At 34.2% G+C, this 72,089-nt stretch overlaps 2 protein-coding genes across 5 annotated transcripts; both read left to right on the plus strand.

Moving 5' to 3' along the window:
* Nucleotides 1-25,426: 25,426 nt before the first annotated feature.
* LOC140890151 (uncharacterized) lies at nt 25,427-26,035 on the plus strand. Its single transcript, XM_073297910.1, has one exon. The coding sequence runs from the start codon at nt 25,427-25,429 to the stop codon at nt 26,033-26,035; it is 609 nt and encodes a 202-aa protein (XP_073154011.1).
* Nucleotides 26,036-31,477: 5,442 nt separating this feature from the next.
* On the plus strand, nt 31,478-38,156 carry LOC140890452 (uncharacterized). 4 transcript variants are annotated; one of them, XM_073298237.1, is made up of 11 exons: nt 31,478-31,666; nt 31,770-31,896; nt 33,889-33,966; nt 34,766-34,838; nt 34,922-35,221; nt 35,302-35,514; nt 36,666-36,758; nt 36,871-36,978; nt 37,071-37,346; nt 37,445-37,567; nt 37,660-38,156. In XM_073298237.1, exons 4-11 carry the CDS (start codon nt 34,785-34,787, stop codon nt 37,948-37,950), a joined length of 1,458 nt encoding a protein of 485 aa, XP_073154338.1. In that variant the 5' UTR covers nt 31,478-31,666; nt 31,770-31,896; nt 33,889-33,966; nt 34,766-34,784; the 3' UTR covers nt 37,951-38,156. The 4 variants fall into 4 exon arrangements, with proteins under 4 accessions (XP_073154338.1, XP_073154339.1, XP_073154340.1 ...); XM_073298238.1 differs by having other exon boundaries at nt 31,478-31,661; XM_073298239.1 differs by having other exon boundaries at nt 31,478-31,896; nt 37,660-37,991; nt 38,023-38,103.
* The last annotated feature ends 33,933 nt before the right edge of the window (nt 38,157-72,089 follow it).

The following is a 72,089-nucleotide window of genomic DNA, read 5'->3' on the forward strand; positions in this document are numbered from 1 at the left end:
ACGTCACATTATGTGTATATTATATTGTACTGTCAACTGTGTTGTATTTCACACGGTTTATTTTAACCGTAAATTACCTGTCAGTTCTTAGATTCAAACATAAATGAGTTATTTGCACCAACAACTCCTGTGAAATATTAAAAATATATATTTTTTTCCTATGAAATTTTTATAGGCATCTTCTACCCTGACCTTTTAAAAAATTAACACACTCGCCCCTTTAGATGATTGATTGTTGCGCACGCGCCCCTCATGCGACTGGGCAAAGATTTTGATTTTTTTTTTTTTGCACCAAAATACCCCTGTGAAATATTAAAAATGCATATTTGACCCCTGTGAAAATAATTTTTAAATCTATTCAACCCATAATACACGATTTTTAATAAAATCCAATTATAAATATTTAGCAAATATTTTTTGTTTAATTACTTTTTATTTTCTATTTTAAATGTATTATCATTAATTAATTATTTTCTAAAAAATATTATTATTTTATCCTGTTATCATTATTTTATTAAAATCACTTTGTATTTTCAACTTTTTCATTAAACATGCATTCATAAACAAGTATTTAAATAATTTAAAGTACCAAAATATTGAACCAAACTGATAAGTTCAAACATATTAATTTTTCAATTTAGAACTATATATTATTGAACCAAAATTTAAATTTTTCGAGAATATGTGATAGGCCTGTCGTCAGCCAACAAACTTAAAATACCTACTCCTTAACAAAAACGAGTGTAGTAGTGAGTGGGTCGAATCCACGGGGAACAGATATTTATTTCTTTCAAGTAAATTTAAATAAAAGGGGGGTTTTTTGGTTTCAGAAATAAAATAAAAAATAAGACTAATGCAATAATTAACTAAATGAGATGAACAAATAATTAAATGAGAAATTCAAATATTTTACCAAACTCTGATTCAAGGAATTTCAGTATTTCAATTATATCACTGGTCATTGGCTAACAAATAATTTATTCATGCAGTTCTAGCAATTAACCTTAAAATCATAGGGATATCCACTAAGATTTTTGTGTTCTCCTATTTTAATTGACCAAACCCAGCATCCAATCAAAACTTATCAATAACCAACTGGGCACGATAGCGTTCCATATTGATTAAAAATAGCTTTTCGATTTGTGAAAACAGTTAATCCTAAAATCTAACAATCGAGATAGCTGCAATTGTTAAATCTAGTTTCGTTGATTTATTTAGATTAAACATGCTATGATAGCACAACACACATAATCTATCGCTACCCAAGTACCAATCATTCATGACAATTACGGATCACTGAACTCATGGTTAGCAATAGAAAATCATAAATCAAATTAATTTGTCATATTAATCGACCCACAACTTTCATGAAATAAATCATAAATTAACAAATACTAGAAATAAACAAAAACATCAATTTAAACACATAACCTCACAGTGATAAATCGAAATACCGGAAAATATCTTTGAATCAGAAATAAAAACTAAGACAAGCATAGTTGGCTTCATAATTCTCTAGAAATATAAAAGATTAAACATAAAAGTTATGAAGAAGAAAGAAGAAGAAAATTCCCTTCTCTGGCCGTGCAGAAGCAGAAGCAGAAATCTGTCTCCCAAAAAAAACTAAACTGACATGTAAAAAGCCTAAGAGAAAAGGAAAAAATAATCTAGAAAAAAGATAAAATTATCTACAAGATAATCTTGATAATTGTTTAAATAAAAACAAATCATCAACAATATTTATCCAAAAGAAAATCTTCTCTTCAAAATTCTTCCATAAATTAAATATCATATTTAGAATTCCTAAAATATAATATTTTCTTATCAAATTCTGAAATCTTCAATTCTCACCAAACAGTAATAGCGTAGTAACACAGCGCGACCATGCCTTGCTTCAGGACCTCTTCTAGTTTGCTCAATTTCTCAAAATTTCTCTTGGCAGCTCCAAATGTGATAGAATTCAACTTTTTTGCCCAAATTTTGTCCAAGATCATCAAACTTTCTCCAACTACAAAATAGGACAAAAACTCACCAATTAACATATGCAAAAGATAAAAACCCGAGAGATATGATACTAAAAAATATAAATATTATATGTCTATCAATATGCATTGCACAATTTGTAAATAAATAATAAAAAAAAAACATGCTTATATAATTCTAAATCGAAAAAGTAACATTCATGAACTTATCATTTGGTTCAATATTTTGGTATTTTTAGATATTTAAATCCTTATTTATGAATCATGTTTAATGGAGAAGTTGAAAACACGAAGTGATTTGATAAATATGATAACGAGATAAAGTAATAAATTTTTTTTTGAAATAAATTAATTATAAATTATAAATTTAAAATAAAAATAAATAAAATTAAAAATGTTTGGTACTTATCATGCACTTATCATTTTGATTTAATATTTTGGTAGTTTTAGATATTTAAATCTCGTTTATGAATGCATTTTAATGGAGAAGTTGGAAACAAGAAGAAAGTTTAATAAAATATTGATAACAAGATAAAATAATAATATTTTTTAGAAAACAATTATATAATCATAATAAATTTAAAATTAAAAATAAAATTAATAAAATAAAAAATGTTTGCTAAATATTTTATAATTAGATTTTAATAAAAATCGTGTATTATGGGTTGAATAGATTTAAAAATTATTTTTATAGGGGTCAAATATGCATTTTTAATATTTCACATGGGTATTTGGTGCAAAAAAAAAATCAAATCTTTGCCCAATCGCATGAGGGGCGCGTGCGCAAAAATCACTCATTTGAAGGGGCGAGTGTGCTAATTTTTTAAAAGATCAGGGTTGAATATGCCTATTAAAATTTCACAGGGGATAAGTGTGAATTTTCAATATTTCACAGGAGTGGAGTGTGTGTTGAGTTTTGTGCAGTAATTTACATACTTCCAATCAAATGTCAGCTTCAATTACACGTCACATTATGTGTATATTATATTGTACTGTCAACTGTGTTGTATTTCACACGGTTTATTTTAACCGTAAATTAGCTGTCAGTTCTTAGATCCAAACATAAATACATATTCAGTCCCTTGTAGAAAAAATATTGTTTAAATTCTTTGGGCCCACATAATTTTTTCGGATGAAATTCGGTACAAAACATTAAAAATATGGTATAAATACATGATATTTGAGTATCAACTGTTTCAAATACAATACGAATATCATGTATTCGTACCATATTTTCAATGTTTTGTACGAATTTTTATCCGAAAAAAAGATGTGGGCCCAGGAAGTTTAAACAACTTTTTTTCTGACAAGGGACTACATGTATATGTGTTTGAGTTCAGGGATTGAATGCTAATTTACCCTTATTTTAAATTTTTCTCAACTTTTATATATAATTTTTAAACATTTTATTAGCTAAATATTCAAAATCAATCCAATAAAATCATGCAAATACTATTTATATCTAATATTAAACTATAATAGAGACAATAATTTTTAGAATTCTCAAACTACCTTTTTTTTTAAACAAAGACTGAATAACATTAAACCAAATCCGGAATAATTACACTGAAAATCAAAGCAGAAGATGGTGTCACTCATCTCTCCCGATCAGTCAAAGAAACAGCTTCCCTTGCCAAGGCATGGGCTGCCTAATTCACTGATCTAAACGCAAAAGCAAAAGAACAATACGGAAAATCCTTTCAAAGGATTATACAATCATTTAGAACCAGTCCCAAACTCGAAGAATCTGGTTTCATATTGTTGAGCGCATCAATCACTATTTTGGCATCAGATTCCACAAAAATATGCATTAAGCCCTTGCCCTTCATCCAACTAAGCGCTTCTCTAATGCAAATAGCTTCTGCAGTAGCCGGAGAGAAATACCCCCTTACTTTGCCATACAACGCGTCTATCACCAATCCTTGAGAATTTTTCAGAATGCAACCAAAGCCGATGTACTCAGCTCCTTCAAACACCGCAACATCTGTATTGCATTTCAGAAAATATCCGTTGGAGGCTGCCAAGTACTGATGCGAGTACTCTGAGTGGGCTTATTATGGAGAGCAGAAGAAAAAGGGGTTGCCTTCCATAGGGAATAAAGCTGAAATGCTGAATGAAAAATAAAAGTTGCGGGCTTGCACCTGCCATTCCAAACTACATCATTTCGATTCTTCCAAATAAACCAAAGTATTGTTGAAGCAACTTCAATATCTGTATGCTCACGACGCATGACAACTTGATTCCACCAATCCAAAATAGAACAAGAATCTGACAAGTGACTCCCTATAGAAGTAAGACTCCAAACATTTCGAGCAAAAGGGCAAGCAACTAAAGCATGGAAGTCATCCTCGGGCTCATGTCGACATAAGGAACACCACTCCTCCACATTCACCCTACGAGATATGAGAGCTTTTTTAGTTGGAAGACAAGAGGAAAAAAGTCTCCAGAGAAAGTTTTTAACTTTAGCAGGCACCTTTAACTTCCACATAAGCTTCCAATCGAAATTATGCGCAATAGGGACTAACACAGTGTCATTCATTAAGAATTTGTAACCACTCTTGACCGTGTATTCACCTTTCGATTCCTCTGACCACGTCCATTTATCATCACACATGTGCTAACTTAAAGGAATCGATAAGATTAATCTTTGATCCCTTTAAGAGAAAAATTCCTTCAATAGATCAATATCCCAACCCCTGTTCGTTTCAATGCGCAGAGAACTAACTTTAGCTTGGGCTAATTCTGGTAAACCCAAGGACTCAACAAAAGGGTTGTTCTTGTCTGGAAGCCATGGAATCAGTCCAGATATTTGTTTGATGGCCACTAACAATTCGTTTACGAGCTCCCTTTTGAATCAGATCTTGTGTCGATATTAAGCTTCTCAAACTACCTTTTTTCACTTTTTAACAAGAATACTTTAATAGATTAAAAAAAAAAAAGAATACTTATATATATGTGCATGGTTGGTTGGTACCATAACAAAACTCTTATACATAGAGTTTTTCTATGCTGCTCACCAACTATACCCAACTTTGTGCCCACCATGTACAATTCAACTCACCTATTGTACGGGTCAACTCATGACTTGTACATGGTGGACACAAATTTGGGCATAGTTGGTGAGCAGCATAGCAAAACTCTATATTTATGAGTTTTATTATGCTGCCCACCAACCATGCCCACATTCGTGCCCACCATGTACAAGTCATGAGTTGACCCGTTGACTTGTACATGGTGTGCACGAAGGTGGGCATGGTTGGTGAGCAGCATAACAAAATTATATATATATGTATATATATATATATATATATATATATATATATATATATTTATATAATTTCTTTCAAGTGCCCACCTACCATGCCCACCAATAATGTGACACTATTCTATTGGACCTACATTTTATCACATCTTTATCAAATCCAATAGAATAGTGTCACGTCATTTGTGGGCATTGTGGTGGGCATAGTATATATATCAATCGGATATATACGCAATGCCTTTATACAGAAGCTACTCTATATAATTTTTTAATTTAATTAATTTTAAAATATTTTACACAATAAATTTTGAATATGCATCAAAATTAATATGAAAATACTGGTCAATACTCATTAATAGTGGACTACGATCCACTACAATATATTATATTTAATTCGTATATCTCCACATCACGATCAAGTTATATGAACACCAAGTTAAACCTAGGGGTGGAATAGGGTCGGGATCCGTCCCGTAAACCCTCTACCCAACTCCCGTCCCGAAAAGAATCGAGAAATTTTTTTTCTCCCGATCCCATATCCAAAATGTTTCGGGACCCGACTATGGGATTCCGTCGGGTAGGGAAAGAAAATCCCAAATTATAAAAAAAATGTGATTATTTTATTAAATATACTATTTAGAAACTTATATTTATAAATAAAAATAAATATTTAACTTAAAAAATATAATATTAAAATATTTTGAATAATGTTTTAAGGTTTTGTTAAGAGAAAAAATGTATCGAATAATTATTAATAAAATGTTCGGATACAATTACTAAATAAATTTTGTTTAATAGATTGTCAAATTAATATTTTGAGTCTTGTTTTACATATTTGTTCTAATTAGATAATTATAAATATGAATTAATTAAATTATTAATTTATTTTTAAAAAAAAATACACAAAAATAAAATGTCATTTCGTGATTTTACAATTTTATCGTTCCAACAATAAAAATTATGCGAATTAAGTCCACAATTAAGTGTTATATGAGTTGAAACCTAATAATATTTAGCTTATTATATTAATAAAGTTATTAATAAAATATATTATCATATTATTTCGGTATGAGTCGGGAATCCCGTCGGGATAAAGTTTTATTCCCGATCTCTCTCCCAATATTAATCGGGATAAAAAAAAATCCTGAAAGTTCGGGTCGGAAAAATTTCGGGTTGGGATTTTTTCAGAACATGAATGGTATGGGATTCGGGAAGGGTCAGGATTTCGGAATTTTGCCAACCCTAGTTAAACCTCACTAAACTTAATTGGTATATCTTAAAATTAAAAAGGTTTTTTTTGCCTTAAATTTATTAATAAATCATATGTTTTATAACTTTTATTAAATAAATTAGAGATGCCATGCATCATTTCTTTTATCCAAATGCCCGTGAGGCCGTGACGCTTGATAAATGATATATGGAGTCCTAGTTTGATTCACTCCTACCGTAATAGATTCGACACATAATTAGCTAGAGCGATATTTAACGTGTTAAATACGTAGCTCAAAAGTAATGCATATTCAGTACTGGAAATTAAAAGTCCAAAATTCATGGAACTTATATTTGAATTATTAACGCAAGTACGGTAAAGAGTATTACGTAAATGAAAAACAATAAATTTCACTTGTTTGAATTTAAATTTAAATACATTTCAAATTAAGCACGACCGCCTAGTTTTGACTTCTGAGTTCTATATATAGTTGTAAGAAGATTATAGAGTCGAGGATACCAACTTCGTTGGCTACTTTTGACTTTTAAAATTACAATAATAAAGGGTACTTTAAAAATAAGTTTTTGAATTTTTTATTGATACTTGGAATATAAAATGGGGAAGGAATAACATTGTATGGTCTTTAATTAATAATTTAATTTTTAAAAATCTGGGTGGCAAAGTGTTGGATAATATTGAGACAGAGACTTTGTAAGCAGGCAAATAATTAACGAGTCAGTCAAGTGGGATTCCCAAAACGTGTTGCCCATTAAAGACCTCCATGTGATTATTGAGTGTACTTACGATCTGATCTTATTCAAACCACAACAACTTTACTTATTATAAATTACATTCAAGATTGTGTAACTGTTGGAACGTTCCACCCTTGATTTCACCATTAAAAACTAATGGCGTAGTTGGATATAAGATATTCTTTGAAGTGTTATATATAATAGATGCATCAAATTGCTGAAAAGTAATTAGATATGCAATAATATTAGATAACAAGTCAATGCTTACATATATGTTAAATTCAAACCACCATTTTTATATGTTAACATATTCTACATCCTCGTAAAATGTGGTGATTTAAGATCTATATATGTCAGTTTGGGCAACTATCCATGATATATGATATTCGGGTCTAATAGGTTTAATTCAACATATCTTAAGGGTATTATCCTAATAGGAAATTTAATAACCCATGATTTGTCATGTTAACCCTATATTTTTATTATGCATATATGTTTAGATTTGAATCCTTGGATGAATGAATATGTTTTGTAAACAAAATCCTAATCACATTTTCATCTCTATGTTCAAACCACTACGTTTTATAATGTACGATACATTACAAAAAGAAAAAAAAAATTACAAAACGAAAATTAAACCGGAATATAATTGGATCAGTAGTGTAAAGAATAATTGCAGTTTATCTTAAATTCGTGCAGAGTTCGTGTTGTATACGATGTTGGCATCACCTAAGACAACATGCAGCGGAAATAGTAAAACACGAATAACTAAATAAAACAAATAAAACCATATATAATTATGCACAAGCACGGGTGCTTTCAGGGGCTGATATGAATTCGGTTAATTAATGAAAAGAAAACACGAAGATAAATCAATCCGTGCTCTCAGATCAATTAAACAAAAGACCTCATTGATGCTTTCGATCTATCTTAGAACAAGTATAATCTCGCAAAAAATAATAACAGATAAAATTTGAATTTTTACTTTTAATCGACGAACAATTAACAACAGAAATTATGAAACAATTGAAATCTATGAAAACCTTCAGATAACTCGTATCTGACAATCTCCAACGAAGATCAATTGACAAACACCACAAAGTTAAAAACTTTGATAAGTTTGATTTGACAAAGCTAAAAGCTTCAATAAAATTTTTGAGAGAATTTTCAATCAATAATTGAATAAAAATCTGAAACTATTATTAATGAACAAAAATAAAGTATTTATAGTTACAACTCAAAAAGAAAAGATAATACAAAATATTGCAAAGATATCACTAGATATCATCTAAAAGTTTCCTAATAGATATAAAATACTCAAAATAATAATTAAATATTTAAATAATATTTAATCCTGAAACACACAAAATATGCCACAATGTGTGTGGAACACGATCTGGCGCAGATGAGCGATACTTCCCCGCAGATGCGCAAAACTCCGGTAGCTTTAGGAATCCTCCTCACGCATATGCATAAAACTTCCCACAGAAGCGCCGAAACAAAGAAACCCAAATCCAGCAGATGCGCAAAACTTCACGTGGATGCGCCAATGTCCAGAAACTTGGATTTTATCACTTCCGCAGATGCGCGGAATGTGGCGCATATGTAGCACCCGAAAATTTTTATACGTAAATTCGCATGCATAATTAGGGAAATTTAATTTTTAAATTTTAGAAATATGGGTTAAATATTATTTATGTGTATTATGTGCATGATTTAAATTATTTTAGCATTTAACCCATAATTATGAAAATTATAGATTTTTAAGAAATCTATTATTTTGATCGCGTAGACGGGACCGTGGACAGACGAGATATTGATTTTTCATCCCAATTATTTTTTAGGAGATTTTAGTAGCCATAAATTATTATTTTTGAAGTTTTTATTTTGAAAAATTATGGTATTTTATTTATTTATTTTAGCGAACCCATTTTTAGCCAAAATAAGTCATTATAATGACTTTTATCAACTTTTAAAAATTCCCTAATATTATATTTCGGGATTTAATATTTTCCATCTGATTAGTAGGTATTTAGGAGTTTAAATTTTAAATTTTATGGTATTATATGTATCCCAAATAATTTTTTAAAACTAATTATCCCTAGTTAGCCTAAATTAATCCTAATCTCCCCAAAACCTACGGCTATCTGATCCAGCCGCCTCCATCCTCTTCCTCTATCCCTCCCCCACGATTTTCAGCAGAAACGCAAGCCCCACAGCCGATCTCTTGAAGGATTTTGGTGTTCTTCGTCATCCCGGAGCCTCGTTTATACGTCGATTCTTGTTTTTACTTATAAAGGCATGTTTGAATTCTCTTTTTGGCCACAATATAAGCTACATATTCTGAATTCATCACGTTTTGCATTGATAATATGATTTTCATGCGAGATCTTTATTTTATGGATGAAAAACTTATGAATATGGCTTGTTTGCATCTCATCCTCACGTTTTTCTTGCATGGGTTGAACATGGCTGCTGGTCCATGGCTGGAGATGTGTATGGGTGTCCCTAGGGTCGAGCTAGGTTGGGGTTTGAGGCTGAGATAGGCTAAAAATGAAGCTCTCTTCTTCTGAGTAGCAGCTCGCGCAGGTTTAGGGTTCCAAGGAAGTGAGGTTCGTTCTCCTTCCTCAGACCACGATTTAGTGCGTGTTTTGTTGGGTTTGAACCTCTAGGATGTTAGCTAAGTCTCAGAAGTGGTTTCACGGTCAATGGTTGTCGGATCAAGCGGCATGAACGAAAGTTTGGCTGCTGCTCATGTCTGCACGCGAGGAGGCTAGGAAAAGGGGGTCTGGTGCAGAGCTTCATGTGAACTGCTTAGGTCACGGATTGGGCTCGCTTTTAGCTTGATCGAAACCTATAGATGTCTTCTAGGATTAAGAAGTAGTTTCACGGAAAAATATGGCCGGAGTAGGGAGAACGATTGTATTGGGAAACACTGCTAACCTGCGCGCGCGAGCACAGATTATGTCTGTTGTTTGTAATCGTTCTCCACCTATAGTGCATGGTTTGGGCTGGTTTCATGGAAAAATATGGCCGGAGTACTTTTGCATATTGGCGCCACCTTCCGAGTCTAGGATAGTCGATAGCTCCAAGTTCCCAGTACTGTTTGCCGTCGCGCGACATTTCGGGGAGGCGAAATACTCATCGGCCCGCCGTTTTGTCACCACTAGTCAGTCTCGTGATAGTAATATTGTGGATGAACTTGTTACGATGCACGATGATTATATCAAGCATGGACCCCATGTTGTTCGTTTTCACATTCCATGTTTCTTTAGTACTTGTAATTATGATTGGGAAGATGAGACTGAGGAAGTCATACACAAGTGTTGAAGTTAGGCTATGGCGGTCAAACGAATACATTGTCCCTTTTTGGTGTCTTAACTTCCCTCTTGATGTGTTTCATGTCGCAAATAATAACTAAATTATTTATGGTAATAGAGATCCTACTTATTTAAAACAGTCTCTCGATTTTATTATAACGAAGAAACGGTGACGTGAGATATATTATATAAGGCTTTTAGATACAAAGTTTAGGATGTGATATCGATATACAATTATAACAAGTACTATTTGAATTAAAAATAATGATATTTATCGTTTGGGTTCTTCAAAGTTTTACAAAACTGATGCAAGAAAGTAGGTTTCGCCTGCGATTATCTTCTCTTTACTTCTTAGCAGAGTAATTAGAATCTCTTTGAACTTAACTTATACAGTCGATTTCATATCTAAACAATTTTATGTAAATTAATTAAAATTCATGAATATTCCAAATTATTTATTATTTAGGTTTTTTTTTAAAAAAAAACCGCCTAGGCGAACGGTTAAGCGCTAAGCGATGGGTCGCCATCCACCTACTATCTAATGCTTTTTAGAACATTGATCTTAAATTATGTTTCAATCAGACAATAAACAAATAATGATTTATTTTTGAATAAAAAGATAATAAAAAAGAAAATAAACAAATAATGATGTTGTCTAAGTGCTAGAAGTGGTTTCATGGTCAAATAGTGTCTGATCAGAGAGAACGAAAGGAATTAGTACAGCTGCACGGAGCTGGTCGTGAGCAGAATTCTGCTTGGGTTAAGTTTTGAACTTCTGGGTTTTATTTTGGGTTGGGCTCGAGCTGGGTGGTCCGAGTCGGGTCAGAGGGGTCATGGGTTATGTTAGTTGGGTCGGGGTCCATGTTAGGTGAGTCGGGCTCGGGTATTTCATTTTTAAGGTATTTATTAGTTTAATTAGTTTTTTGGGCCAAATTAAATGTTTAGAAAATTATTTGGGCTTACAAATAATTTATTTGGGGCCTTAAATAATTTGTTTAAGTTAGCCCAATGATTTTTATGGGCTTGAGAGCCCATGGAAATTTTTGGGCCAGTCCGTGGATTTTTGGGCCAGTCTAGGAATTTATTGGGCTTAATTAAGTTAATGAGCTTAAATATTTTTATTTAGGCGCAGTTAAGTTTAAGTAATTTATTTGGGCTAAAATATAATTTTTGGGCTTAGTTTAAGTTAATGGGCTTAAATGTTTTTATTTAGGCCCATTATGATTAAGGGCTTTTATTTAAAAAATTAATTAGCAATTGGGCTTTTATTTAGTTAATGGGCCATATTAAGATTTAATGGGTTTAAATTGAGTGATCAGCAGTCTGGACCAACCCATGAAAATTTACTAAGTTCGGAATATATATTTAATTCATTTTAGGCATGAAAGTTATTTTTAAGTATAAGTATTTTTATTATGAAAAATTAATTAAATATATATTACGGACACCTTTTCAGTGCATGCATACATTAAATATTCAATGATTATGATTATGATTATGATTAAGTATTGAGCAATAAAATAATTTTTATGATGGAAATTGAAGTAGTGTGACAGCACATTGGTGATTTACCACCGCTCAAGTTCAGAAGGTAGTTTACTACCAGTATAGAGGTGATTCGTCACCGCCACGTACGTTGGTTCAAGAGACTGGTCATTCGACATAGATTTAGTCACACTTACGGATATAACCATAGACTGTTTCGAAAACGATTTGCTCAACTATGTACATTAAGCTCTGGATGATCAGTTATGATTAAGTTCAGTATGTTTATGTTTAATCAGTTTACTCAAGATATTTTTATAATGCATGCATATTCATGTACGCATATGTATTAGTATGATTATGTGCTGCATTATTTTAACCTTGCTATTATAAAAAATTAGATATGTTGGGCCTCTAGGCTCACTACGCTTATATGGTGCAGGTGAGCATGATGATTCTTTTGTAGCTCTTACCGGTGGTGAGGACCTTTGAGCTCGCTAGCAGAGGACCCCGTGACTGTTTCTTTAGGATCTTTATTCATGCATTGAGATATTTTATCAGTATTTTAAACTAGTTCAGTATTTTTTTATGTTTTCAGTGGTTGATAATAATGGTATGTTTATGGTTATTTCGACATGCATGAGTTATGAATTTTCAGCATAGACATTATTTTAATATTGCATGTTTCAAGATTTTTATTGGATATTTATTTATTATTCATTCAAGTTATTTATCAAGTTTTTAATTAAACGTTAATTTTAAATATTTATACATATATGTATGGGCATATATGTATAGGTAATATTTTAGTTTTATTTAAAAAAAAAATTTCCGCATTTTATTAGTTTGGGTCGTTTCAGTTGGTATCAGAGCACGGTCCTTGGAGGGTGTCTAGTCTGCTACGTGAAGCTCAGAAGCCACACTACCGGTCTGTAAGTTTTAAATGTTTTATTGTGATTTATCAGGAGCATATGTTATGACTTAAGACTTTATGTTAGCAAAGTTTTAAAATACTTAGTTATGCATCGCGATATACGTGAAGAATGTGTGGTGATGCAGTATGCCCCAAGACATGTTATACGACAGGTTGGCCACAAGGAATTTCGAATTTGGGAAGTCAGTTTTATTTTGTTGAAACTAAGTTTGATATTTATGATATATGAGTTGTCACTTGAATTTTTTAGTAACTTATTGATTTTAAGTTAGAATGATTTCATTGGTAAATTATTGGGTTTGTGATGGTAAGAGGTAGCGGGCCTATCTAGGAAATTTTTATGAAGGTATAGCGATAAATAGAACAATAAAGGTAAATTCCGATAAGAGGTATTAAGTTTATGTGATAGCAATAGAATTATTGATTGAGACGAGAGTAGGATTCCTCGCAAGATTGATTAATCGAGGGTTGTATCATTTTCTTCTTTGGTAAATATAAAATGTTACTTTATAGAGGCTAGTATATATTTTTGGGAATTAAGTCTGCATGAGTCAAATTATGCTAGTTGGGTTCACAGATATCATATTGTCATTCATTTAACTATTAAGGTTTTTCCTTTGACGAAGAAGTCATGATTTTCTTGGAGATGACACTTGTACCATAAGGTTTTAGTTGATGGTTTGTGGTTTTAAGTTTGTACTCTTAATTATATAAGGTATAAATTGATGATAATTATGTTTTGCATTAGGTTCTTGAATCTTTGAGAATAAGAATAATCGTGGAGTTAGTTTGATAAAGAATTGGATAATCTTTGATAAGACCTAAGAGTTCGCATGGTTGGTGTTACCAAGTAAGCTGTATTGGGTTTGACGTTCAAGTCACTATGTTTAAATAAATAGATTTGAGAACTTGTCAGCCTGACTTAGAGGGTGTTTGGCTAAGCTTATTAAAAAGAGGTTATAAGCTCTTAGAGCTTAAAAGCTGTTTTACGAGCTTATAAGCTGTTAGAACTTATTTTAAAAATAAGTTGTTAAAGTGTTTGAGTAAACTTATTTTAAACAACTTAAAGATGTTGATATGTTTGGTATTATAAGATCTTTTATTGTCAAAATTACCAAGAAGGGTATAAATTCTATGAAAATAATGTTTCGAGTTATAAATATACAAAATTAGTTTTAGAATAAACCTATATTAAAAAATAATTTTTTTTAATATTTCACTTTTAGAAAAATTTATGTGATTTGTAATTTTTTTAAAAAATAATTTTTAATATTTAATGAGTGGATGATAAGATGGAGATTTATTAAAATATTCAAGGATATTTTAGAGAGATGGAATATTAAAATAAGATCTTTTTTAAAAAAGTACCTCCCCCCTTACTTTTTTTAAAACAGCTTATAAGCTGTCAAACAACTTATTTTGACAGCTTATAAGCTGTTTTTAAAAAATTTTACCAAACAAATTTTCAGAGCTTAAAAGCTCTAAAACAGCTTATAAGCTGTTTCAAAGAGCTTTTAAGCTCTGCCAAACACCCTCTTATAGATGTTGTGATGACTGAATGATGAAGGTGTAAATTTTTATAGGCTTGTATAATTGGTCAGGTGTGACATAACACAATTGTTATAAATTTTGGTTTCGATGTCAAGTATAATATAAGCTTTAGATATGGCCTAAGAGTTGACGATATATATATATATATATATATATATATATTTATTTATTTGGAGTGAGTTCTTTTGTTAAGAGTTGAGTCGTTTGGGAATTTGGGTTGTTGGTTCTACGCACGTATGAGTATTTGAAACACTTGGAATAATCACGAGTCAGCGTAATGACTTGACATTATAACTGCTATCTCGATACTTTTGTTTTACGTTGGAGTTAATTGTATATAAGTATTTGTATTGATGTTCTTTCAATATCCTTGGATTGTATAAATTTGAATTACGGGGTCATGTTATAGGAGTGTCTCCACCAAGATTTTTGTGATGCATGAGCAAAAAGGTACTAGTTGTGTTTTGACTGTACATAAGACCAACATGCATTACTTGTGAGTGGATTATTCAGTTTATTAGGTAATTGACTTAGTATTTTGATTTTGATGAGTTCAGATTCCATGGACTATAAGTAGAGGCAACTAGGAAACGATATGGAATTAACTACTGAATGTTATATGACTACGTTATTTAGAGACGATGACATGTCAATAATTTTCGGGGAATTTCATTCCTCCAATAGGAGAATCTAAGTGCCTTAAGCCTAAACTAACCATGAAATTAGAATTCTTATATTTTAAGCATATTCCTGACGTTAAGAGAATTTATGTTGTATATGATGTTTGACACTAAATTCACTTTTTGGGTTTCATGGATTTATAACACTCGAGATTTAAGACTTTCAAGTGTTCAATAGTTGGAAGTGTAGTGATAAATGGATAAGTTGAAGAAAATTGCGATGAATGGCAGATGTTCGACTCAAAGATGTTTAACTTGTTATAGAAGGCTAGTGTGTGGATAAGCTTTACAAGTTGAATTTATTGGAGTTAATATTGTAATCCTATGCTTTAATAAGTAAATTTGGGAGCAAAAGTTCGGCTCACGAATGTTGGAGGATTGATAAATAGAGTATATAAGCATATGAAATCAGTCAAGTTTTGGCATAGTGCGATTGTTGTGTTTAGGAAGATGAATTGTAGAATTAATATTTGAGTTTTACGTATAAGTTGAGGTAAGTATGTGGGTATACTTTCATTATAGTACTAAGATTTGTATAAAATGTCAGATTTTGTTTACAGTAGAATGTAAGTAAATTGTAATGATTATCTTTACGAGGTGTTTCAGCAGCGAAAGTTTATAAATGTAGGTTTGATGGATATTAAGAGGACACCTGGGAAGGATAAAATATTTTGTTTATCAGAGTGCGCAGCTGAAGCATGACGTTTGGGATACTGAAACTTGGGAACTAGATAGGTAATCGTGGATTTAGTAAATTGGATTTTTTGAGAGACTCCGTTATTAGAGTTTGATCAGTCGAATTTCGAGGACGAAATTCAATTTAGGGGGGGGGGGGGAGAATTGTAGCACCCGAAAATTTTTATACGTAAATTTGCATGCATAATTAGAGAAATTTAATTTTTAAATTTTATAAATATGAGTTAAATATTATTTATGTGTTATTATGTGTATTATGTGCATGATTTAAATTATTTTATCATTTAACCCATAATTATGGAAATTCTAGATTTTTAAGAAATTTATTATTTTGATCGCGTAGACGGGACCGTGGACGGACGAGATATTGATTTTTCATCCCAATTATTTTTTAGGAGATTTTAGTAGCCATAAATTATTATTTTTTAAGTTTTTATTCTGAAAAATTATGGTATTTTATTTATTTATTTTAGCGAGCCCATTTTTAGCCAAAATAAGTCATTATAATGACTTTTATCAACTTTTAAAAATTCCCTAATATTATATTTCGGGATTTAATATTTTCCATCTGATTAGTAGGTATTTAGGAGTTTAAATTTTAAATTTTATGGTATTATATGTATCCTAAATAATTTTTTTAAACTAATTATGCCTAGTTAGCCTAAATTAATCCTAATCTCCCCAAAACCTACGCCTATCTGATCCAGCCGCCTCCATCCTCTTCCTATATCCCTCCCCCACGATTTTCAGCAGAAAAGCAAGCCCCACAGCCGATCTCTTGAAGGATTTTGGTGTTCTTCGTCGTCCCATCGTCCCGGAGCCTCGTTTATACGTCGATTCTCGTTTTTACTTGTAAAGGCATGTTTGAATTCTTTTTTTGGCCACCATATAAGCTACATATTCTGAATTCATCACGTTTTGCATTGATAATATGATTTTCATGCGAGATATTTATTTTATGGATGAAAAAACTCATGAATATGGCTTGTTTGAATTTCATCCTCACGTTTTTCTTGCATGGGTTGAACATGGCTGCTGGTCCATGGCTGGAGACATGTATGGGTGTCCCTAGGGTCGAGCTAGGTCGGGGTTTGAGGCTGATATAGACTGGAAATGAAGCTCTCTTCTTCTGAGTATATACGTAGCAGCTCGCGCATGTTTAGGGTTCCGAGGAAGTGAGGTTTTTTCTCCTTCCTCAGGCCACGATTTAGTGCGTGGTTTGTTGGGTTTGAACCTCTAGGATGTTAGCTAAGTCTCAGAAGTGGTTTCACGGTCAATGGTTGTCGGATCAAGCGGCACAAACGAAAGTTTGGCTGCTGCTCATGTGTGCGCGTGAGGAGGCTAGGAAAAGGGGGTCTGGTGCAGAGCTTTGTGTGAATTGCTCAGGTCACGGATTGGGCTAGATTTTGGCTTGATCGAAACCTATAGATGTTTTCTAGGATTGAGAAGTAGTTTCACGGAAAAATATGGCCGGAGTAGGGAGATTGATCGTATTTGGAAACACTGCTCACCTGCGCACGCGAGCACAGATGATGTCTGTTGTTTGTATGTTCTCCACCTATAGTACATGGTCTGGGCTGGTTTTTAGCTTTATGGAAACGTCTTGATGTTGGCTAAGTGCTAGAAGTGGTTTCATGGTCAAATAGTGTCTGATCAGAGAGAACGAAAGGAATTAGTACAGCTGCACGGAGTTGGTCGTGAGCAGAAATCTGCTTGGTTTAGTTTTGAACTTTTGGGTTTTATTTTGGGCTGGGCTCGGGCTGGGTGGTCCGGGTCAGGTCAGAGGGGTCATGGGTTATGTAAGTTGGGTCCGGGTCCGTGTTAGGTGAGTCGGGCTCGGTTATTTCATTTTTAAGGTATTTATTAGTTTAAGTGGTTTTTTGGACCAAATTAAATGTTTAGAAAATTATTTGGGCTTCCAAATAATTTATTTGGGGCCTTAAATAATTTATTTAAGTTAGCCCAATGATTTTTATGGGCTTGGGAGCCCATGGGAATTTTTGGGCCAATCCGTGGATTTTTGGGCCAGTCTAGGAATTTATTGGGCTTAATTAAGTTAATGGACTTAAATATTTTTATTTAGATGCAATTAAGTTTAAGTAATTTATTTTGGCTAAGATATAATTTTTGGGATTAGTTTAAGTTAATGAGCTTAAATGTTTTAATTTAGACTCATTTATGATTAAGGGCTTTTATTTAAGAATTAATTAGCAATTGGGCTTTTATTTAGTTAATGGGCCATATTAAGATTTAATGGGCTTAGATTGAGTGATCAGAAGTCTGGACCAACCTATAAAAATTTACTAAGTTCGAAATATATATTTAATTCATTTTATGCATGAAAGTTATTTTTAAGTATAAGTATTTTTATTATGAAAAATTAATTAAATATATAATACGGACACCTTTTCAGTGCATGCATACAGTAAATATTCAATGATTATGATTATGATTAAGTATTTAGCAATAAAATAATTTTTATGATGGAAATTGAAGTAGTGTGACATCACAGAGGTGGTTTACCACCGCTCAAGTTCAGGAGATAGTTTACTACCAGTATAGAGGTGATTCGTCACCGCCACGTACGTTGGTTTAGAAGACTGATCAGTCGACACAGATTTAGTCACACTTACGGATATAACCATAGACTGTTTTGAAAACGATTTGCTCAACTATGTACATTAAACTCAGGATGATCAGTTATGATTAAGTTCAGTATGTTTATGTTTAATCAGTTTACTCAAGATATTTTTATAATGCATGCATATTCATGTACGTATATGTATTAGTATGATTATGTGTTGCATTATTTTAACCTTTTTATTATAAAGGATTAGACATGTTGGGCCTCTAGGCCTACTATACTTATATGGTGCAGGTGAGCATGATGATTCTTTTGTAGCTCTTACCGATGGTGAGGACCTTTGAGCTCGCTAGCAGAGGACCCCGTGACCGTTGCTTTAAGATCTTTATTCATGCATTGAGATATTTTACCAGTATTTTAATCTAGTTCAGTATTTTTTTAATGTTTTCAGTGGTTGGTAATAATTGTTTGTTTATGGTTATTTCGACATGCATGAGTTATGAATTTTCAGCATAGACATTATTTTAATATTGCATGTTTCAAGATTTTTATTGGATATTTATTTATTATTCATTCAAGTTATTTATCAAGTTTTTAATTAAACGTTAATTTTAAAAGTTTATACATATATGTATGAGCATATATGTATAGGTAATATTTTGGTTTTATTTTTTTAAAAAAATTCCCCATTTTATTAGTTCGGGTCGTTTCAGCATATGCGCGATCCCTTGCGCAGATGCGTGAGCTACATGGCGCAGATGCGTCTTCCTCTTCTTCTCGATATATTTTATTTTCTTGAATTTCTTGGTCTTTTATCAATTCTAGAACATTGAAACAATCTCCAAATTGATCTTCAAGAACACCAACACTATCTTGATAATTTATCATGAAAGTTTGAAGTGCTTCTTTGAACTTCTTGCTCCGACCTTTTGTAATTGGTCCTTGTGACATCGACAACGGATCTTTAGCTTCCTTAGATACTTGTCCAATGCGCACCATCCATGATCGCATCATCCTCCCCTTCTTGAAAAGGATTTGTCCTCAAATCTCGATCATCAACTACATCAAACAATGATAAGTCAGATACATTAAAGGTAGTACTCACGTTATACTCACTTGGAAAATCCAATTCATAGGCATTATCGTTGATTCGCTCCAATACTTGAAATTGACCATCTCCTCTAGGTAACAATTTCGAACGCCTCTTCTCCGGAAAATGCTCCTTTCTCAAGTAGTCAAGTGCAACCAAACCCAATCCCCCTGTTCAAATACAACCTTCTTTCTCTCTTTGTTCGCTTGCTTAGTATACTGCAAATTCCTTTTCTCAATATTCTCTCGCACCTTCTCATGCAAACTCTTAACAAATTCAGTTTTCTTCTTACCATCCATGTTAACCCTTTCACTCATAGGTAACGACATCAAATCCGACGGAGTCAATGGGTTAAATCCATAAAAAATTTCAAAAGGCGAATAACTCGTAGTAGAATGTACTCTACGATTATAAGCAAATTCAATAAATGGTAAACACTCCTCCTAATTTTTCATGTTCTTTTTAATAATAGAGCGCAACAATGTCCCTAAAGTCCTATTAACTACCTCAGTTTGTCCATCAGTTTGAGGATGACAAGTAGTAGAAAATAACAACTTAGTTCCAAGTTTACACCACAGTGTTTTTCAAAAGTAACTTAGAAATCGAGTATCTCTATCAAAAACAATACACCTAGGCATGCCATGCAATCTAACAATCTCATTAAAGAACAAATCTGCAACTTGCGAAGCATCGTCTGAATTTTGACAAACAATGAAATGTTCCATTTTAGAAAATTTATCTATCACAACATTAATAGAATCCCTCCCCTTCTTAGACCTTGGTAACCTAAGAACAAAATCCATAGAAATGTCCACTCAAGGTTCACTAGGTACTGGAAGTGGGGTATATAATCCATACTTTGTTTTAAATGCAGTTTTCCACTCATCTCCCTCTCTCATCCTAATTTTATGATAACCACTCTTAAGATCAATCTTGCTAAAAATTCTAGAGCCATGAAATTCATCTAACATATCATCTATTCTAGGAATAGGATGCCTATACTTGATGATAATGTTATTTATAGCCCTACAATCTACATGCATGATCCATCTTTCTTAGGGACTAATAACACAGGAACTGCATATGCGGTGACATCGACTTACGCACAAAACCTTTATCTAAGAGCTCACTTACCTGTCTTTGCAGTTCCTTTGTCTCCTCCGGATTGCTCCTATAGGCTGGACGGTTCGGCAACACACTTTCGGGTACGAAGTCGATCTCATGATCACACAAATGTGGTAACCCTTGAGGTAGCTCCTCTGGAAACAAAACCTCGAACTCCTGCAAAAGAGATGTAACAACGCTCGAAAGATCTCCGACTATATCACTTGTGTTTAGGAGAAACTCCTTATAAAAGATTAACACAAGTGGAACATGAGAACTCAATACATCTCTCAACTCACTCTTTTGAGCTATATACATATTTTTTTTAGTCTCTTTTCTTTCACTTTTTTTCTCATCTTTTTTTCTCACATTTCTTTTCCAAGGACATCTAAATTTTTTTTATCACTCTTTTTTCGGCCTCATTTCTATTTTCCTTTTTCATTTGATCATTCAACACTTTCTTTGGAGACATGTGTAACAATACAATAAACTCTTTTTTATAGTAAAAGAATACTTATTTCTAAACTCGTTATGCACTACCCTCCTATCAAACTATCACGGCCTACCTAAAAATATGTGACAAGCATGCATAGGTACCACATCACATACTACCTCATCCACATACTTACCAATAGAGAATGGAACCGCTACTTGTTTGTTCACCCTCACCTTCGCACATTCATTAAAACACTGCAACCGATATGACTGAGGATGCTTTAAGATAGGCAACCCCAATTTCTCTACCAACTCATGACTAGCTACATTTGTAAAACTCCCACCATCAATAATGAGACTGCACACATTCCCATTCACAAAGAAACGAGTATGAAAAATATTTTCTCGCTAACTCTCTTCGTCCTCCTTAAGGCGTGTATTTAAAATTCTCCTAGTGACCAACAACTCACCAACCACCGCACCATATCCCTCATCATTGGGATCCTCCAATGCAGGCATATCATCATAATTCTCCTCACCCCCATCACTCCCAAACTCCACATCACCACAAGCATTAATAATCATCATTTCTTATTTGGGCATTGACTAGCAATATGGCCAACACCTTGACACCTAAAACACTTAATATCTCTAGAACAAGTATTAAAAGCCTCAGGTGTACCTTTTTCTACTTGCTTTGGCGCCTCAAGTTTGGTGTCAGATTTTGGTTTGGACACCGGCTTGTTATCCTCCCGTTTCGCAACGTTCGGACGCCAAAAAGTCGACGACCCTCCATCGACAAGCACTCGAACAGCCCCCCTTCTCTTGAGTTGTTTCTCCATCTTCATGGTCGTCTGTACCATCTCATCCAAATCAAATAAGTGACGAAGCTCCACTTGATCTTGGATCTCCCTATTTAAGCCACAAATAAACCGAGCCATTTTAGCCTCGTTATATTCCTCAATATTGGTCTGGATCATCGTGGTAATCCTCCACGCTCCTAGACCCCTGTTTCAAAGTCTGCAAATGCCTATACATATCCCGATAATAATGGTTAGGCACAAATCGCTTCCTCATAACACGCTTCATCTCATCTCACGTCTCAACAGGTTGCTCTCCCACTCCAGATATGCTTCCGGATCAGATATCCCATGAAACGCTGGAATTTTCATCTTAATGCTACTAATATTCTCATCCTCTCTATTCTCCTTAGTGTATTTTCCACGCACCAATTCTTGCCTATTTCTACCCCCATGTACTCGTCTCTCCCTATCCCAATTTTCTTCACAGCTCTCTTCACTATCCTCAAAGTCATTCACCTTCCTAATTTTACTCTTACTCCCACTACCACTACTCTCCTCCAGCTTACTTAACCTCTCATGTAATGGCCCCAACTCCAACCTCATCACCTTAGTAAATTTCCCCATCAAAGCTTCCATCTGAACCTTGGAAATTCCTTGGTTCATGATAAGTGTGTTTTATATGCATATTTGTATGATGTTTTATTATCGTTTTGCATGCATTATTATGTTAATGTTAGTGTTTTTAATTAGTTTAAGTATATTTCATGCATTTGTTGCATAAAGGCTCTCCTGGTTCATTTTGTAGGAAATTTCATGAAAAATCAAAGATTTGGACAGAAGAAGTATCGCTCAAGCGCATGATGTTGCCGCTCGAGTGAGGTAGAGTGAAGAAGAAAAAAATTCCAGAGACTTTCTCTCTCGAGCGCGAGATTCTTCCGCTCGAGCGAGAAAAGTGAACTCGAGAATTCTCGGGACAAAAGTATGCTCACTCGAGCGCATATTATTTCCATTCGAGCGAGGAAAGCGCGCAGAGTTTTTAAATATGAAAATTCTTGCTCGGGTTGGACACTATCTTTTAGAGATCTTTGGACGTATAAATAGATTTCTTCCCATCAGATTAAGGGTTAGAAAGAGATTGAAGAGGCAAGAGGCAGCTCGTTCATCATCGACCATCTATTCTTCTTTTTTTCTTTTATTTTTGATTTTTAGTTGATGTTTTGGATTGAAAAACTTTTGTTGAGAATTATGTTAGACTTTGAGTAGTTCTTTCTTTTCGATCAAGTCCATGTGATTGGGTCGAACAAATTCATGTAGAAAACTTGGGTGTTTATTTGGATTTTTCAAATTTGGTTTTATTTTATTGATTGTTAGATTTATATCTGTCTTGTGAATAGCCTGATCAACTATTTGCTTGCATGTTAATCGGTTCTAAGTCGACAGAGAAGGAATTGATTTTGATCACTTTAATAATTAACACGAGGTAAAATTGACTAGAAATAGTATTCGATTTCATCTTGCGATTTTAGGTGAAAACTTAATTTTCACAAATATTTAATGCATTAAAATTTGATTAGAATTATGAAAATTTGAATTTAATCCGAAATTCTTGCTGCGTTTTATTTAATTTAGTTTTATTTGCAAATTTATTTATTAGTTTAAAATCTGAAATTGCTCTTATTCACTAGTCTAGATTAAGTAGAGATAAATATATTTTGGTAGTTACAAAATAACAGTCCCTGTGGGTTCGACATCTGGACCTTTGTCCACTATCTATTACTTGATCTGGTGCACTTGCCAGTAGATTTTTAACACACTAATTTAGGCGGTCAAGTTTTTGGCGTCATTGCCGAGGACTGGTTGTGATATCAGAATTTTTATTTTACTTGAGATTAGACTTTTTCTTTTATTTTACTTTTCGTACTAAATTCTGAATTCTTCTCTTTTCTTTGAGATTTTCAGTTACTATCTTGTTGTGCATGCATAGAACTCGATCTAGGGAGCTCATACCACTTGATCTAGAGATCGAACGCACGCTCAACAGAATACGAAGAGCTAAAAGAGAGATCAATCTTGAGCTTGAAACAGAATCTAAACCGGAAGAAGAAATGGCGGACAATAAAACTGTTCTTGATCTCATCCGTCCACCAGTGGAAGGTTATGGATCTAGCATAGTTCGCCTGACTGTCAAGGCGAACAACTTTGAGTTAAAGCCTGCTATTATTCAGATGACACAGCTACAAGCTCGGTTTAGGGGCACATCTGTGGAAGACCCCTACGCTCATCTGGAGCGGTTTCTGTCGATATGCGACACATTTAAGTTTAATGGGGTAACACCTGATGTAGTGCGACTGCAGTTATTCTCATTCTCTCTACAAGGTGAAGCTATGGAGTGGCTGGATGAACTGCCTGCGGGTTCTATCACTACTTGGACCCAACTTGTTCAAAATTTTTTGAACAAGTATTTTTCTCCTACGAAGATGGAAAAATTATTCTATGACATTATCTCATTCAAGCAAAAGGGAGAATATCTTCATGCGGCATGGACCAGATTTAAAAAGATGTTGAGGATGTGTCCTCAGCATAATCTTACTCAGAGCCAGCAGACGCAGACATTCTACAATGGAGCTGATCAGTCGATTCGATCCATGTTGGACGCTGCTGCCAATGGAAGCTTATTCAGAAAGACACCAGCAGAGGCATGATAGATTATTGGGAATATGGCTGAAAGCAATATAGGATGTCCAGATGTGAAAAAAGAGAAGAAAGCTGGAATTCTGGAGGTTGGCGCATTGACATCTTTGAATGCGGAGATTGACGCTTTGACACATCAGATGACACTTATGAAAGAAGCACCAGTTAATCAAGTACAAAGGCTAGAGGAACAATAGTTGTTTGGTGGAGGCGGCTAATTTTGCAGAAAATCAAGGACGACAATAGTACAACTCATACAACAACACCAACAATCAGAACTGGCAGAAACAAAAGGTGCAGAAGCTGTGCTTTGAGGAGATAATGATGAAGTATGTTGCTAGAATCGAGGCAAGACTATTGAATCAAGAAGTTATGTTGCAAAAGTTGGAGGCTCAGATGGCTCAGATAGCAACCCAACTTTCGACCAGAGCACCGGTTCACTACCAAGCAACACTAAACCAAATCCCAAGGGAATTAATGTTATCATGGTCGTGACTAAATCACAATCTGAAAATCCTGAGCAGATGGACGAAGCAAAGACTATGGAGAGGCCAAAAAATTCAGAAGTCAAGGAGGATGCGCGTGCTAAAAATTCCTCCACGGCAGGTAAGAAAGGTAAGACTTCAAAATTTGAAGTTAATGCTGATGTTGATATTTCTACCTTACCCTTCCCCCAGCGAGCTAAGCAATTATTTTTTGAACTTCAATTTAAAAATTTTCTTGAAATTTTCACGAAATTGTATATTAATATACATTTTTTAAGAGGATGTAGCTCAGATGCCAAATTATGCTAAATTTCTGAAGGACTTGCTGAAAAAAAAAGCTGAATGATCTGACGCAAGTCACAATGAATGAGGAATGCTCGGATGTGCTGCAAAATAGGCTTCCACCAAAATTTCAAGATCCAGGGAGTTTCTCCATACCTTGTCAAATTGGAAATTTTTCCTTTGATAATGTTTTGTGTGACCTAGGAGCGAGTATAAATTTGATGCCATATTCACTTGCTAGAAAATTAGGTAAAAGAGAAATTGAACCAGCCTCTATATCTCTCAAATTTCCTGATAGATCAATCAAATACCCGAGAGAGATAGTTGAAAATGTCTTAGTCAAGATAGATAAGTTTATCTTTCCAGTTGATTTTGTTGTTCTTGACATGAACGAGGATTGCGAGGTTCCTCTAATTCTCGGGTGTTCGTTCTTAGCCATGAGTAGGGCTTTAATTGATGTGGAAAAGGGGGAGTTATTTTTAAGGATGAATGATGAGCAAGTCGTGTTTCATATGCTTAAGTCGGCTAGAGATAGCCCAAATTCAAATTCTTGCTCTGCTGTGAATTTTATTGGTGTGGCTCATGAAAGTGTTGGTGACTGTTCGCAGGGTAAGATGTCTGAAGAAATCAAGCCTATGAAATTCTTTGATCAAAGCAGAACACAAGAATTTTTCCACGACCGTGGATGAACCACCGTGATCGCAAAATAAACAGAGAATACAGTCGGGTTATAGACTATAAATTTAGTGCTGACTAAGAGGCAACCTAGTGTTATTTACCTTGATTTTTAGTTCTTTATGATTAGTTGTTGTTTTTCTTTTATTTTTGCTTCTTTCCCATTCCAACGTGCCGAGCGTGACTGATAATCCTAGCCTGCTACTACCGTCCCTACTGATACTGTCGAGAAGGAAGCGGATAAATATAAAACCAGGGGAGTTTTTTTGTTTTGTTTTGCATTTTCATAGTTTGCTTTGGTTTTTGTGTTATGTGTTTGTGATTCTAGAGCATTGAGGGCAATGCTTTAGATAATTGTGTTGGGGGGGGGGGGGGTGTTTAGTTATGTTTGCATCGTTGGTCATTGTGTTTTGCATCCATATTGTTTTGTTCAGTGCATATAGTTCGTATTCATATCATATGTCATTGTGTTTAGTGTTTGTTTCACGAGCATAAGTAGGATGATGACTGATAGCCTATGATGAGGAAAATTTTTGTAAAAAAAAATTGTTTTTTTTTGTGAAAAATTTAGCTCTTGACTAGACATGAGAAACTGTAGGTTGAGTAGTGAATATTTTTAAGCACACATGTTAGACCGGTGGAATGTAGCGATAATATTGATGATGTTTGTGTCTGTTGGACATTGCACGACAATAGGTATTTGCTGATCTTGATAGTATAGCGTCTCTTGAGTTCCAATTATTTTATGACATTGCACGTACGATCTTGGGCTCACCTATTAAAAATTTTATGAAATTTTTTGTGAAAACAAAGTTAACTCCATCCGGGTTATGAGCAAGGGATTGAAATCCTAATCGCCTTGTTTTTTTTTAAGTATGCGGATTAAATAGGGTTAAAAATTTAAAATTTAAAAATCAAAATTTTTGAAAATCAATAACAATTTCATCCGGGCTTGGAAAGTGATTGAAATTTTATTCACTTTTCCATGGCTAAGTTTGCGGGTTCAATGGGATTGTAGCTCCATCTGGGATATAGACGAGAGGATTGAAATTCGAATCCTATCTTAGTTATGGCTAATTCTACGGGTAATTATTGGGGATTAAGAAAACTGGGTGTAAAATCCGGAGGTGTGTAAAATCCGGAGGTGCGTAAAATATCTCAAGGGAGTTGTGTTTGTTATAAATTGTTGGGAGGAAGAGACACTTGATTGTGAAACTTGCACTGATTTGTCATAGGTCGCTAAAAAGTCGTAAAACAGATTCTTTAAAGTTGCATGAAACTGGAATGACATGACACACACACACACGTTCACGCTTGACTGAAAATGTATTATGAAAAATCGAGAGTATGTTGTGGATTTTGTTTTATTGGTTTGGAACTTTTTTGAGGCTTTAATTTTCATGACTTGTCCTTAATTATACTTATGTTTGCATATTGTTTGTTGCATGTCTTGCTCGAGGGCGAGCAAGATTCAAGTATGGGGGAGTTGATAAGTGTGTTTTATATGAATTTGTGTGATGTTTTATTATCGTTTTGCATGAATTCTTGTGTTAATGTTGGTGTTTTTAATTAGTTTAAGTATATTTCATGCATTTGTTGCATAAAGGCTCTCATGGTTTATTTTGTAGGAAATTTCATGAAAAATCAAAGATTTGGACAGAAAAAGTCTCGTTCAAGCGCATGATGTTGCCGCTCGAGCGAGGTAGAGTGAAGAAGAAAAAAATTCCAGAGACTTTCTCGCTCGAGCGCGAGATTCTTCCGCTCTCGGGACAGAAGTATGCTCGCTCGAGCGCATATTAGTGCCGCTTGAGCGAGGGAAGCACGCATAGTTTTTAAATATGGAAATTTTTGCTTGGGTTTGAAACTATCTTTTAGAGATCTTTGGACGTATAAATAGATTTCTTCCCATCAAATTAAGGGTTAGAAGGAGATTGAAGAGGCAAGAGGCGGCTCGTTCATCATCGACCATCTGTTCTTCTTCTTTTCTTTTTTTATTTTTATTTTTAGTTGATGTTTTAGATTGAAAAACTTTTGTTGAGAATTATGTTAGACTTTGAGTAGTTCTTTCTTTTCGATCAAGGCCACGTGATTTGGTCGAACAAATTTATGTAGAAAACTTGGATGTTTATTTTGGATTTTTCAGATTTAATTTGATTTTATTGATTGCTAGATTTATATCTATCTTGTGAATAACCTGATCAACTATTTGTTTGCATGTTAATCGGTTCTAAGTCGACAGAGGAGGAATTGATTTTGATCACTCTGCGGTTTTAGGTGAAAATTGAATTTTCACAAATATTTAATGCATTCAAATTTGATTAGAATTATGAAAATTAATCTGTCAATATTTGAATAGGTTTAATTGTTCTAAAAATAGACCTTTAAACAAGTTAGGAGAATTCACCGTAATTTAAGATTAGATCTGAATCCTGAATCGACTACATTTACATGATTTGTTTGATACCTACGTGTGTCCTTGAATGAACTTTTCTCATATTTGAATTTAATCCAAAATTCTTGTTGTGTTTTATTTAATTTAGTTTTATTTGCAAATTTATTTATTAGTTTAAAATCTAAAATTGCTCTTATTCACTAGTCTAGATTAAGTAGAGATAAATATATTTTGGTAGTTACAAAATAACATTCCCTATGGGTTCGACATCTGGACCTTTGTACACTATCTATTACTTGACTTGGTGCACTTTCTAGTAGATTTTTATTACACCGATTTAGGCGGTGAACCACTCTCACTAGCATCTTTATTAGGATTCATTGTACCTGCAAGAAAATATTGGTAATAAAATTTTCTCACACAAGTTCTCGCAGTTAACTCCAAACGAATCACTCAATCACTCTTTATATTTTTTTTTTTTACTCAAATATATATAGTGTGCTTTGCTTTGTGGAATAATTATCAAACCCTCAAGTTAAAACTTGTAGATGCTGGAAAATTGACTTCACGGAAGATCGAATAGACACAAGTGGAAAAAAAAAACTATGGAGATTCGATTAACTGGTACCCAAGGATGAACTCAGACACAAGACTGGAAAATTTTCACAAGTTATTTTGCTCCTCTATATTTTTAAAGCAATTTTCGGTCCTTTTTTTGACCGAAATAAATTTTTATTTTATTTTAAATAACTTGGATCACAAGACACAAAACTTGGACAACAAGAATACAAGATAGAAACAACGAAGACTTGACGAAGAATAGATTTAGATGAAGAAAGAAGAACGACTACGAAGAATGAAGAACAGATAAGAACAAATACTTACTTTTCTCAAAGAAAACTGTTCTCTGATGCCAAATGATATGAATCCGATTGATTAATGAAAAGCAAACACGAATATAAATCAATTCGTGCTATCAGATCAATTAAACAAAAGACCCAATTGATGTTTTCGATCTATCTTAGGACAAGTATAATCTTGCAAAAAAATAATAACAGATAAAATTTGAATTTTCACCTTTAATCAACGATTAACAACAGAAATTACGAAACAATTGAAATCTATGAAAACCTTCAGATAACTCGTATCTGACAATCTCCAATGATGATCAATTTACAAATGCCACAAAGTTAAAAACTTTGATAAGTTTGATTTGACAAAGCTAAAAGCTTCAATAAAATTCTTGAGAGAATTTTCAATTAATAATTGAATAAAAATCTGAAACTATTATTAATGAACAAAAATAAAGTATTTATACTTACAACTCAAAAAGAAAAAAATAATGCAAAATATTCCACAATGTGTGTTGAACACGATCTGGCGCAGATGCGCAAAACTCTAGTAGATTTAGAAATCCTCCTCACGCAGATGCATAAAACTTCCCGCAGAAGCGCCGAAACGAAGAAACCCAAATCCTGCAGATGCGCAAAACTTCACGCAGATGCGCCAATGTCCATAAACTTGGATTTTATCACTTCCGCAGATGCGCGGAATGGGGCGTATATGTGCAATCCCTTGCGCAGATGCGTGAGATACATGGCGCAGATGCGTCTTCCTCTTCTTCTCGATTTATTTTATTTCTTGATTTTCTTGGTCTTTTATCAATTCTAGAACATTGAAACAACCTCCAAATTGATCTTCAAGAACACCAACACTATCTTGATAATTTATCATAAAATTTTGAAGTGCTTCTTTGAAGTTCTTGCTCCGACCTCTTATAATTGGTCCTTGTGGCATCGACAACGGATTTTTAGCTTCCTTAGCCACTTGTCCAATATGCGCACCATCCATGATCGCATTAGAGATGGAGCTATGATATTAGGTCAGTGTAGGCGACAATATTCAGCAAAAAAAAATATAAAATTTTATAATCATAAAACATCACAAAATAATTACCTTACAATTGTTCGTTTTGAGTCTTCATATTTTGAAACCGTACAATAGCTTCATTATCAATGGTTAGAAAATATATCTTTCTCTACATAGACAATGCATGAGACTATCATTCATCCAATCATCACTCATTCGATTGCACAACCTGTCTTTCACAATTTTCATTACCAAACTCTATTAATTCCATTATTAATTGAAATTCACATCTATCATTACCAAGCTCTACTAATTCCATTGTTAATGGAAATTCACATCTATCATTACCAAACTCTACTAATTCCATTATTAATTGAAATTCACATCTATTTTAATCAATTTAATCAAGACATGGAGGGAATATGGTATTTAGTTCAATCCATTTAATCAATTCAAGGCCAGGGAACTCAAGGAAATATAACATTATTATTATTATTATTATTATTATTATTATTATTATTATATATAAAACAGATATAGATTATATAACATTTATATATATGTTTTCAAATCTGTTTTCTAATTTATACAGAAATCCAAAATCCGAGTATCATTATTTTTGAAAAATAAAAAATCTATTAAATCAATGCAACTATTCAAGGCCTCAAGGGAACTCAAAGGAACAATCGAATGATTGAACTCCAAACAAGAGTTTCAATTTGAAACATGATATCTCATTAATCATCACAAACAAAATTAATTCGTCACATATATTTTTATATACCTAAATAAAAAACATGATCTAGAATAAAAGCATAAAAGTGATAGGAGTTCAGATTGTCGATCTCTATCTTCGAAAAAACGAATATGAGAAATTGAGAATTCAAAGCAGCTGTGTGCGGCGTAGTTTTCATCCAAAATAGAAGATAGAAGGCTTCAAAATAAAAAAATCAATTAAAAAACCCAATTCCCACATGCTGGGATTGAAGACCAATTAAAAGAAAATTGATCTGGACTGGGTAAGTGTGGCCGTGTGGGCTGGGCTTCAAATTATTTTTTTTTTGGCTCTACGCCTCTACCAATTCTGGACCTATATTATAGATACTATTTTTTTTTGGGCCCAGTGTGGCAGCGGCACTCCGTCTATATTTGTGAAATAGAGTATAAATTTTACAGCGTTTTGTACGCCGTCGTTGGGGCTTTTTCCCCGGTATTCAATCGACAAGCGCCAATTTCCAAATCTCGCGCCGAATGCTCATTTCATATTCTCTCTTCTGAGCACGACTTGAGTCGAAGAAATCTCTCTCGCACATAGCTTCTGAGAAATCTCTTGTGAGCGCGTCCACCGTCTCGCACACAGCTTCTGGAAGTCATCGGACGTTGAGTAGTCCATCGTCTCGTTTTTCCCCAATTTTTTCATTTATGATCGAAACCCTCTCTTTTGTCCCTAATTTTTGTTTTAATTTTCGGTAACCCTATCGCTGCAGTCAGGCCAGCCTTCACCGATTGTTCTTCCTCAAAACAAAAAGCCCATAGAGAGCACAACGAAGAAACATGCCAGTTCTCTTTTTCTTTTTTTGGTTATCCGTATGACAAGAATTTCGTGGTGTTGAGGTAGAATTTATTGCTGCGGCAGCTAGAATAGTGTACTTTGTGCTTCTCTCGGGCTTTGTTAATCTCTCGGGCTTATGTTTTTACGTGATTGGTAATAATAGATTCTTGCTTCGAAATTTTTGGATCGGGTCATAGATCCACAGCTTTTTTCAACAGGGTTACGAGTTATAATAACTAGATATACTCACATTTGTAATGGGACAATTGTTCACCATATTATATATGAAATCTGATCAAAACTACTCTTGTTTGATTAGCAGAAAACACGTAGAAGTTTGAACAAATTATTGAGTGTGTGTGTAAGTGAAGATCAGCAGTATGACAGTTCTGTTCATCAATGAATGGGAAATCTCGATCAAAACAGATTTGAACATAGAGCCCGCATATGCTTCAAGATCTAGCTGCTATTTTTCTTCCATGTTACTGGATTTAGTATAAAATTATCACAGTTAGCTGCTAGATTTACCATTGACTTGCCTTTTTGGATATGCATCTGAATCTTGATCTGAACATTTTTTTATCCAGAAAGTAAAATAATTTAACTTTTTGCTTTTGGTTCAAGTAGCAATAACACCCTGGCAAAGCTATGTCACAAGAATTATTAGTTAATTTTTAGAAGAAGAAAACGAATTTTTAAAAAATATATATATACCTATTGAGCTAAAGATTAGGTGCAGACTCATAAAGATGAACCCTAGACATCTCATTTGAGGCTAGAGGTTCAATACTTCAATGTAAAATGGTCCCAAAATTTACAAGGTCCTACATATATCTATCTAGTATCTTGAAAACCTGGAAATGTAATAATTATGTCCAAGCTAGAAAACATAACAAATATCAGAACTGAACTAGCTGGAAATGTAATAATTTTTGGGAGTATTGATTGATATAATAAGTTGGATTGTTTGAATCAAGTTTGAAATTGGAAATATATAATTAATGTGAAAAGAAGACTCACTGGTCCGATACATGTTGTTCCTGTACTGCGAGGGTACAAAGTGTCCCCACAATCGCTGAATCATGACTTGGAGCCAATTCAAAGCCATGGCATTTTCTTCTATACATACACACACAAAAAATAGTAAAGGGTCATATTTAGCAGAGATCAAGAATTGCATATCAGAAAATAGAAATTATGGTGAAGGGGTTTGGGAAATGGAATAGAATGGTGGGACAGATGAGAGGAAAGCTTTACATAATGAGAATGTGCATTAATATGCTTCTTTGCTAGGAAGAGAAGTATCATTAGAAAATATTTATGTACTAATTTACATGTAATCTTTTTTTTTTTTTGGGTTCTTGTTTTGTTGAATAACCCCTTCTCTAATCTAGTTTAATTTGTTCTTTAGGGTAGCTGTTATGTACAAATTGGCACGATTAGTGAGTGAGTAGTAGCACTTGGATCGATGTTTTGCGATGTACTATGTAATTTTAGTTGAAGTTATTTTATTTAACCTAAAGAAATCAAAGAAAATTTTGAGACTTTTTAGTTACTATTGTACTTGACTTGCACTTGACTGTGCATGCATGTGTGTGTGTGCGGCAGGAAAGTAAACGGTGTTTCTTTAAAAAAATTCTGATTCCATTCTTTTATCTCGTGATCATTTGCATTCTCATGTAATGTTGGGAAATTTTTAAAAATTTAATTTCGAGTTTTATTTTCACAAAATTTTCGATGAAAATAAATTGTATTTTTAAAAAAAGAAATTTTATATAACTTAATGTATTTACATCTGTATGAAATAAACAAGTCATACAACTTTTCAAGTTGTTTGGTGTTGTGTTCATATGAAACAAATATTATTGAAGTACTAATTGATTATTTGATTTGACTTGTTATAATTGATGTGCTTTCAATGATAATCTACCAGCATCTAATATGAATATGAGAGTTACATTACCTGAAATAATTTAATTTCTGATGCTTTTTGATGCTTTCTCTATTGTTTGTTACTGTTTCATGAGATATCTTATTAAAATTTTCTTGTGCAGGCTTGATTTCTATTTACCGAAAGACGGATGAACTGAAGCTAATAGTCGAATTTGCAACTTGTGGAGCCTAGATTATTGGTATGAAGTCATTCTTCTTTTCTTTTATAATCTTTATATGAAAATGTATGTTTCTTTCTGACAAAATAGTACTAGGAAAAAAGCTTTTCTCGTATGCCACAAAATATCAGCTGGACAACACATCTGAAAATGTATTATCAGGAAATCTTATTTTTTGACCAGTGATTAAATTTTGTTTACCAGCCTGTTGGTGAATTACTTCTCTTTGATATTATGTATGAAACATGTATAAAAACCGGTTTTCTTGGTAACATATATATACTTGAAATAAACTCCTATCTATTTTAGAATCTTGATCAATTTATCTATTAAACTTTTATGATTATTTTGACTTGTTGAATTCCCATGAAACGGGCCGATCTATTGGATTTCTCACTCAAAATAACTTGGTAATCTACTAATCTCATAGAATTTGTATAAATTAGATTTATATGTGATTCTGTGTCTTCCAAGCATGTGTCTTTGTGGATGTCATTGTGTTGACACAGAAGCATCGTTGCCTATGCTTTATTTTTTGTGAAGAACTGATTTGAAGTGAATATGAAACTGTTATTTTGTCCCTTGGAAAAATTGGTAATCAAATTTTTGTCCTAAATTAATTAGCACGAGTTTTGAAATCTGTCAACTTGTTTGGCCCCCAAATTGTTTGAATTTTTATTGAACTTACAATCTTGCACTAGTTTGATAATTGTTTCTTCTCAAGTTACACAAGTCCTTATTTACTGTTGCAATATATTCCTGTCGTTTATTTTCTTGTTTATTTCAGTGATGCATCATGTCAAATTACTTGTTTGATCAGGTCATTACATATCATTCAAATGACGAGAAAAATGGGCAAAAAACGCAGCAAAGCATATGTGGATGTGATTCAGGTGATATTGTATTCTATTTCAAATCTTGGTTTATTTTAATAAAGTACACTTGGACATAAATTTCTCTTTTTGTTATTTTGCAGGAAAATATAGACTCTAGCAATTCACCTAAATCATCACAAGATTTGCATGGTAAAGAACCAGTTGATGACAACAAAATGGATAAGAAAAAGGGACGGGGAGCATCAAAGTTGAAATTGATTAGTGGGCAACAAAAGTGCAAAGAGCTAGAGCGTAATGAGTTCGGACAACCAGTCGGAGATAATTCAATAACGTTCGCATCTTTTCTAGGTTGCTTGGTGAAGAAATTTGTGCCATATACTTTAGATGGATGGAATGACGTAGACGAAGAAGTGAAAGATAAGATGTGGAGTTGTCTCCAGGTAATATTTTAGTAATTAAATTTTTATTTTCCAATGCTATAACAAAATGCGTCTATATTTTCATGTCTTTTAATGTATAGCTGAATTATAAAGTTGAGGATTGGGAAAAGAAATCAGTATTTCAAAGGTTATCCAAATTGTGGCGCGATAGAAAATCCAAACTTCGAAATCTTGTACGCCAAGCTAATTCAAGCCGAATGGCTTCACGAGATCTCAAACTTTTGAAGCCCGAATTTATGGACCAAAATCAGTGGGAATTATTTGTAAAGAGGACATTGTCGCCTACCTTTCAAGTAAGTATTTTTCTGGTTTTTATTGTTGTTTTCTGGTTTGAATTCTTTATTGATTGGAACTGTAAATGATTTTTTTGGTTTTAATTTTCTGGTTAGATGGAATGTCTACAAGACTTCTGTTAGTCTTGCTGCCATGTTATGTGGAGCAAGTGTTGGAAGTCTTATCCTAAATGTGGCTGATATGCTGAATGTTGGATGAATTATTGTAAACTAGAAGATACAGGGAAACAAATGCATATATTTCTCAAGTGTACACATGAGCGGAAGTTATGATTAGAATAAGATGCTCTATGATACTGAATGTAATGGCAAACCTAGGTAAAATTATCAATCTCCATAAAGCAGAGGAATGTAAATCAGATGTAAGAAAGTAATTGGAAGACTGGGATTCAAGTTTTTTTGAATACCTTAATAGTTCAGAGTAGAAAAGTGGACACATGTGGGATGCTTCAGATATATGTGAGATAAATCTCTGTTTTATTAAGTCTCTTTGCTGTTGAAAATTATTCTGTTAAAGCCTTTGTCTTGAACAGGATTTTCTTCCATTAACTCCATCCATTTTTCATAGCCCTCTTCCGAAAAAGAATATGAAAGTTAAGTTGCCCGAGATTTTTGGTTTGGGTGAAGTTTGTGAATCTTTAATAAATTGGACACACACACACACATGATCGACTCCGAGGTCACATTTTTAATGCTGTTTTTAATGTGCCTTATCAGTGGAAATCTATACTCTGTATTGACCCATTTTGGATCTTCATATGCCCTTCAAGGCTAGTATCATAATAGCTGCAGTCAGAGTGGTAGCTTAGGTGATTATAGTCGTAACAGATTACCATTCTGCATTCAGCTAAAAATTTTGAAGGCCTCAGTTTCACATTATCCAAAAGGTTACAAGCTTAGCCAGTAGCTTGCTAGTTTTAAGTGGTGGCTGATCAGTATTATACAAAATGTTTATAGAGGTTATTAAACATTCAAGCTAGATGTTTGTTACCCTAGTAGTGCAGGTGGTTATTTTTTTCCAAGTTATTTAATCATACGTAGTGCAGATTTCATTTTATTAAACAAGCAATGACTTGGTTTTTTATTTCAAATTGAAGTACTTTTGTGTGTAATCTCTTTATTAACGTCTTCGTTTGTTTGTTAAATCTCAGGAAAAGTGTGTCAAATATAGAACAATGAGGCTAAATCAAGATCACACTCACACAATGAGCCGGAGAGGTTATGCTCGTTTGAGTCACATTTTGGTAAATATTGTTATTATTTTTTTGTTATATTCTCTAATTTAGCTAATATATAATGATATATGTGTCTTTCGAATTTGTTTCCAATATATTTTTTTATATCTCTATATTTAAGAAAAAAACAAGTCCGGAAGATACAAATATCACAAGATCGCAAGTTTGGATTGAAGGTCACAAGAAAAAAAATGGGGAACCTAGTACCCAAGCTGTTGGAGAAAAAATGGTAATATAATTATCTTTTTTTTAGAAAGTCATAATAAAAAATGACCAACCTAATTTTGTGAGTTTCTCATAGCTTTATTTTTTTATTTGCAGAAAGAAATAGAAGAATGTCCACCCGAATCTCGAAACACATGTAACATGGCTGAAGATGCAATCAACCTTGTGTTTGGCAAGGAAGCTCGGGGTAGAGTCCGCGGAATGGGCTTTGGAGTTGCACCATCAAACGTTGGAGTTTCTGTGCAACAAAGTGGAACTGTTACACAACTTCGACAAGAAATGCAAGAAATGAAGTCCATGTTTTTACAAGAAATGCAAGAAATGAGGTCTATGTTTTTACATAATATGAGTCAACAAAATCAGCAAGAACAGGTTAGTAATTATACAACATATCTGAAATCATTTTTTTATGTACACTGAAATTCTTGAAATATCATGAATTTCTTGACACTATTTGTTTCTAAAATTAGGTTGCTAGTGGTGGAATTGATAGCGGTGTTGCGAATGGGGTTGATAGTAGTAGTGATACCAATATTGGTACCAAAAAAGGTGGTGATTTTGGTAATGCTGAAAAACATCTAGCTACTGTTCAGGTAACTATCTTCAAATTATACTTTTATAAATCACAAAATTGTTATAAAAATATAAGTGGTATAATTATTAACTTTGTGTTATTTATTTACAGTCAAATTTGAAGAATGTCATTCATGGAGATATTCGTGCTAATACTAGATGTAAGTTGCTTCATTGGTATGTTGATGAATTAGTTGTTGCAGAAGGTCGTATTGTATCCACAGATCCGAACGCAAAAGTGCACCACGTTGTTCTTGGTGGATCTTGTTGGAAAGTTTGGGTTGATAAGATTTTGGTGGAGAAGGTGGACCTAATTCGACCAAATGATGAAATGCGAGTTCTTGATGACGCATTAGGAAGCACGGTCGCATGGTTATCTAAATTTGTAGTCTTGTGTGGTTGATATAGATTCTAGTGATGTGTGTTGTTATGTGTAGCTAGTTTGTGGAGATATTTAGTATCGTTTTTTGGGTAGTATGATGAAGAAACTCGTGTATTAACTTTGCGAGCAGATTACACTTGAAATTGTGCTTAGTTTGTTGTAAAGATTTGGTACTTTCATTTTCATGAATGAAATTGAAAGTTTTTGTGGGGGTGTACTGGTTATTCATTTTTAATGACTTTTGTGGAGTTTAAAAGTTTAGAGGTATTCAATCTAGATTTTTATATACTTCATAAAAGTTTAGTGGTATTCAAGATGAGTTTGAAAAAGTCATGTGATATTCAAATTTGATTTTTAAAACTCTATAAAAGTCTAAAGGTATTCAAAATGTCAATAGACTTTTAAAAGACTCCATGAAATTTTATTAAGTACAATAATTAAAGCATAATGTACAACAATAAAAAGTCAATAATTGTCTTTGGTTCAATTTAAAGATTTGAATTGACATTTAATTCAAACTAACACTTTTTTTTTCATTTTATTAAAATTGTCTATATACTAATACTAGTCTCGTACATACTTATTATATTAAAAATAATATATGTACAAACATATTTTTCTATTCTTTTTCTAAAATAAAATAAAATATTTTTATCATTCATAATTTTTTGAATTTTAATTAATTAAAAAACCTTACGAGATTTAAAATCATATTTATTAAAATTTTTAAATAAATATTATAATACACAACAAATTTTATTGATCATAAATTGAAAATAAAAATAATTATTTTGTATGAGTAATTCATTATTTATTATATAAAATTTGATGTTTTAATTATTTTCTATAAATTTTTTTTAATATGTAGCTTAATTTTAATTATAACTCAAAATTTTTGATAGTAATTTTATTCATTTTAATATATATATATATATGTATATGCATATATATATATATATATATATATATATAATAATAATAATAATAATAATAATAATAATAATAATAATAATAATAATAATATATATGAATGATATATATTGACTTCATATATTTACATAGTTTTAAAAATTTATTAACACGAATGCGAATATATATATATATATATAGATTTGATTTCCCGCACCCTAGGGTGCGGGGATCAAATCTATATATATATATATTATATATATATATATTATATAAATAAATAAAAATATTATATAAAATTAAATATATTCAAATTTTATAAAGTTATATTAATTTCTTAATTACAATAATTTTAATACTACTTATCGATTTTTGTAAACCAAATTGATAATTAAAAATTATTTACATTGCTAGATAAAAATATTTTAAAGAAATATAATTATTTTAAAAATATATAAATAGAAATTATTGACACTCGATTAATAATTTTAAAAATAAATAAAAATCAAAATCATGAATTACAAAATTCATAGGGTTCTAGAAAAAGTTTACAAACGTCAATAAAGTAATGAAAAAAAAATTTGCAAGATACTGTTAAAATTTTTAAAAGTCTAGGATTCTATAAAAGTATGTAGAAATCCATTAACTCCATCAAGTAAGTCATTTAAAAAAAAAAGTCCGTAAATCTCTGCAACGAATACACCCCATTTGTTTAGTTATTTGTTTTCATTTATTCGTTTAGTTTATTGAAGTTTTTGTTACATTCGCATCATATGAGGCTATCTATGATGAAATAGTGAGTTGTCGACATCTTTTTTCGCGACGTGCGAACGTGTGTTGTTAATAAACTTTTCATAGCGTCCATTCGTGTGCTGTCAATAAACTTTCCACAGCTTGCATTGCGCGCCGTTGATGTTATTTTTCGCAGTGTGCATCGTGGGCGATGTTACTTTCCGCTCTGTGCAATGCGCGTTGTTGATGTGACTTTCCGCAGCGTGCATTGCGCGCTTCGAACTTCAACAGATTTGAGTTGTGCAACATGCATTGTGCGCTGCAGAAAGCAGTTTTCGTTGTACTGTGACCAATGGAGGAGTACTGCCAATCTAGCCTTAAAATGTTTTAGCCTACAAGAAGGAATCGATTATAATGAAACCTTCTCACCTGTTGCAATGGTAAAATCTATTAGGATTCTCTTATCCATTGCAGCTCATTTTGATTATGAGGTGTGACAAATGAACGTCAAGACAACATTTCTCAATAGAAATCTTGACAAAAGCATTTATATAATGCACCCGAATGGTTTTATCTAAAACGGTCAAGAGCATAAAGTACGCAAACTTAAAAGGTCTATTTATGGACTTAAGCAAGTGTCTAGGTCTTGGAATATCAGATTTGATCAAACTGTGAAGAATTATGGTTTCGATCAAAATCTTGACGAGCCTTGTGTCGATAAGAAAGTTTTGGATGACAAGGTGATTTTTCTCGTGTTATATGAGGATGACATCCTACTGATTGGGAATGATGTGAGAGTGATGACATCTTCTAAGAAATGGTTAGCTCAACATTTTGACATGAAGGACTTGGGAGAAGCAAATTATGTTCTAGGTATCCAGATCCTTCGGGGTAGGAAAAAGAGACAGATTGCCTTATCTCAATCTTCATACATTGATAAAATATTGGTGAGGTATGCAATGGAAAATTCCAAGAAAGGTCAGACACCTTTTAGACATGTAATTCACTTGTCAAAGGAGCACAATCCTAAGATTCAAAGTGAAATAGAATGCAGGAAACGAGTTCCATATGCTTCGGCTGTAGGAAGTCTCATGTATGCTATGATATGTTATGCACTCGACCAGATATTTGTTATGCTATTGGGATAGTTAGTAGATATCAGTCAAACCCAGAACCAGAGCATTGAATGCTGTAAAGCATATTCTCAAGTATCTTCGTAGAACTAGAGGGTATATGCTTGTTTATTCAGCTTCTGAGTTGGCACCTGTGGGGTATACGGATTATGGCTTTCAAGCTGATAGAGACTCTCGTAAGTCTACATCAGGATCTGTGTTCGCATTGTGGTGGTGCCATTATTTGGAGGAGTATCAAACAATCTTTTATTGTTGATTCCACTATAGAAGCGGAGTATGTGGCGACTTGTGAAGCAACAAAAGAAGCCGTTTGGCTGAAAATTTTTCCTCTTAGCCTCGAGGTTGTTCCTTCTGCATCAAATGCCATTACTTTATACTGTGATAACAGTGGTGCAGTAGCAAATTCAAAAGAACCCAGAAACCATCGTGGAAAACATATTGAACGAAAGTATCACCTAGTGAGAGATATTGTTCGATGAGGAGACGTGACAGTGTGCAAGATAGCATCTGCTGAAAATCTTGATGATCCCTTTACTAAAAGCTTACCTGCTAGAGCTTTTGAGGAACATATACGAAATATGGGTGTATTGGACATGTCTCATTTACTCCAGGACAAGTGGGAGAAGAATGTTTAATAGTATTTGCCCATCGAGTACTTTTTTTTGTATTATGACATTTTGAAATTAGAATAATGTTTTATTTATTTATTTTTTAAATAAATTGTTTTGAGCATTGCATATGTCCAATGGATTGTTGTACCATTATAAATTGGGTGTTTAAGTTGTTAAACACAGAAAGATTCAATTTTTAATTCAAACCACATTTTTATTGTCCACGATCGGTAAATAAATTAGGAAAAATTATTTTGACAAGATCGTTTCAATTTTATTGAAATCTATCTTTGACTTGGTAATAAAATTGGAGATACATTTTGATGTATTGGACTGGACCACGTGAGATTTGAATTTGACTTGACCATACTAATTCAAATCCACTAAGTTATCGTATATAGCACCTTAATCCTGAGCGGGTAATGAACTTTGATTACTAACTTGAAGTTCTTTAAAACATCAATGAGTGAGATCGAACTATTGGTCAATATATCGATGTTTTGGGAATCAAAGTTAAATAAAGAACATATATTCGCAAGATGGAATCCGTCACCTACATGATCATGAACTCACGAGTTCTTCTAAAAGAAAGTAAAATCTGAGTTCAGTAATTCAATATTGTCTGTTGAATTAATTATGTGATGCGATCATATGTGATTGTCAAATAGAAGATGAGGTTTGAGTGGTTATGAATATCTAATAGAGACAACATGGTCATGGTACACTATTTAAGATGTTCTAGTTGATCAACGGGGGTGATATGTTGGGTCGATCAGTCAGAGGATATAATTATTGATTTTATGCTTCAGGAATTTCAATTAAATTGAGAGTGCAACCTTGTTCTTTTAGTGAAGTAGAATGAGATTGATAAATTATCTTGATTAATCATGAGTTGATTAGATCAAAGTAATTTATTGGAGCTTAATTTAATTGCTTCCGATCAGGTCCCTTTGGTGGCTCGAATATAAACTCGAATAAATTATATGAGTTATAATTTATGAAATTCATAGGAATAAATTAATATGATTATAGTATCATTATCTATGAAAAGTTTGAATTAAAACTTTACTGATATGATAAGGTATGATACGATTTGATAATCTATTAATTTATGAAAAAGAGATAATTCCATATTTGAAATGATCTCATCTTTCTAGACTTGTTTATATAACATAGTCTGGTAGAAAGTTGTGACCATACACAAATAATCCTACGTTCGAGTTTGAGAAAACACCGGAGAAGACTTGAGGGTTTGAATCTTTGAGGCGCAGATCCGTTCCAGACAAGAGATCGTTAAAGCACGCTTCAAGGGTAATCCCTATTCCTTTGTGTGTTTAATTAATTAATTCGTGTTAAATACATAGAACAATCATGATCTTTTTTTTATGAGATTATTGGAATCATATAAAATTAATTATTGTGATTCGATTTTCTCAGTCTTGGCTAATAGGTTAAAGGTATGGCTATGAAGCTCGAATTCAAAGGAAAAAAAATATTTTTTGAATGAGGCTTGAAATCACTCGAATTCCCATTAGTATCAACAAGGTTACAAGGGATTACATATTTTCTAAGTAGGCTCGGAAAGGCTCAATCGTGACAACAATATGCCAAGATCATGTTTATGTTGCTGGAATGTAAGAATCTGCTTCAAAAGATATGCATTTAAGTTCCACAAGCATCTAATGCTACTCAAGTTTCAAAAAAACTCAACAAACTTCGTCATTATTCGTAAAATCACTAGTTGTAATATGTGTGCTTTAGAATATTCACTGCACAACCAGAAAACTTCATGATTAAAAAACAAGGGTGCTTTAAAATCCTAGAGTAAAAAAAATAAATCAATGGATATGTCTATAGTTAGCCATATATCACCATATTATCGATCTGAACTAGTTTTCAAATGACTAGACATAACTCGATGCATGATTTTTTTTAAAAAAATATATGAATGTAACAAAAATGACACTATGGAATGAGAAAAAATGATGTACTCCCCATTCACACACTAAAATATTGCATTGTCTCCAATGAAAATAAAGACACACATGACATAACATCACGTAAAACAAGAAAAAAAAAACGAAGCTCAAAAGCGAAGAGACTCCCCTGGTTGATTGTAAAGTGGTGGACACCAATCTTTTGCTGTTGCGGATTATTTATTAGGTCATTAATCTTCCAATATATTTATCTTGCAAGAAAATTTAAGGGATTAAACATGATCAAATCAATAAGAAACAAAAACTAGATGAAAAATAAAATTAAAAAACAAAATAAAATGAAGTAAAAAACTTGGGTTGCCTCCTAACTAACGCCTGATTTTTAGTCTTCGGCTCGATCCTTAGGGGCACTAATCAAAGAGAGTTGACATGACACCATGTATGGGTCTTGGAATCTTGGTTCCACGTGCCATGAAGCTTGGCTGGATCTATCTATCTATCTATATATATAGTTAAACTTCGTCACCTCAAATTTCCTGAGTACCTTTCGAGACGACATACATGTAATATGTGTCTTAGGGATTATATAGGCAAAATTTTGAATTGTTTGAGACTTTCGAGCCACCAAAAAAATATAATATAATCCTTATTTATCTCTTTAATTGAGCTTATTGAAAGCGAATGACATATCTGAAAGCGTGTGATTGACTCCCATTCAACTTTTTTTTTTTGAAATCTCATCCTAACCACCTAATAAATAGCTTATACACTATTTTATAATGTTAAGGGAGTAAGCGTTAAAATTTAAAATTTTCTAGATTCTTCCTGTTGAAAAACATAAAAAAAAAATTATAAGAAATAAAAGAATGGTTGGGATGAGGTGTTGGAAAAATAGTGATGAGTCGTATAAAAAGAGTTGAAAATTGAAAGGGAGCGTGCAAGACAATCTTGACTTACTCCCTTCCTTGAATCCTTATCTTTTATTTGTAGCCATGAGCTGAGACCTAACATTACAAGCTCAAAGTTCTATTGACCGAGTCACACCGTCCAATATACTAATGGAGAAGGATTGTGAGGGTTAAGCCTTTGGATACTCGATAAAAACTTTAATGAATATCTTATGATCAATTTACACGAACACGTCTCATTGAAATGAATTATATTTGGGTTATTTTGACATGATATATATTTAAAATATAATATTGATCGAAAAATTCCTTTTGATATGTGTGAGTAGAACTTGAACTTGGTAGAATGTGTTTTGAAACTTAAGGACATGATTAATGAATTCGTAAAGCTCGCTAATTGCATAATTTTATCTTGATGTTAGCTTGGGGTAGATGAAACAGACAAATCACACTCACGAGAACTCTTGAGAATGATATGGAAAATGAGTGGACTAAATAATTCAATATAAATTCTGAGGCCGACTGAATTACATGATATCATGAATTGTTTATTTTATGTATTAATTTTTTGACCAGTTTTTTTTTTCTTTTTCTCTTTGTTTTATTTTATTTTGCTAGAGATTAGAAAAAATTTAAGTTTGGGAGGATTGATAAGTACAAGTTTTGCACTTCTATTTTATAGGATTTAACTTGGCCTTTTGTTATTCTTAAACAATATCATGTGTCTTTGTCGTTGTTTGTCTTGTTTGCAGGATTTTGGGTCACAACCATTTTTAGTTGATAAAATTTGTGAATAGTGATGAAAATATGGAAAGAGAGCGTGAAGAAACGAAGGAAATACCGAGATTGGAGAAAAAAATTAGAAACATGTGATGTAGGGTAGCACCTCTGCGCTTATGGATTAGCGCCCCACACCAGTCGCTGAAAGAGAGTAACGCCCCCACTGTGCTAGCGCCTCTACGCTAATAAACTAGCGCCTCTGCGTCACATATTTTTCAGATTTTAGAATATTTTATTCATGATTTAAATGAAAAATTGAGACGTTTTTTGGGAACTTTTCGAGGGTTTTTGGGATGAGAGACGATTGTGAGACCGAGGAGAATTGTATAATAAGCAATCTTGGCATGAAGATGGACGAAGAGACTTCTAGGTACGGAGAAGCAGCAGCTAACTTCGTTTTTAGTTCTTTATTTCTCTTAATTTTGAATGATGTTCAAGAACATACTTTGTTTGATTTTTAATTTCATTATGAACTAATTCTTTTATCTAGAGGGATATCGTAGCTTGACTTAGACCATATTTTTTATATTTTGATTTATATATTATAATTCTTCATTCGTTTTAATTTGTGTTTTCCTGAATTGATTGCATTCAATTAACTGATCACCAGTTGAATTGTTATATTTATTTGAAATTTAGAACTCGGGAAAGAAGATTTTGAATAGAACAGTAGAAAGATACATCATTGGTGTTTATAGAGTTCAGAAAGCCTATAACTCCATTGAAGTCATCAGAATAATTTTATGCTATTTATCGGATTTAATATTTAAACTTTGATAAGAAATTGAGTTTGATATTAGATACCAAGTTCTACTTATCACTTGGAAAAAATGAATAGAAAATATTGAGAATTATTGGCTAGGAAACTCAAAGAATTTATGATATAGATATCTTTAATAATTAAAATGATTGATAGTCAAGTAAAATCGAACCTATAGAATTTATCTCTCATCGATCTTTCATCTCCCGAATTCATTGCTAGTTACTTTTATTTATTGTAATTTTTAGTTAATTAAAATCAATTTATTGCCGTAGCTCTAAATATGATTGATTATTTTATTAGTTTCAAATATTTAATATAATATCATTTGATACATTCTCGGTGGGATCGAGATAATTGGAGAACAAGAAATCTTGGCGAGAAGATGGACGAAGCGACTTCCATGAACGAAGAAGCATCATTTACCTTCGTTTTTATTTCTGTATTTCCCCTGATTTTTTTAATAATGTTCAAGAACATGCTTTGTTTGATTTTTATTTTTGTTTCGAACTAATTGTCATAGAGGGATGACATAGCTTGACTTAGACTATGTTTTTGATATTTTGTTTAATATATTAGAATTCTTCATTTGGTTTATTTCTATTTTTTTTGAATTTATTGCGTCCAATTAACTGATCATTAGTTGAACCATTATATATATTTGAAAACTAGCTCTCAGTAGAGGGGATTTAGAATAAGATTTTAGGAAAATACACATTTGTAACAACCCAATTTATTTAGGACTTAATATTGTCTAACTGAAACTCCTAGTACCCTGCTTCAAAAACTTTTGAACAGTTTTCTAGCTGTAAATTTACAAACAATTTTACAACAGAATCTTTAAATACAAAATGATCCTTAATTATCGGATTTCAATATATGAAAAGTGTACTAGAATGCTTTGATCAGTTGGGCTCTTGAAAGTTTGAGTACTTGTTGATAAGAGAAGATTTCATAATTTTGGAAGAAGTAACCCGATTGATATCGTCCTTTATTAATAGACATATGATTTAGAGGCTAACAAATATAAATTTGTATTTGTTCCAAATATGATAGTCGTTAATATTTTCTTTTTCCACGTCATCGTCCTTTCTAACCATAATACATTTTCATTTACTTCTCGCGGTATTTTCAGTGATTGTTTGGTACAAATTTTTTTTATCCAATTCCAGTTATTGTAGTGACTCGCACCGTGATCACCTACTAATCAGAAACTTAAGCATGAAATTAATCAATAAACAATCTTAATCAGAGTAAATTACGGAACTTTAAATAAATCAATACCAAAAAAACAAAACCTAGTGGTCAACCCTGCCATCCAGCCTTGGTCACCACTAACCTCCCTGTCCTCAGGAGAAGTGGAGAACTACCTGCATCTGCCCCATTGAATGGGTATCCAGATAACAGAAAATAACCGGAAGTGAGCCTAACATGCTCAATACGAGAGTATGAGTATACACTATTAAATGTGCATGTATGCAAATGGACTGGGTATCAAGACACTCAGGTCAAGAAAACTAGCTCATAGATCGGGCCCAGTGTATATAGCATATTGCGTTGTCACCTCAGGAGGTGACTCATATACCCAGTGGATAATGGTGACATGATACTAGTACAAGTGTCCGACCATAATGGTGACCTGACACAGGACTTACGTATCTAACCATCCACATACTCGTAGGGTGAGCGCCCTACTACAGGATATCTAAAGGATATGGAATCAATATGCTCATGTATGCATCATACAGTCATGACATGATGCATCATATAAATCATGCAATCATATAATACATGCAAACACATAATACATGCATACTCAATCTGTATATCTCGAATATACTTCCGTACCTTACTAAGGCAGATCCTAGAAGCTTCCCTCTATGTCCAAGCCTACCATGCAGCACTACAATTCATAAATATCATGTATTATCTAGCATGCCAAACATCACCTATCATGCTCTAAAAGTCTTAAATAAACTATGTCCTACTCCCTATTTACCATAAGGAACCAAAGCCATACCTTCGTTCGTCGTTAGTCCGCTGATGTTGCATGCCCTAGAGCTTAGGCACAGCCTTGCAGGTGTGTTCATCTGGACCAAACCGAACCGAACCGAACCGAAAATTCGGTTAACCGAACCAAATTTCACCGAAAATCCAAACCAAAAACCGAACCAAATTTTGCGGTTCGGTCAAAAACCAAAATTTTTTTGTTTTTCGGTTCGATTTTTGGTTTAACCGAATTTTTATTTATTTTATTTTATTTATTTAATTAATTTATATTTATTTATTAATAAAAACAAATTAAAAATGAATTAAAATATTTAAAAACAATTTAAAAATAAAAAATAAAAAAACCGATTTTTGGTTCGGTTCGGTGAACCGAAGTAGAAAAACCGAACCGAAAACAAAAAATTCAAAAATCCAAAAACCGAAAATCGAAACGAATTTTTGGTTCGGTTTTTGGTTCAAATCGAATTTTTGATTTCGACTCGGTTCGGGAGATTAACCAAACCGTGAACACCCCGCTACGACCCCTGGAAACCTTGCTAGAGCTCCACCGCCTGGCCGCTACTACGGACACTGTCCGTTATCTTAAAACTACTACCTACTCCAACTCTTAAAAAAAGAGTACCCAAAAGCTCTTAGAATCGAGCTACATGGGCCAAGGAGAGGTGATGAATTAGCAAATGAAAATGAGGTCTCAGACCCCTATTTATAGACCATGATCGGAAGCTCCGATCGTCTGATCGAAAGCTTCGATCGATGCATGCATGCGAATTGTCCATCGACTATGATCGGAAGCTCCGATCTGCACTTCGGAGGTTCCAATCTCATGCATGCAGCTACGTGTACAAGCTCTAATGCCACGTCCCGGATTATACAGATCGAAAGCTCCGATCTCCTGATCGGAAGTTCCGATCTCTCCCAATTCTTTCGAACTTACTTCGCTCATTCCGATCTGATCGAATGTTCCGATATTGGTTCGGACCTTCCAAATGTCCCGATCCCAATTAAGCCCAATAAGCATTTTTCGGGTGTTTTGGGCCAATTCCTTGGTTCGTTAGATTAAATTAAAATTCCTTAATCATGTTTTATTAAATCTGAACATGATTAGTAACTTAATCTTGTAAAATAAAACCAAGTTACTACAGTTTTCAACCTGAGTAAAATGATATGCCTAAGAGAATGCTGGTTTGGAGCAAAGTCTGGTTTTTCAGTTTAATAGTCACAAAAGTATCAGTCGAGATCATTCAGTTCAGTTTGGTAGTCTAGTTTAGTAGTGTATTTATCAATTCAGTCCGGTTGACTTGACATCGATTTGACTTAATCAATTTTTATTTTCCTGTAGATTTTTTAATCACCAAAACTTAATTTATCCAACATGACTAATAATTGAATATATCATGATTTTGACGAAATTTTTGAATATATCAATATACTAAATCAAGCTATATTCATCTAATTAACAAAATGCAGTAACAGTGTCCTTACATTATTTAACAATTGTAATTGTATTATTGAACCGTGGAATCCTCTAGCTTTCTACCTGTTGGACTATGACAATCAACATGTATCCAACCTTATATCTCTATGAAACTTATAGATCCATAGATTATATTACTCTATCATGTTATAAAATCTTCTGTCCGTCTCAATTATAGCATATAAAATTACTTCGAAGTTGATCATGCTTCAAAATGCAATAAGCGCGATAACATAATCATTTATGCTCAATAATAAAATTCAATATTCAAAAAAAAATTCAAAACATAATTGTTTTGGGGGTAGTATCCCCTAAATCCCAACAAAAAAGGAGAGACCAGTGTTTTCGGTTCTTGTTCTTTATTGAATACTTCATGTCTCATCACTCTTCACATTCTTCGTTCTTCTTTCTCCCCAAGTGGCGGCTCCTCCTCCTATGTTTCTTGGTTTATTTATTTTCATATGCATCCAAATTCCATCAACCTTTTCCTCTTCGGCCCATAAATCTACACATACTATATTTTCTTTTCTCGTCGCACTGGGGAGGGCATTTCTGTGCGCCATAGCGTGACATGTTTCGTACTCGGGTGAAATTTCTCTCGACTCACGCCAGCACGGGGATTTTTGTAGGGCCTAGCTCGTGGTGTTCTACCTCCAGCTCGAAATTCTCTTCAATTCTATGTTGGAATTGTAACTTTTGGCGGCCCTAGCACGACCCTTGCTGCCAGAATTTTTACTCCACCACTTGAGTTAATCTTTTTGTCACTTTTTCATATAAAATAACCAATTCAAGTGAGTAATAGCTCATATGCACAAACTATGAAATAAATGAACGAAATACAAACTCAACACAACAAAACCATGCAAGAATGGGCTCAAAACAACGTAGTTAAACACGTTAAATTGACCCCTATAAATGCCACATATGACAATCGTCTCATGATTTACAAGTTATAGATATGGACTGAGAATCCAAAGCATGAATTAGACAAATTAAATATAGGTTATGGTTAAATAAAATTTTAGGTACATTGTTAAAAAATAATTATATATACTTGTGTTTGTGGCCCACGTTTGCATGTGTAACATGATATATGAATATTTACTATATTTAAATACAACGATTCCCTTATATTCTAACTATCTTTCAATGGGTGAGACGTGTCATGTAAATTATGTTGGTAGTTAATGTTTTTTTGGATAACTTATAATTAACTAAAAATGAGGGTGATAAATACAATTTTTAAGTGACCACACCAAAACAGTTACTCTAAGGGCTTCCCACTTTATAATATAGTAATATATATATACACACACACACACACAAACAAACAAACACACACTTACTAAAAATAATATATATACTTAATTGACAACAATATAAGAAAAAGTGATTAAAAATAGAAATACTCGACTAACCATTTTTATCTAACATACATATAAATATACCACTTTCAATTGCAAATTTTCTCTTGTACCATGTTAGGATCGAAAACGTGTATAAGAGGAGGGGGGTGAATACACACTTTTAAAATATTTTGAGCTATAATAACTCGTTCATAAAATGTTCAAAACTTGAACCAAGCATTGAGAGATTATATTGAGTTTGTTTACAAAATCATGCGGAAGACACTCAACATAGCCCTCTAAAATTCGATGAGAATTTTGAAAATCGTTTGAAAATATTGCATGTGGAAATAATAATTAAAACATTTTGGTTGAAACATTTTATCAAACATTTTGTATGCAAGATTTTGGTATTATAAATAACACATAAAATTATTCAACAAATCATCCAAAAGCAGTAGAAATAAATAAATCCAATGAATGAAATCAGAACAAATTTATTTATGGAAGTTCGAAGGCCAAATCCTTCTACATCTCCTCTTCTTCCGTTGCCGAAAGGATTCCACTAGAAAACTTTGGTTTTATAACTCTTTGTAACAACTCTAATTTTAGGACTTACCCATCACCCAAATTGGAACTCCTAACATCTCTCATTTATGGTTGGGCAACAAGTTTCACAACCAAATACAAATATTACATATTATTTAATGTCTTTATGTAAAGACTCTCAATCAACTATTCTATAAAAATGCTCTCTTTTGTGTGAATGAGCTCTCTTCAAATTATTTTTCTTCTATTTTTGAACAATATTGTTCTACAAACTCGATTTGGTGTGGAGGATTTATCTCTCAAAACTCATCTCTTGTATTTTTTCCTCACACCTCACTTTCTTTGGTTTGCTCTCATTCTAGCTTATTTTTCTTGTATAATCCACCCATGCTTTAGAACTACATCCAAAAGCTATTGTTTGATCCTCAAGATACTGTATTTATAACCTACAAGAGTGATATAGACATGAGATACAAGAATATGACCGTTGAAAAAGGTTCTGTACTGTTTCTGACAACACAAAAATCATATTTACGTTTCTGGACAGTTGCTGGCCGTTTGAGAATAATTCAAAACAGGTGAGTATATGTTATCTGGTCTGGTGCCTATAACTCTTGATTCGTTGAATTTCTGGGAAAAGTGATGAACATGAAATTTTTATAGATTCATCTTGGATTTTCAACGCATAAAAAATCACTCAATTTGGATTTTATATGAGAACGTTATGCTCGAAATACCAGAAATGCTAAAAAACGGGTGAGTGAACTCCTCACCTGGCGAGAGCCTTATTGGGCGAGGGAATGCTATTCGGTCGAGTGCTTATAACTCTTGATGCGTTGCTTTTTGGACAAAGGAATGTTGTTGGGGATCGGTAGCGTAAGTAGAGGGGGGGGGGGGGGGGGAGGGTGAATACACACTTATAAAATTTTACTTTAAAAGATACGATGATTGAGCAAATATTAGTCCACTCAACCGATTTTCTTTTAGCTTCCTAGATAAATAAGAACTACTTTTAATAGTACGGAAACAGTTCCCACTAAGCTAGGTGATAAAGATGAAGAGTAGAGTAATGCAGTAAATGAACACAGATATGTTTACGGATGTTCGGAGATCAAACTCCTACGTCACCTCTTATTCCTTACGGGAAGGATACATTAGAAGACTTTGGTTATTACAACGTCTTATAATACACCCAATCCAAGTTAGGACTTATCAATTGCCTAAGATGGAACTCCTAGATTTACACTGATAAGATCTCAAGTTCTTATCAAAATTTTCTTCAGTCGATGATGATAAATGTCTAAGCTTCTGGAGAGCTTAGATTCTCAAATCCTTGTGACAATGAATGTTCTTCAAACAACAGCTTGGATCTGAGTAACCCTTGAGTAGATCTCTTTGATAGATCAAATGTGCTTTGATGAGAAGGGTTAAGTGAGCAGTCGAGTATTCAGAGTAGTGTCAAGTGCTCAAGTATGCAAATCTTTATGTGGACGTTGTTCTCCTTTCTTATTGATGAGTTTTGATATTTATATCAGTTCTTCCAACGTCCTTTTCTTTTTGTTAACGGTAGGAAACATCTTGAATGTCAGATGTCATTCCTTGATTTGTGAAAAGACTTTATCTTCTGAAGTACTTGTACTCGGAGCGCCTTAAATTGTCTATTCAATGTTTCTCGGCATTAAATTCTATTTATGGCTTTTCTCACTTTATCAGACGGCTCCTTAAATGATTTGTCCTTTGCATTTGAGTTGTCTTGTCAACTATCCGATACTGGGAATTTGTGACTTTTGAATTCGGCAGTCAATAGCCGGTTGATGTGTTTAGCTCAGTTGATAGATAACTGTTGACATGCTTAGATCAGCTGATACTGCATATTCCAGTTGATATCTTCCGTTGTCAGCTGATATGTTGAAGTCGGTAGAATTCTCTTTCACCTGTTATACATGTAAACGGCGGCCGAACTATAACAATGAAGTGTTGTTTTGTTATCACCAAAATTTTGGATTCAACAATTTCCCTCTTTTTGGTGATGACAAAACCTAGGCCTCGAAAATCATTACGAGATCAATTCATTGCAAAAATGAATTGTATTGATACATGTTACGCCTTAAATGCATACAAATCTCGTGTTATGAGATTAATGTTTTTAATGCATTAACAAGTCTCATAATATTATGTTTTGATGATTACAAAACTCGGTTAATCGTTACTAACCATTTAAAGTGAGATTTTACAGATTAGATTTATTGAAAAATAAATTATTGGAAGTTATTTTGAAGCTATACATGTATTTATAAAGTCTTGTATTGCTCATTGAATGGATGGAACATTGTTAAGAGATATGAATAAAAAGACAAGAAGAAGCCAAAGTATGGAGCAGCAACTTCCGAAAATTACTGGAAATTTTCTATGACTCCAAATCGGATCTCCACCGGTCATAATCTAGATAAAGAAGTTTACAAGTACTGTCCAAATTTGAGAGCAATCCAATGGTTAGAATGAGAGATATGAATTTTTCCATATATGCTGCACAGTACCCACTTCTGCAAGGAACGAAACCATGAAGATTCGACTTCAGAAAATAACTGGGATTGTTTGAGACATCCCAATCGAATCTCCACCAATCAGATTCAAATTGAGGATGTTTTACAACCTTTGTCCAAATTTCAGATCAATCAAACGGATGGATATAGAGATATGAATTTTTCAAATTTGTTGCACAGAACAAGTTTGAAAACTTGATGAAGTGAATTCCGAAAATTACTGGAAATGTTTGAATTGTTAAAACCAAATCTTCACCGTTCAGAATGCAGATCCAAATGTTTTAAAGCTTCAGTTCAAATTTCAGATCAATCCAACGGTTAGATTGGAAGATATGATTTTTCCACAAAATCCGCTCAGTGCTAAAAAAAAGTAGGCAGCGGCGCCGAACACTTTTTGTCACTCCTTGACTTCTTAACACACGCTCCAAGCACTCAAATCAGATTCAAATCTTTGCCAACTATAAATAGAGGCCATCCAAGTTCATTTGGAGACATCCCAACTCATCTCTTCTCTCCTTTGCAAGCAATTTCTCACTATCAAAGTGTTTGTGTGATATATTTGAGAGTGTTTGTAAAAATAGTTTGTGAGTTGGTTGTGCTATTGTTGTAAACACTTGAGTGTGAAGCCAAGTGTGTTGTGCTATCGTTGTAAGCACTTGAGTGTGAAGCCAAGTGTTGTGTTGAGGCTATCCTTGGAGCCCTTAAGGCCAAGAGTGTTGAGTTGTATCGGCGCGGTGATCGTGTCAAGTTGTAAGGCTATCCTTGGAGCCATCAAGGTCAAGACATTCGAAGTGCTAGTGGATCCTTGGTTAATCGACTTAACCAAGAAGGGGAGACGTAGACGATTTATCGTCGAAATTCCATAAACATCTCTTATCCCTTTTACTGCTTTATTTACATTACACATTTATTTACCGCACTTATTATTTGATTGCTTAAGTCTTCCGCTTGCATACTTGCATAATCGCTTTAAATTGCTAAAGTTGCCAATAGAACCTAAATCCCCCCCCCCATTAGGTTCTAACAAGTGGTATCAGAGCACCTTTTTACAAAATATTTTCAAAAAGGCTCTATGGCAAATCTAGCGAGCGACTATGCTCAAGGGCAATCAACAAATCGTCCTCCTCTTTTCAATGGCATAAACTACGGGTATTGGAAAAACCGAATGTCCCTATATATCCAATCCGTAGACTATGACCTTTGGAAGGTTACTGTGAAAGGTCCCTACATACCTACTAAAGAGGTTGAGGGTGTCAAAATTCCTAAGGGAATGAACGACTTTTCCAAGGAGGATATGAAACTTATATCTCAAAATGCTAAAGCCATGAATATTCTTCATTGTTCCTTAGATATGAACGAGTACAACCGGATCTCGATGTGCTCATCCGCTAAAGAAATATGGGACAAGTTGGAGATATGTCATGAAGGGACTAATCAAGTCAAAGAGACGAAGATCGATCTACTCCAACTCAAATACGAAACATTTGAGATGGAAACCAATGAGGACGTCGACACAATGTTCCAAAGGCTTACTCAAATCATCAACGAGTTAGCCCAACTTGGAGAAAAGTATCCATCCAAGCAAGTTTGGAGAAGAGCTCTACGCGCCCTACCCAAGGAGTGGGATGCCAAGAGGACGGCCATCATTGAGTCCAACAAAGGCGACAACGCATCCTACGATCTTGATCAACTACATGGGACACTAAAAACCCATGAGTTGGAAGTGGCTACAAGAAAAGAGTCAAAGAAGGAGGATGAGAAAACCAAGGTAAAGGGGATTGCCTTATCCACCCAAGTCGAAGAAGAAGATGATGATATGGCTCTCTTCGCAAGAAAATTCAAAAAATTCATGCGAGGAAACAATTTCAAAAAGAAGACGGATAAGGAAGTTACTTGCTACAATTGTCAACAACAAGGGAATTATGCAAATGAGTGCCCTCTCAAGAAGAAATATGACAAAGGCAAGAAGAAAGCACTCATAGCCACTTGGAGCGATAGCGATGACGACAATGAGGAAGCCAACTTTTGTCTCATGGCCAAAGATGATGACATCACCTCCGACGACAATGATGAGGTACCATCTTATGATGAAATACTTCAAGAATATAAACTTATGTTTGATATGGCTAAAACCCTTAGAAAAGAAAATAAACTTCTTAAAAATGAATTAGATTCTAAGAAGCATGAAAACCTAAGATTAAAGGATGACATAGATCACTTAGAAAAATCATTTGATAAGTTCAATATTAGTAGTAATAAATTGAGTAACTTACTTAGCATGCAGAAATGTAGTTTTGATAAGGGTGGAATAGGGTATGGTAAGAAATCAATTGACTTTACTAGCCTAATTGCAAAGGCAAAAATGAGATTACCCCCTACATGCTCTTATTGTTGTAAAATAAGACATGTTAAACATAAATGTAGATCTTTAAGATTTCAATATAATCAAAAGAGCTATATGAAATGGAGGCCTAAGAGTACTTAACAACTCATCAGTTGGCATTATGAGATCATGATCTAAGGGAGTTCATCATAGACCGGTTTAAATTGCCTTGATGCGACTGGTCTTCCTGATGAACGCTGCTCTGTCCAAGAAAATAGGTTTTTAAAGTGGCCATATGCCCTACCTACTACTGGGAGCACTCTTAGAAAGTGGCGATGATGTTGCTATGAGATACTGAACTCTTAGAAGTCTATTTTGTATCTCTCTTTTCTAACATTGTGGACCCAAAAGAACTAAAGGGTACCAAAATCTCTTCTTGTAGGAAAATAGGAAAATTGTTCTCCCTAGCATATGGTATCTAGACAGTGGATGTTCTAGACATATGACGGGGAACAAGGAGCTACTTCAATCAATCAAACCAAAGGAGAAGGGAACTGTAACCTTTGGAGACAACAGCAAAGGAATCATTGAAGGAATCGGCTCAATAGGTATATCTGAATCTTGCCTGATTGATGATGTACTCCTAGTGAAAGGGCTTAAGCATAATCTACTAAGCATAAGTCAATTGTGCGATAGAGGTTATGAAGTCAAATTCACTCCCCAACACTACACTATATCACTCACGACTGAGAAATCAATAAATTTCAAAGGATATAGAAGTGAAAATGTTTACAAGGTTTCTTTAAACAATTTATCTTTATCAAATATTAAAAGCCTTGTATCCTTGAATGTTGATGACAACATTCTTTGGCATAGACGACTAGGTCATGTTGGTCCTAGTACCATAGAAAAACTTTTTAAACTTGATTTAGTTGTTGGTATGCCAAAACTCAATTTAAAATTAGATTCTATTTGTGATGCATGTCAACTTGGCAAACATACAAGGGAATCTTTTAAAAGCAAAAATTTTATATCAACTTCTATGCCCCTTGAACTTCTTCACCTAGATCTATGTGGTCCTTCGAGGAATGCTAGCCTAGGAGGAAAGCTTTATGCATTTGTCATTGTGGATGATTTCTCACGATCCACGTGGACATTGTTTTTAGCCCACAAAAATGATGCCTTTGATTATTTTAAAACTTTTGTGAAACGTGTTGAGAATGAGAAAAATCTTTCAATAAAGCAGATCCGTAGTGACCACGGAACTGAATTTCAAAATGAGAGTTTTTCAAACTTTTGTGAAGAGAAAGGCATCGGTCATAATTTTTCTTGTCCTAGGAGTCCTCAACAAAACGGGGTCGTTGAGAGAAAAGATAGGACACTTGTGGAGATTGCGAGGACCATGATATGTGAGCATTCTCTACCAAAATATTTTTGGGCTGAAGCAATGAACACTGCCTGTTACATTATCAATCGCGTATCAATAAGGCCAATTCTCAAGAAAACTCCATATGAATTATGGAGAGGGAGAAAGCCTAACATTTCTTACTTTCGAGCTTTCGGTTCCAAATGCTACATACATAACAATGGTAAGGACAACCTTGGCAAATTTGATGCCAAATCCGACAAAGGTATCTTTCTCGGATATTCTACCTCAAGTAAGGCCTTTAGAGTTTTTAATAAACGCACTTTACTTGTTGAAGAATCTATGCATGTTATTTTTGATGAATCTATGTCTACTATTGTTCGCACTAACATTGATGATGTATAATTACTCGAAGAAGAGTTGACTTCCTCAAGCCTAAATGATATAGATGTTTCCGTTGAGGAAACACCACTTCCGAAGGATTGGACGCTTCACAAAGATCACCCAATGGATCTTATCATCGGAAGTCCTTCGAAGGGAGTAGCCACTCGTTCTTCTCTTAATAATATTTGTAATCATCTTGCCTTTGTTTCGCATGTTGAACCTAAATGCATAGATGATGCTTTGTTAGATGATTCATGGATAATTGCGATGCAAGATGAGTTGAATGAGTTTAAACGCAATGATGTTTGGTTTCTTGTTCCTAGGCCGCACGATAGATCTATCATAGGAACTAAATGGGTGTTTAGGAATAAACTTGACGAGCATGGTACTATCACTAGAAATAAAGCTAGGCTTGTAGCGAAAGGATATAGTCAAGAAGAAGGCATAGATTATGATGAAACTTATGCGCCTGTTGCTAGACTAGAATCTATTCGCATGCTACTTGCTTTTGCTTGCTCTAGAAATTTTAAGTTATTTCAAATGGATGTCAAAAGTGTTTTCTTAATAGTGAATTGAAAGAGGAGGTGTACATTGAACAACCTGATGGCTTTGTTGATGCATTATTACCTGATCATGTGTATAGACTAAACAAAACTTTGTATGGTTTGAAACAAGCTCCTCGAGCTTGGTATGAAAAACTATCAACTTTCCTTATTTCAAATGATTTTTCAAGAGGAAAGATTGATATTACTTTGTTTACCAAACATGAAAAAGATGATTTATTAATTGTGCAAATTTATGTTGATGACATAATTTTTGGTTCTACTAATGAAACTCTTTGTCAAGAATTCTCTAAGTTGATGCAGGAACACTTCGAGATGAGTATGATGGGGGAACTTAACTATTTCCTCGGATTACAAATCAAACAGTGCAAGGATGGGTTCTTTGTGAACCAAAGCAAATACATCAAGGAGATTCTAAAGAAGTTTGGAATGGAGAACACAAAATCATCATCCACACCAATGAGCACAACAATCAAACTCGACAAGGATGAAAATGGTAAATCTGTAGATCAATCTTCCTTTCGTAGTATGATTGGCTCCTTATTATATGCTACTGCTAGTAGACCAGACATTATGTTTAGTGTTTGCTTGTGTGCACGATTTCAATCATGTCCAAAGGAATCACATTTGTTCGCCTTAAAACGCATTTTCAAATATCTTTCAAATACTCCAAATCTCGGCTTGTGGTATTCGAAAAATTCTTTCTTTGATTTAAAAGCTTATTGCGATGCCGACTTTGGTGGATATAAGGTGGATAGGAAAAGCACTAGTGGAACTTGTTTCTTTTTAGGAAACTGTTTAGTTTCTTGGTTTTCAAAGAAACAAAATTGTGTTGCGTTGTCAACGACCGAAGCCGAATATATGGCTGCTGGTAGTTGTTGTGCGCAAATTCTTTGGATGAAGCATCAATTGCTCGACTATGGCGTCTCTTTTTCAAAAATCCCTATTTTCTGTGACAACACAAGCGCCATATGTCTAACAAAGAATCCGATTCAACATTCGCGCACCAAACATATTGACATTCGTCATCATTTTATTCGTGACCACATCGAACGAAATGAAGTTGAACTTCAATATGTTGACACAACTAATCAAATTGCTGATATTTTTACAAAACCACTAGATGAAAATACTTTTATTCGTTTGCGTGGTGAACTTGGCATGATTGAGTTGTAATCACTTGTTGACATATTCTAAAGATAATGACATATTAAGGGGGAGCTTAATATAAAATTCGAGCAACTTAATTTTGGATAATACAAATTAATTGTATTTATTCAATATTATACACTCATATTTTGTTATTTATGTGAAATTTATGTGTTGTATTTTAGAAATCATATTTCAATTCTCATGTTTTTGCATACTTTTCCAGTCTTTTTGATTATCACAAAAAGGGGGAGAATTAGTTTGGTTAAATACTTTAACTAAAGGGGAGAGTTAGTATGGTTAAATGCATGAAAAATAAAATCGGTTATTTGATAAACAAACTCTTCTTCACTAATTGTTTAATTTAGGGGGAGTTTTATTTATGCAATTATATTGTGCAAATTTAAATTATTTATTTAATATTGTACATTTATTTCTCCTATTTAACCAAGTTTTGTGATCATCAAAAAGGGGAAGATTGTTACGCCTTAAACGCATACAAATCTCGTGTTATGAGATTAATATTTTTAATGCATTAACAAGTCTCATAATATTATGTTTTGATGATTACAAAACTCGGTTAATTGTTACTAACCATTTAAAGTGAGATTTTGCATATTAGATTTATTGAAAAATAAATTATTGGAAGTTATTTTGAAGCTATACATGTATTTATAAAGTCTTGTATTGCTCATTGAATGGATGGAACATTGTTAAGAGATATGAATAAAAAGACAAGAAGAAGCCAAAGTATGGAGCAGCAACTTCCGAAAATTACTGGAAATTTTCTATGACTCCAAATCGGATCTCCACCAGTCATAATCTAGATAAAGAAGTGTTACAAGTACTGTCCAAATTTGAAAGCAATCCAACGGTTAGAATGAGAGATATGAATTTTTTCATATATGCTGCACAGTACCCACTTCTGCAAGGAACGAAACCATGAAGATTCGACTTCAGAAAATAACTGGGATTTTTTGAGACATCCCAATCGAATCTCCACCAATCAGATTCAAATTTAGGATGTTTTACAACTTTGTCCAAATTTCAGATCAATCCAACGGATGGATATGGAGATATGAATTTTTCAAATTTGTTGCACAGAACAAGTTCAAAAACTTGATGAAGTGAATTCCGAAAATTACTGGAAATGTTTGACTCCTTAAAACCAAATCTTCACCGTTCAGAATAAATATCCAGATGTTTTAAAGCTTCAGTTCAAATTTCAGATCAATCCAACGGTTAGATTGGAAGATATAATTTTTCCACAAAATCCGCTCAGTGCTAGAAAAAAGTAGGCAGCGGCGCCGAACACTTTTTGTCACTCCTTGACTTCTTAACACACGCTCCAAGCACTCAAATCAGATTCAAAGCTTTGCCAACTATAAATAGAGGCCATCCAAGTTCATTTGGAGACATCCCAACTCATCTCTTCTCTCCTTTGCAAGCAATTTCTCACTATCAAAGTGTTTGTGTGATATATTTGAGAGTGTTTGTAAAAATAGTTTGTGAGTTGGTTGTGCTATTGTTGTAAACACTTGAGTGTGAAGCCAAGTTTGTTGTGCTATCGTTGTAAGCACTTGAGTGTGAAGCCAAGTGTTGTGTTGAGGCTATCCTTGGAGCCCTTAAGGCCAAGAGTGTTGAGTTGTATCGGCACGGTGATCGTGTCAAGTTGTAAGGCTATCCTTGGAGCCATCAAGGTCAAGTCGTTCGAAGTGCTAGTGGATCCTTGGTTAATCAACTTAACCAAGAAGGGGAGACGTAGACGATTTATCGTCGAACTTCCATAAACATCTCTTATCCCTTTTACTGCTTTATTTACATTACGTATTTATTTACCGCACTTATTATTTGATTGCTTAAGTCTTCCGCTTGCATACTTGCATAATCGCTTTAAATTGCTAAAGTTGCCAATATAACCTAAATCTCCCCCCCCCCCCCATTAGGTTCTAACAATACATAACATGTTACAAGCAATCATTGATAAAACGCAATAAAAACCTATTACACCTACATTGCTGAAATGTGATAAAATATACTTGATATATATCACTATTGCCTTTGCTTAGGGACATCTCGCTTTTTTCGTTCAATATCAACTGATTTTCTGGATACTTTCCCCTTTTTGACATCACCATGGTTGAGATGAGAGATAATTTCTCCCAGTTGAGCACCAACGGTGGCTTGGAAGGAGTCAATGCGGGAGTCAATATGAGCAGTCAAGTCAGCTTGAAGGATTGAGATCTTTGCGGTTGTGTGCTCATTTGTGTGCCAAACAGTTTGTGACACCTTTTCGGCAACAGTATCCATGGCGCGAATATTTTGTTCCTTGTATTTCTTCAATTCAATGGCGCATCTGCCGATCTCAGAAGATAAGCTATTAAGGCAAGACATGATGACATATCTAGAGCTTGCAATTCCAGCATCTTGTCCTTGAATGCGATTGCTAAGGCTCTGTGTCGTAGATCGAAAATCTTCTATAATGCGTTCCAGAGCATAAGTCAAAGATTCTTGTTCAACAATAGATGCTGCGACAATTTTGTCAGTGTTAGCTTCTGAGGAATCAATTGTAAGTTCTCGAGCGTCTGTAGGAGTTGTAATAGGGGAGGAGATGATGAGTTCATCAATTATGGTGGTGCTGTCCAAAGCGGACGGTGTAACTTCCCTGATTTCCTGATCAATATGTCTGACTGGACTAGTAGGGTGAGTATCTTTAACAGTCATTTTTTGGAGAAGAATCAGCTGAGTGCATCTCATGAGGTGAGGTGGTAAGCTGAACTTCATCCAAATTGGATAAGTACTTCAAAACATCCGAGACGGAGGTAAGTTGAATATCAGGGAGAGAATCACTTGCAACTATGTTGATCGGTGAGATCGGTCATGATTCGGATTCAGTAGGATGACATGATGTCGTTGGTTCCTCAGAGGTAGAGACAAATGATGAATATGCCAAAGGGATTCATCTTGAGCTGCAATGAACTCTTGTTCCTCGAAAGTGAAGATAAAGTCATGTGGTTCTGAGTTATCATGAGAGTCCAGAATTGGAATCATCGCTATGACTTCTACACGACACATTTAAAGGTATTCGTCGGTCGATTGAGGAATGTAGTGCTTCAGCCGATATTCTCGTAAGAATGTGTCGGTAATATCAACTGATTGTTTGAGACGCAAAATTACTTCACTGTAATCTTTGGCCATTTTGATCATTGGTTGAAAATTCTGTTCTCTTTAGTAGAGAATGTAGCGAGCAAGACTATCATGTAGTTGGACATCTACCAACTTATGTCTGCTGAGGGCTGTCTCAAGATGTGAGGTAGCTGTGAGAATGAATATTTTGTCCTCTAGTTTGGAGAGGTGTTCCAGCTAGTCCTCGTTCAAAATCTAAGTGTATGAAACGTTGAGATGATAGTTGACCCACTCATCAAATCTCGAAGTCTGAAGTGAACTGCTCTGAGTATGCCAGAGATGATGAGTAGTACTTCCATTTTGGCTACAGATTGAGCTTTTGGAGGAGGCACGAAAATACCTTTGCCTTTTCCTTGAATATCGGTCATTGTGTTGTTGCCGATAGCTAAAACTGATGGCTCAGTGAGAATGATTCCCTTTGATAGAGTAGCTTGGGATCTGATGATGGGATCAGTGGAGGAGGGTGCTTCATCAATTGACGGAGAGGAAAGTGTCACCGAGATTGGTGCGATTGCAACAATGGTGCTATCAGTTGGCTTGGATATCAACTGAGAAGTCAAGTCTGTATGAGCAACTAAATTTATAGAGGCTGAGACTGCTATGATTGACTCTGTGACTTGAGAGGGTGGTGTGTGAACCGTTGACAGTAGCTTTATCCTTTTGGGTTTCGGTTGAGATGGCTTGACTGCAGTTTTCTTCCTTGGAGAAGGAGATGAGCTTCCGAAAACCTGAACCAATGGAGCATTGTCACTAACATCGTCATCTGCATTTGATTCAATGGTCACAGTGCATCTGCTGGTTCGAAGACGCTTCTGTGGAAGAGCTGTAGTCCCCATAGTAGCTTGCTGTTTTTATGCACCAATTTCTTGCTTGATAGTGCACAACTGATCAGCTGTGACTTGATTCTTTTGTAAGAACAAATGAATGGTGACCACGTTGAGCCTTTTCGAGACATGCAATGCCTAAAATTTGGATTCGTCAACTTTCAAGGCCTTAAGAATGTGGCATATTTGAAGTGCGAAGCCTTCAGATTGTCCCTTCCCTCGAATCATTTCACAAAGAGTGGAATAGAGAATAGAAGACCAGTTGAAGTTTAACTGAGATGCAATGGAGGCCATATACTGGAACTTCTCGAGAGTGATCTTGTCATAAGATCCTGCTTTGACCAAAAGTGTTTTTGCAACGATGTTGGCTAGGATTCGATAAGTTGGCTTCAAGATTTGTTTGAGGCCGTTGAATTTGATAGGTGCTCCATCCAACGTGAATTCAGCTGCCCATTGAGCTGCATTACCATCTGGTAAGTCTGCGCATTTCATCAAACCACTGGTGGGCAATGCAAATGTTTCATCGAAGAAGTGTTGATTGAATTCCACACGTTGTCCCTTGATAACACAAGCGATAATGCCATGATGGAGTTCTGCGGAGTCAAAAAATTCCTTGACTATAACGTAATCAACAGTCGAGCATGAGCTAAGAAATCTCCGTAGTCCTGATGCTTCAAGCATACAAAATATTGCAGAGATTTCGGTATTGTTGACAAAGTATACTTCATCAAATTTGATGGTCAAGCATGTTTTCTGGATAGACATCGTGAAGTGCTGAAATCAAGAAACACGATTAGGGTTTTTGAAAGAGATAAATGAAAATATTTATGTTTGGGCTTGTGCAAAAATATTAATGATGTCGGTGGTAGGAGCTGCGTATGTTGCCACGATGTGATATACACATCTTTAAAATTTTGAATTTTGAATTTTGAAAATCCAATATGGAATGATCACGCAAAAGTATGAATTAGTAATAAAACAAAATATAAAAAAATAAAGGCGGTTGGCACGATATCCAATGTCTGTATACAACTCATGTCAGACATCAGGAGTTTTCGTTTCGGATACGCTGTCAGATTCTATAATCATGATTTTGCGACTTTTGAGAGTATCAGTAGATAACGGACAGGTGAGATGTATGTCTACCGTCCCTTCACCTTCCTTGTTACACTTATAAATACGGGATAATCAAATTAGTAAGATATCAATTGTTTTACGAAACAAACTCATATATCTATAAAAGATAAGAGATACAATGCCGGGTCCTGGAGGAGATTTGGACTGAATTTGATGCCGCATTGACTCGAGTTCGAAAGTGGGAGTATGAAGATGTAGTGTTCGTGCGAGTTATAGTAGAGTTTGAAGAAGTAGAAGAGCCGCGTCTGCATTTATCTGCTGTTAGTCCACCATGTTCTTCGAATACGACTAGTGGCTATGTTGTCCAGTTGTCACGTTATGAGGAGATGTTGGGTCCAACAGTCAGGATAAACTCTTCAGTTCTGAGGGATTGTATCTGATCTTGCTCTATAAGGAGCTCGAAAAGCTGGAGCTTATCCAGGCGGAGGATATCGACTTTGTTCGTTCTCCTGCCAGAGAGCTTACACTCTTCATGTTTTCATGGAATTTTGCAGTTGAAAAAGAGATAGCGAAGGCAGTACTGGCCTTCGAGGCTCTAATGTAACTTTTTAAATTCCCGCAAAACTCATGTTAGCTCTTTTTGTACTGAGCTTGAAATGAAGTTATTTTTATTACTATATCTGCTGATCCAATGCAGTATTCTAAAGTAAAGATATTGGTAGTGTAAAACTTCATTGTCATAACTTTTCACATATCAGCTATTTGAGCATTAAAGTGATGTGACTAGAAAAATGCGTATATTCATGAATATAATTTTCAATAATAAAATGAACAGAAATATACTGCGCAAAAAGTATTTGTTTCAGGCTTTTATTAAATGCAAGGTGCATTATTATCGATAAAATAGGTCTATCAGAAGTCTGTACGAATATCTTTTAAAGATATAAGCGTCGATTCGGTATAGGTGACTGTTGACCTACTAAACCTTTAACCTTCTGTCTTTCTTGTCTATAAAAGTTATCATGCAATTAGTTCAAATCACAATATCTCAAATTCAAATATCAACATGGATGAGTTAGAGATAGATATAAGGAAAAACCGATATAGAAGCAGAGTGATAACAAGGGGTATGCGCATATGGTTTCTCTCAGAAACCGTTCGTCGCAACCTTCCTTCAGGTTTAGCTCTCATGGAGCCACATTTTGCTGAGGGGATATTACAATGCAAACGACTCTCGCGAACTCAGAGCAATCGTGATGTGCTAAGGCCTGCTGCAGTTCGCCTCTTGATGCTCTTGGCTGAAAGAGATGAGATGCAGAACATCTGGTTCGAGGATGATGTCTGCAATGGTCAAGGCGCACTTACTCCTTGGATGATTGAGTGGAGTCGGGAAATGAGAGTCAGGATATCTGCAGCTCGCGTTGCATATAAACATGCTCAGTAGATTAAGTAGGGGAAACTTTTGTAAACAAAAAGCGTATGCTAATTGTTATGACATTTTATGGAATGATATGCAATATTCCCCCTAAAATCATGCTTTCTTTAGCTTAAATCTATCAAACCAAGTATATTAAAAAAGTAAGAAAACTTAGCGTCCGATAGTGGTTTGGTGAATATATCTACTGCTTGCTGATCTGTGGAGATGTAGATCATCTGAATCTCTTTCTTTAGCACATGTTCTCTTATTAAATGATGTCATATATCAATGTGCTTTGTTTCGAATGCATCACGGGATTCTGAGTAATTGCAATTGCACTAGTGTTGTCGCAAAATATGGGAGCTTTGTTTGATTGTATTCCATAGTCTCGAAGCTGTTGTTGTATCCATAGTATTTGTGCACAACAATGCCAGCTGCCAAGTATTCTGCTTTGGCTGTAGAGGTGGCAATTGATGTTTGCTTCTTGCTAAACTATGAAATAAGTCTATCTCCCAGAAACTGACAAGACCCACTAGTGCTTTTTCTATCAATCTTGCATCCTGCATAATCTGCATCTGAATAGCCAACAAGATTAAATTCCGAGTCTTTGGGATACCAAAGACCCATGTTTGTAGTACCCTAAAGATATTTAATAATTCGTTTAGCCGCAATATAATGAGATTTTTTGGGTGCTGCTTGAAATCTTTCACATGACATACTGCAAACGTTATATCAGGTTTGCTAGCAGTTAAATAAAGTAATGAACCGATAAGACCTCGATACATTGTTACCTCTAACGGTGCTCTTGTGTCGTCTTTATCAAGCTTTATGGAAGCACTCATAGGAGTAGATATGGCAGAACAATTTTTCATGCCGAAATTTTTTATAAGTTCCTTGGTATACTTAGCCTGATTTATGAAAATGCCATTTTCAACTTGTTTCACTTGCAGTCCGAGAAAGAAGTTTAATTCACCCATCATGCTCATTTCAAATTGTTCTTGCATCAACTTTGAAAATTTCTTGCACAAACGAGGATTATTTTATCCAAAAATAATATCGTCTACATAAATTTGAACAAGTAAAATATGATCTCCCTTGACGAATTTGAAAAGGGTTTTTATCAACTGTTCCTATAACAAAATTATGAACTAATAAAAACTGTGATAGGGTTTCATACCACACTCTTGGAGCTTGTTTTAAACCATAAAGAGTTTTATCAAGTTTAAACACATAATCGGGAGTGGAAGGGTTGATAAAACCTGGTGGTTGTTCAACATACACCTCTTCTTGAAGTAAACCATTTAGGAACACTGATTTCACATCCATTTGATAAAATTTGATGTTCTTGTAAGCAGCATATGCAAGGAATATTCTGATAGCTTCAAGTCTTGCTACTGGAGCGAATGATTCATCAAAATCAATTCCTTTATCTTGCCTGAATCCTTGAGCAACCAGTCAGGCTTTTTTTCTTATCACTGTCCCATCCTCATTCAATTTGTTGTGGAACACCCATATGGTGCCTATGATATTTTGATTCTTCGGTCAAGGGACTAGATTTTCGTCTTTGTTTCTGGTGAACTGATTGAGTTCCTCCTGCATTGTTTCAATCCAGCTACCATCTTGTAATGCTTTATCAACTTGTTTGGGTTCTAGCTGCGATATAAATGCTGCATGCGATAGTTCATTGAGCATTTGATTTATAGTACGTAGAGGGGCGATAGGGTTACCGATAACCAACTCAGGTGGATGATCTTTACTCCACCGGAGACTTGGTACAAGAGGATTTGTGTCCTAATTTCTTGAAGTGTTATTATCTGTTCAGACTGTGTTGTCAGGTGTGACAATTTCCTCTTCAACCCTTGGCTCCTCGTGATCTTGACTGATGTGTTCCTCATTAGGTTGATCCGTCTGAGTCTCTAGTTCAATTCTCCTGATGGGAGGTTCACCACTGTCACTTTATTCGTTTAGAACAGTTGATTTTGGCCTGTTTGCTAGATCTTTGATATCTATTTGAGATTTATCTGCGCATACAGTAGTTTCATCAAAAATAACATGAATGGTTTCCTCTACTGTCAGTGACTTTGTGTTGAAAACTCTGTATGCTCGACTGACTGAGGAATATCCAATGAATATGCCTTCTTCTGATTTTGAATCAAATGCTGTTAAACGATGTTTACAATTTTCATGGATAAAACACTTGCAGCCAAAGATTTTAAAGTATGAAACATCGGGCTTTGTGCCATTCCAGATCTCATATGGTGTCTTGTTGTGTCTATTGTTAATCATAGATCTGTTTTGAGTATAACATGCTGTGTTAATTGCTTCTGCCCAAAGTCTTTAAGAGACGTTAGAGTCAGCAATCATAGTTCTAGCTGCTTCTTTAAGAGTACGATTTCTTCTCTCAGCAACACCATTTTGCTATGGAGTTCATGCAGCTGATAACTCATGTTTGATTCTCTGGTCATCTAGATAGGATTCAATGGTTTTGTTTAAAAATCCAGTGCCTCTATCACTCCTATTCCGATCTATCCCAGTACGTTTCTTATTTTGCAAACGTTTTAAATTTTTTATTAGGTGAGTAGCTGTTTGATCTTTGGAAGATAAAAAGATTACCTAGGTAAAACGAGAGTAATCATCTACAATAACTAGAGTGTACCTCATTCCCCCTAAGTTCCTGACCGGTATAGGACCAAACAGATCCATGTGCAACATGTCTAAGCATTTAGAAGACGATATACATGATAAGTGTATTTTATAAATTTAATTTATATATGATTTTAATTGTTAATTATTTGTTTCGAGCAGATTTATGTGCTAGTTGTGTTGTTTTTGTGGATGTAGAAAAATATTGAATTATCATGAAAATAAGCAAGAAAAAAAGAAAATAATGGAGAAAAGAAGAAGAATAAAAGAAAGAGCAGTAATGAGAAAAGGAGAAAAGGCTAATGGGCTTTTGCATTGGGCTTAATGTTAGCACATGATTGAGCGCTAAAGAGAGGAAGAGAAAGCTCTAACGCGCTGTGTCTTGAAGGCGAGAGAAAGTAAATCTCAGAACCTTATGCGCGGCTGCCTGGATTAACTGAGCGGCCGCCCGTCGCGAGAATTCAGCGTTTTAATTATTTCGGCGAGTATTTTCATGGGCTTTTATTTGGGATTTTTATTGTGCGTATAAAATGAAATATGAGGTGAGATTTGGAGAGAGAAGCCGCCATACACACACACATCATACGTATATCAGAGATTGAAGATTGAACGCGATTGTGTGAATTTTCTGAGGAACGTGCGGAGCTTAACTTGAAGAACGAACAGAGATCGAGAGTTCGGACACGGCGTCGACGACGGATTTGTTTTCTATCTTTTATTTAATTCTGAATTGATGTGTGAATTTTTTAACATGAATTGTTTTTGCAATATTTTGATTATGAACTAAATTTTTAGAGTCTAGAGGGACGATGAAACCTGGTGTAGACTCTTCTACGAGTTTTTGATATTTTTGGATTGAATTCTAGTAGATTAATTGTCTTTTTAGAATTGATTGTCTTTTCAATTACTTGATCAATAATTTATTTGTTATATTTATTTGGAATTTGGCACTCGGGAGAAAAGATTTTTAATAGGACCATTGAAAAATACACTGTTGATTACGTATATAACTCAGGAGAGTGTATAATTTTAACAGAGTTTTTTAAAAGAATATTGTTTTGAATAGATCACTACAAGTAGATTCTTAATAGGGATATTGGAATTGAATTTTAGTTGATAAAAATTATTTGTTGCTCGGGAAAGGGAAATAATAAACTTAATGTTTTTGGCTATTAATTGACTGGAATTCATGAAATTAAATTAATTAGGATTTATTGTTGTTGAAACCAGGTGAAATCTAAACCTCTAGACCATTTTTCTCTGATTGATTTTTATCTGAAAGTTGTGTGCGTGCTATCGAAAACTCATTGATTATTTTATTTCTCTGCAAAATTCTTGATCATTGATTTTCTAGATAATGTTTAGACTATTTTAATTACAAGCACCAAATATTTTCATTTTACTCTCTGTGGGAACGATACTTGATTTATCACTATATTAAAACTTGACACTTGTACACTTGCGAGCATTTTTCACAACAAGTTTTTGGCGCCATTGCCGGGGAGTAAATTTTGATTATTTTATAGTCTTGTTACCAATTAGTCTAGATTTTAATTTAGAGTTTTATTTATTTTATTTTAAGTTACTAATTGATATCTTCTTAATTTTAATTGCAGTTTATGCGACGATCTCAAAGTGCGAATTCTTTACTTTTTTGATCCGGAGATCGAGCGCACTGCACGTGCTTTGAGAAGAATTAGAAGAGAAGAAGTCGATAACATGGTTGAAGAGAATGTGAATCAAGCTCCCCTGGTGCCTATCAGAGATCACTTCCGGCCGACGATCCAGGCTCACTATTCTGGAATCGCTCGAGGGACCATTAACGCCAACAATTTTGAACTGAAGCCGTCTTTGATCAACATGGTTAAACAGAACCAATTTAATGGGAGCGCCACTGCTGATCCTCACCTACACCTACGCACTTTCTTGGAAATATCTGACACGGTAAAAATTAATGGTGTATCTGAGGATATTATGCGCTTACGCTTGTTTCTTTTTTCTCTCAGGGATCAGGCCAGAAGTTGGCTCCAATCACTTCCACTAGGAAGCATCACTACATGGGAGGAGATGACAGAAAAATTTCTTGCAAAATATTTTCCTCCTGCCAAATCCACCCAACTGAAGATTGAAATCAACACCTTCAGGAAGATGGATAGTGAACAACTATACGAGGCATGGGAAAGGTACAAAGATTTGCTTAAACGTTGTCCTAACCATAAATTTGCAGATTGGGAGCAAATCGAATTGTTCTACAATGGGTTGAATGTGCCTACAAGGATGAATGTGGATTCTACAGCTGGAGGTACTATATTTGCAAAGGACCCTGTACAGGCCTATGATATGCTGGAACAGATGACGATCAATAGTTCTCAATGGCCATCTGAGCGTATGGGAGTCAAGAAGCCAATTGGAGTGTATGCAGTGGATCCTCTTACATCTATCACTTCTCAATTATCTGCACTAACTACACAGGTAGCCGCGTTGAATAAAGTGAGTGTTGCAGAACAAGCAGGTGTGCCGGGTGCAATGGACGAATCTCACTATCCTGAACAAGTGCAGTACATAAATCAGAGAGGTTATGGAGGCTACAGAGGTAATCCTTTTCCAAATTCTTATCATCCTGAATTGCGTAACCATGAAAATTTTTCTTATGCAAATAAGGGAGAAAGGAAGCCTTCTTTGGAGGACATGGTGAGTACTTTTGTGCAGGAATCAAGCAAGAGGATGGCAAGGATTGAGTCTCGCCTTGACAGCTTGGAGACACATGTGGCTAATATGGGCGCGGTGCTAAAATCTATGGAGAATAATATTGGGCAGCTGGCAAATGCACTGAAAGATAATAATCGAGGCCAGTTCCCAAGCAATACCGAGGTGAATCCCATAGAACACTGTAAGGCCATAGAGTTGAGGTGTGGGAAAGAAGTTGGAGTCCAATAACCTGCTATTGAAGAGGAGAAATTCGAGGAAACATTCGAGGAGAAAAAAATTGAACCTGAGCAGAAACCGATGTACAAGCCTCAACTTCCATACCCTCAAAGGTTCAAGAAGAAAGCATTGGATGAACAGTTCTCCAAATTCTTGGAGATTTTCATGAAGATTCATATCAACATCCCCTTTGCTGATGCTTTGGAGCAAATGCCGAACTATGCAAAATTCATCAAAGAGGTGATGTCCAAGAAAAGGAGACTGGTAGAGAACTAGGTGGTAAATCTAACTGAAGAGTGCAGTGCGGTGCTTCAAAAGAAAATTCCACAAAAGCTAAAAGATCCAGAGAGTTTTACTATTCCTTGTTCTATTGGTGGTTCTCATTTTACTACTGCACTATGTGATTTAGGGGCCAGTATTAATTTAATGTCATTACCTATTTACAGGGCCTTGGAGTTGGGAGAGATGAAATCGACCATGATTTCATTGTAGTTGGCGGATAGAAGCATCACATATCCATTGGGTATTGTTGAAGATGTGCTAGTTAAGGTGGATAAATTCATCTTCCCAGTGGATTTTGTGACTTTGGACATAGAAGCAGATCATGGTGC

This window comes from Henckelia pumila, chromosome 3 (genome assembly GCF_033568475.1).
Source record: "Henckelia pumila isolate YLH828 chromosome 3, ASM3356847v2, whole genome shotgun sequence".
Taxonomy (NCBI): Eukaryota; Viridiplantae; Streptophyta; class Magnoliopsida; order Lamiales; family Gesneriaceae; genus Henckelia; species Henckelia pumila.

Excerpts from the sequence above, each read along its gene's own strand:
- LOC140890151 (XM_073297910.1), top strand. The coding sequence starts at position 25,427 with ATGAATGAGGAATGCTCGGATGTGCTGCAAAATAGGCTTCCACCAAAA.
- LOC140890452 (XM_073298236.1), top strand. The coding sequence starts at position 34,785 with ATGACGAGAAAAATGGGCAAAAAACGCAGCAAAGCATATGTGGATGTG. Across the intron at positions 37,347-37,444 it reads AACAAAATCAGCAAGAACAG|GTTGCTAGTGGTGGAATTGA; the intron begins GTTAGTAATTAT and ends TTCTAAAATTAG. Across the intron at positions 37,568-37,659 it reads AACATCTAGCTACTGTTCAG|TCAAATTTGAAGAATGTCAT; the intron begins GTAACTATCTTC and ends ATTTATTTACAG.